Source organism: Equus caballus, chromosome 3 (genome assembly GCF_041296265.1).
Source record: "Equus caballus isolate H_3958 breed thoroughbred chromosome 3, TB-T2T, whole genome shotgun sequence".
In the NCBI taxonomy this organism is placed as follows: Eukaryota; Metazoa; Chordata; class Mammalia; order Perissodactyla; family Equidae; genus Equus; species Equus caballus.
The window spans coordinates 67,130,568-67,202,656 of record NC_091686.1 but is presented as its reverse complement, the minus strand read 5'-3'; the positions used below and the strand labels follow the sequence as shown (position 1 = coordinate 67,202,656).

The following is a 72,089-nucleotide window of genomic DNA, read 5'->3' as shown; positions in this document are numbered from 1 at the left end:
GTGCTAGGTCTGCGCCCAGGACCCAAACCTGTGAACTCTAGGCTGCCAAAGCGGAACGAGCAAACTTAACCTCTACACCACCAGTCTGGGCTCCAAAATTTATTATTTTAAAAGGAGTGCTAGCATTGGTTTCCTAAAACCAAGCAGCAAAATCAATTCCAATTTCAAACCCTTAGTCTCAATAGCTTAACACAGCATAGTTGTCTTTTGCTCATGTCATAGCCCAACGGGGGCTAGGCAACTCTCCTGCACAGCTTTTCTCCAAAATGCGACTCAGGGGTCCAGGCTGCTCCCATCATGCAATTTGTCTTCCTTGGAGTCCTTTATTCCAGCCACAGAAGGGAAATAGAATGTAGACAGTTAAGAGCATGGGAGATAGCAACACATATTATTAACTTCAAAGGAGACTGAGAAATGTGGGAGGAGTACATGGAATATTTGTTGAGTCCTCCCTGTCACTGCCAAAGTGTTTAACATTTTGTACCATATCAGCCATTATGCCTATATTTGCCTCCATAATTTGATAATTTTCTGGGTGCTCCTAACCTTGACTAACTGCAATTTTAACAGGGATTCTCGCTTCTTTTGTGACCTCCCATGTAAGCAAGGAAGGAGCTGGGGGCTATGTGTGTTTGTGGTTGAGGAGCCAAGACCATAAATGGGACATAAACTTCATTAGAGATTTAATGCCAATGCAAACACAATTTCTCTCTTGTTGAGGTGATCAGCTTCATTTGTTTAGGCAATGAGAACTATATAAACCATTATTTTCCCATTTATCCTCAGGAGCTAGGAAGCTCCATTATATCTATAAGCATAAATTGGACTTGAATTTGAAAAAGAATATGCCTTTCATATTATGTTTTTGCAATATTCAGTTGCATAAAATCCAGGAGATACAACAATTATTTTACTACCAATTATGTCTGAATGTCTTTTTTTTTTCATTAAAACAATTCCTACTAATACATGGCGACAATCTTATAAGGTAGTGGCTAGAAACCCTTAAAATTAATTGTGTGACCAAATAGCTCCTATAAATATATGTTCTGAATCAAATTTATCTTCTATTGTTGTTACCAAATTCTCACAATTTCATAAACAGACCAAAAGTTGGGTCTCATCATCTGACAAGGATGAGTGTATTTATTGAATTGATGGAACAGAAGATCGGAAACCAGAATTTATAAGAGGTAGCTGTTTGTCCCATGTCTGGCTAACCTTAGCAATGCATGCAGATGCAGCTTAAATTTAATGAGAATCATTTTTTATCCTCAAAACTTTTATGCTGTTAAAGATCAGGTTATGAGAAAATTCTATGTATAATGCTAAGTTAAAGACAGAAACTGTTATTTACGTATGTGTCTCTGATTGGTGCAGACGAGTTTGCAAAGCCTTTGAACTCAGAGTGATCTTTCACATGCCCCAGGTGGGCACCCTGCCCTTGGGAAGATGTCATCCCCTCCACCCTTGCTTTATCTCATTCCTCCTCCCCATTCCAGGGAGAAATAGCAAATGACTGTCTGGGAACTTCCTGAAATCTGCCTCCTCTTCCACAAGAAAACCTGCTCCTCCTGCTCTTGGAGGTAAAACAGACTCCATCACAATGACACAGCTCCAAAAAGCTCACTGGATTTCACAGTTTCTGGAATAACCAGCCTGTATTTGGGATCAGGAAGCTGGAGTTCCCTGCTGACTCTGTGGCATTCAAATAAAGAAAAGAGCAACCATAGTTTATCCCCCAAAATGACATAAAGTAAAACATAAACAAATCTGTTTCCCACGTGGCAGCCTACACAGTGAAGGCCATTGTTCCCTGGGAACTCTAACTGACACACGCCCAGATGTGCCGGATCAACTGGCTCGTCCTCAGTTTACAGGCATGAAGTCACAGCAACGAAGGCCCCATCCCTTGGGTGATTTTCCTCTCGGGTTGCTCTGAGCTGTTTCCTCATGTCCCTGATGTGCCTGAGCCCAAAATCACAAGGAGAAGAGAAAATCTTGCTGATATACTCATTTCATCCTTGGGAGAAATAATCTCTTAAGAAAAGTCAAGAAAGATGCTGTGAACTGGGTCACAGGTCATTTATAGATAAATCACCCAGGCAACTGACAGTGTTTTGGCCTGTTTAATGTAAAACCGGTAAAAAATATGCAAAGTAAATTCTCAAAATATTGATCCGTTTATCTAAAAAGGCAGAACTTAGGAGAAGTGTAAATGCTGCCTGTGGGATGCTTTTGAAGATAAATGAAAACCTCTATGGGGAACACAAACAAAAGCGTAACAAATTTCTGAGGAAATGAGCCCTTGCTGGTGTGCATGCCTGAGTCATATTTATTAGTCAAGCCAAACAAATGAGGCCTATTCCCCACTATGGACAAGTGCCCGATGGCCGCATGGCACCTCCCACGCCCCAGTGGCATTTTTGCCGTAAGAGCAGAGCTGAGCTCCGGGAACTTATTCCAATCTCCACTTTATTGTCTTGTTGTCTAACAAGTCCTTCTTCCTTCTCCACTTCAGAACCAGCATTAAAAAAGAATGAAAGTAAAAACACAATTTCTGTTTCAGTTCCACTGCCATGGGCAGAGGCAGTCCATGGTAGACAGAAATTTCTCTTCCTACATGTGATGATCTGATGGGAACAGAGAGAGATCCAAAAATATCATCCCCATCAGCTTGTCTCAGTGTCTCATTAATAAAAGCTTAAGCCTACGTATCTGTTTCATGTCTATCATGGGCCATGCATTATGCTATGAAGTATGGATACAAAGATAGATATAATCCTCTTAAAGTACAAAAAGTGCTATGCATTGTCATGGCAAACTGCTTGGCTCTGCCTCAGAGTTTATCTACCAGAAGCATTAATATTGTTAAAGAGTAATTATCTGTCTCTCCAGCTTTGACCTTGAAGGCAAGGCCTTCATGTTGGGAACCTCAATGTATGACAATGACTGATGCATAGCAGGAGCTCGGTTCGTGAGTGATGGATAGTGAATAAATGAGTGGATGAATGACTGATAACAGTGTACCTGTCATTCGACAGTCGCTGATTGGACCCTTTTCAACAAAGAGACAGTCCGTGGAGAACAACATTAGAAAGTCTTAACGGAGGGCAGAGAAGACTGAGTTCGAGCCTGAGGCAGGCTTCAGAGGAGGGCACACTGGAGAAGAGCCCAGCACCTGGTCCTACCTCAGCGCCTGAGAACAGCAGCTCCCAGAGGAGAAGGAAGCTCTAAGGATGGGGGAAGGTACCAAGGACAATCTCACCTTGTCTGCATCCATGCCAAACCTCCACCTGCTTCATGATGTCTTTGATATAAACAATTTTCAAAAAAAAACAGCTCGTGAAGACAAATATTTCTATCCTACCTTCCCATAAAAGAAAATAAAGAGCTTTTCGGAGACATGCCTTAGCCTATCAGTGAGCAGAGGCAGTGGTTCTCCATGTGGGATCAACAGACAGATTGATCACAGCATTGACATCTGGAATTTGAAGCCAACAGCATTTTTATTTCTGGCGTTAAATAATATTTTTTTCATTTGTGGCTCAAATTTGTTGGCTCATTTGTGTGTAATAGAATATGCACTTGCAGGAGCTCTCCTCTCCTGAACAAAGGCAGGTAATGGACCCAACAGGCAGGTACATTTCTCACGGAGAGCCCTCCTTTTCCACTTTGGATATCCTTCTGAAACCTGAGATTTTTGCAGTCAGGTCAACTGTTTAGGACAACAGCCAACCATTCAGCCAGCAGGCCAGCTCAGACTTAGAAAGAAGACTGTCACTCTCTAACACACTGCCATCTTTGGGCAGTGAGAAGTATAGCAAAAAAGGCAGCAGAAGAAAGGAGGTCTTGTTACCTGTTGCTTATACCAGTCTACTAAAGGAAGCAATGTCGACGCAACCACCCACTCCACTGTTAGAAGTTCTTCGGAACTGATAATACAAAACAAAACAAAACAAAATGGCGCAGTGTTTCATGAACTTGCTTACAAATAATTCACCCTAAAACAATTTCAGTCCACACTGGAGGCCTCATTCTTTAATCTGTTAACTACTACAAGACCTTTAATGTTGTCATTTTGTATATGACCCTATAATATAAAAACACACGACATAGGTTACCTAAGGACTATATATTTTGAGAATCTTATAGTACTTTCCCCAATAGTGGATACATGTGTTATTCATGCAACAGATGTTTTGGGCACCTCTACTACATGCCAAGCTATGTTCTGGGCAGTGGGGACACAGCAGTGAACAAGACAGATATGGTTTCTGTCCCCGTGGATATCATGGTCTAGAGTGAGTGTTGAACATGTGGGATAAAGGCTCAAATGGAAAGGCACAGGATGGTCTAGGAGTAAGAAGGGAATTTTATACATCTGAAATCACAGCTTCCCTGCTCAGGAAGTGACATTTAAAGAGGACCGGAAGGAGGCCAAAAGCAGCAAGATTGAAAGTAGACAGGGTCTGCTTTCCAGGAAAAATAATATATCTGTGTAGACACAGCACCAAGTATGGAACCTCACGAATTATCAAGTGGGTTATTGATTAGCATAAGATGCTTCACAGTAATGTTTTAAATTTACATTTTTTCTCCTACTATAACATAATATTGCCCACTTAAGCATAGTTAACAGGTACGGTGGGGGGCAAAGTATAGGGCTTTGAAGTTTTAGACACTTGAATTCAAATCCAATTAGCTCTACAGTTTTAAGCAGCTTACTTTTCTGAGACTATTTTGAAAATGGGAACAAGGCTGCTAGTTTCTGACCAGGTTTAAAATGAGTAATGTGTTAAACAGCCCAGCACAGTCACACGCAATGCAGACACTTAAAAAATATTACATTAACTTGCCACCTTAACTGCTTTGGGATAGGTGAGACTTCCGTCCTTGAGGAAGGCTCATTCAATCACCGTCACGAATGTATTTCTTAAAAGACCGTTTTGGTTACAGTCTCGTGATTAGTGTGTAACACCTTCGATATGTCATTAATTCCTTGAAATTTATTATTAATAAAATTGCTTGAATAAGCTTCAGGAAGTGGTTGGCCAGGCTGTTTTTGTCACTCTTGGAACAAAGTCTAAGCAGAATGGAAAAATGGGTGTATCCTTAAATAATAAATAAATTCCTCTTTGATTATCCAGCACGACTCCAATTTACTTAATAACTATGCCACTCAGTTAACCTTTACCATGTAGAACTGATCATGGATTACTCCCCAGATAGTCCCAAGTGTGTGTGTGGTGGGGACACGGGCAGGGTGCAGAGCTTGTACTTTTACATACATTAGAGTATCTTTTTTTTTTAAAGTGTGCTTTTTGGCGAGGAAGACTGGCCCTGAGCTAACATCTGTTGCCAATCTTTTGCTTTTTTTTTTTTCTCCCCAAAGCCCCAGCACATAGTTATATATCCTAGCTGCGAGTCATTCTAGTTCTTCTATGTGGGATGCTGCCACAGCATGGCTGAACGAGTCGTGCGTAGGTCCGCGCCCAGGATCTGAGCCAGTGAACCCCGGGCTGCTGAAGCAGAGCACATGAACTTAACTGATTGGCCATGGGGCCAGCCCTTTGATGTGTTTTTAAACTTTTGCTATTCTTATAGAGTGAAGTGCAATTTATTGACTCAAAACATGGTGATAACCCATTGTAACTTAAGTCCATTTTATAAAATTTAAATGTCTGTCATTAAATAATACTCTTATGTTGAGGCATGAAAATGTTAAAGCTGGAAGGGATCTTAATATCATCTATTCTAATCTATTATCCTACAAATCAGGAAACTAAGGTTCAAAGTAGTAGTTTTCCTAAAGCCAGTGGGTAGAACCTTTCTCAAGGAAAGTTTCTGGTTCCCAAATCAATGCATTTTCTACTTTTTTATACTGCACTCACATTTCACACAGGTAGTCTATGGCTAGTCTAAGAGTCTACAGGCTCTTTCATCTGAAACAAATGCCATAAAATACACATACTTAAAACATACTCCAGAATAGCATTACTATTTTAATTATTAATTAAGAATAATTTAAGTAGTGCTTTTGTGTTTCCACCTAGAATAAGTTTTACTAGGTTATTCCCTCAAATAACATTGAGAAGAAGACTGTTAAGAATTCATTTATTCAGCAAATATTTACAGAGCATATAGAGTTTGTAAGACACTGTGTTAGGTAAGTGATTCCTATCCTATTTTATTAAGCAAGGTAGAGAAGAGAGGAGGGGAACACATGCAGGAGCAAGTCATCGAAAACCTCTCCTCAATTTCTCCATATCCTGAGCCATTCTGACAGCGTGCACCTAGGCAGCATTTTACAGTTTCAAAGCACTTTCTCAAGACGTAAATTCCAATATCACACTATTTTAGCCTCTAATGGCTCTTAACACTTTGCCTTGTTCTTACTGTTCTTGGTGTTGATGTCATTGATCTACGCAGATTTTAAGTTCATAAAAGCTGAGGCAATTTTAAGCACCAATGAATCTGCCACAGTGCTTAGCCCACTTTTGTGAATACAATAGGTGCCCGATATTCGATGAATGAATGAATGAATGACATTTCATTTGATCCTGAGAAGCGTAGCAGGCATGATTGTCATTGCGTTAGAGAAGGCAACACCATAGCATAGAGAGATTAACTCTTGGCTCTCACTGCCGGTAACCCTTCCAGCTCCTAAGGAAGCCTCTTTCTACTTTAACTCTTAATCAAAATCATGTGGTAATCCTCACTCAAAAGAGAACCATTTCTTCTCCCATTACCACTATTGCAAAAGCTGCCAAATCAGATATCATGTTGACATTTGTCAAACTATCTGATTTCTTAAGTTTGAATTCACTTTTATTGCTACAAAATTGTGGAATAATACTGGTCCGGTTTTTGGCTGTAATTCCCAGTTTTATTGCTGGGAAGGTGACTGTGACAAGGGGAATACTAAGTTCTTCGGTAGAGAGCAAGAGATACAGAAGATAGATTTTTATGTCTGCCATTCAATGCTACTTTACTCGTGTTTTTCATTTACTGTGACTGACTTTCTCTTCTCTGGGATGAGTTTCAAAACAATGTGAATACTGCATCCCCATCTCCTGGCAGTGAGGCAATGGGGCATCTTCAGTCACTGGCAGTGGCTGAACTCTCAGGAGGTGAAACAACTCACATGGCTTAACAAGAACATGGAAATTCCAGTAAAAGACTTCCTTTCAAAAACAAAAACTTGTCAAGGAGACATCTAAATACTGCCTTAAAGTTATGTAGCTTTAGCAACGATAAAAGAACTTATTCTTTTATGGATAAAGAAATATATTGTCTTTATGCCTCTCTTATGGCCATGTTATAGATAAAAGAATCTCTGAAAGGAAATTTCAATCATGTATCCTGAACCTTCTTTTAGTATGGAGCTGCTTTTGTCCTGCCAAAACAACTGGAAAAAGCAAATTCGTGCCTCCAAATTGGTACAATTAAAATAAGAACTAGAAACATGTTAAATTATTTTTTAATATGAAGAAGTTTTTTGTTTTACTTTTGCATTATTGAAGAGATGTTGACCCAGTTCTGAATTTTATAGCCTTGCTTCTTGGGGAGCAAGGAACATGTTTATTGTCTCATGTGAACGATCAGATGGTAGGTGACTAACACCTTGTATTATACTGTGCTTTGTAGTTTCAGAAACACTTTCATACGTTATCTCGCCTGACCCTTCTCCCTGCCCTGTGGAGTTGGCAGGGAAGGTATTATTATCTGCACTTTGCAGATGAGAAAAGTGAAACTCGTGAACTTGAGTGACTTCCCTAAGGTCAAACAGACGTCACTGGTAAAGTCAAGCGTTGAACTGAAGTCTTCAGACATCAAGCCCAGCACATCAAATTACTGAGCAGCAAAGAGAGATGAATTGCAATGGAAATCTTACTAGAACTTTGGTGAATAAATCCACTTACACTAAATGAATTCAAAATTATAATCTAAAATTACTAGTCCCATGGATGAGATCCTAGGTATAAATTCTCATGTTAGAATACATATATATATACACATATATACATGAGAGTTTTAATTACCAGGAAAAAATATTTATAGCCTACAGCTCATCCCCAGCTAAATATCAAAAACTTCTGATAAACTGAGCAGATAAAAAGTTCAATAATTGTTGTCTACACTGACATAATTGTTAACCTATGTACGTGTTCAATTATTTATATTGGCTTTGTGAGTACAGAAACTTAAATTCTATATACGAGTTCCTTTTTTTGACCAACGGGTAGTAATTTGATGCTGTTACTATATGTTCACTTTTCAATATTAGGCTTTTATGCTGATTTATGTGTAGGATCCCATAAGACATGCAACAATATGATGCAGAACAAGATTAGATATAAAATTTCACAGTAAAAAGTGCGTGCTCAAGCTGTGTAAACTTAGTCAAGTAACCTAATGCTCAATTTTTAGCCAAAGAGTGGAGATAATAATGGTACACTTCTAAGTGGCTTGTCATAAGACTAAAGGAATTGATAAGATGTAAGATACTTAGATTTAGCATATGGTAAATATGAACTAAATTTGAGCTATGGTCTTTTTATAAATTTATTGTTTCAATGTTTAATTATATTATTGTCTTGGTGATGAAGACACTGTACATAGAATTTAAATGCTATTTTTGAAAAATTGTTCTAATATTATAATTGGTATGAAATTTATACAAATTATTTAAAGCTGTGCATAAATTTCTGTAGAAATTAGCTCCTACAAATTGAATATAACTTAGAAGGATGGTGATGTTACTGGATTTTGTGTCTACTAGGCATAAATCTCATCACAAAAGCAATTTTTGCCTTTTCAAAATTTTCTTGTTGTCTGGCTTTAGTAATATGTTAATTGAATACATCAACATTTTATTTTTAAAGATGGAAAGTTCAGATAACATCAAATGTGATTACCTGTAATATGAGAACTGAAAAAGCATGTCTTTGCAGATGGGAATCTAAAAGAAAACAAAAGTTTGTATTGCATGTATTGTCTCTTCTAAAGAACCCTGAATTGTATATAGTTTATTTGCTTTTTATCCTGGTTTGTGTGTGTGTGTGTGTGAGACAGAGACAGAGACAGAGAGAGAGAGAATTTGAATGTGTGTAAAGGGAAAGTGAATTTTTCTAGTGCGACTTATTTTGACTTATTCAGCAAAAGTGTTGAGAAGTCACTCTATTCAGAATAAGTATGAGACAAAATTTTAAGTAATAAAATTTTAAGTAATTAAAAGGTTGTAAAACACTTGTTATAATTAATTCAATAGAACATGGAAAATAGATAAACCAAAGTAATGCTCAACTCCACAAGGGAAACTGAAGTGACGGCATGATTTTGTTTTGGACCCCACCAAGCTGCTCTGCGAGTTTTCAGGCATGTTTGGCTATGTCAAGAATAAGAAAGAGTGGCTTCCTCTTTGCAAAGAAATCTTTTCTTCCAGGAAAGGAGTAATGGAATCACAGATGAGGAGGAGGCTAATGACTTAGAGGCTTTGATGCAGCTCAAGAGTGGGTATCCTAGGTATTAGGAAGTGGAAGAGGTAGGAGAAGAGAAGATTGCAAGCAGAGAGGAATTTCATGTTGAAACATATGGGTGGAGCAGTGTTGAATGATGTTGAAGTCAACATTATGGTAACGTGAGTGGGTGACTGACGTGAAGTGAATATTGAGATTTCGGAGTGGCAAATGTTGGGGAACTAAGAATCTGAGGATTAGAAAGGTAACTAATGCTGAGAGCAATCTTTCCAAGCATGTTGAGTGGGATTGGAGTGGAATGAAACACAGAAGCAGTGCTAGCATCACTGAGAAAGATGAAAAACTCTGAAAATCAGTAAAACATACTTATGAGCATGGCGGCCATTTTGCACTAAAGTATATATTAAAGTGGCAGCAGCCCTGTTGATAGCAGAAAGGGGAGAGAGCCGTGTGTGAAAAGTCACTTTGTGTTATTCACTTAATGTCGCTACATTTGGTTTCTTCACTTGTGTTCTGATGCATGTTTAGAAAGATTTTTCAAGTTCCTATGTGGAGAATATATTACACAGAGGAAAGAGAAAAAGTGGGGAGGCAATTTACGAAGCTATCAGTCTTCTAGATAACAGATAGAGTGGCTTGAGTTCTGATGGCAGCAGTGGAGAGAAGTGTGTATTCTAGATAGATTTTGAAAATAGAACTTAACAGAGAAGAAATAATCCAGGTGAATTTCCAGATATCTGTTGCCCTTTATTACGATGAGAAGGACAAGAGAAGGAATAAATTGGGAAGGGATCAAAAGGTCACTTCTGGACACATTAGGTTAGAAACATCTAAATAGAGATGTCAATTAGGAAGAAGAATATAATGATTCTTGTGGTCAGAATAGAAGTCAAGGCTCAACATGTAAATGTGAAATTTATTATTCTCCAGATTGTGTTTCCAACCATAAGAATAGATGAAATCACTAGGGCAAGGTATAGGGAGAGAGAACAGAACACAGGACAAAGCCCTGAGGAATTAGGACATCTAGAGATGAGGAGGAGGGTGATTGGCAAAGGGTCCAAGAATGAGTGGACCAGAGAGTAAAAAGAAAACCAGGAGAGCATGGTGTTGTGGAAGTCAAGAGAGGAGAGTATTTCAAGTCAAATATTGTAGATGAGTCCAGTAAGATGAACTCAGGGAAAGGTAACCGGATTCGATGAGCTTGGTGTGAGCTGTTTCACAAGGTGATTATTTAAATTATATCACTCATTCCATTGGCTAGAACCATGACATTGTGCCTTTAGGTTCCCAGTTAAAGGCTGGAGTACTGTTCTCACTGGTGAATCCCTGGGACCATTGAACACTTAGAAGAATTCACCTTTTGTCAGTTACACTGGAGTCCATGTACTTCCCCTAATATCCTCTAGTTTGTTCAGTCACTTTCAGTCTACAGCCAGATGATGAGGTCGATCATTAGCAAAGAGTTGGCACATGTGCTCTCCAGTCCCTGAATCTCCACAGAGGAGTCTCTGCTTAGAGACTTTCCTCCACTTAAGGACAAAACTTAAAATATTTCAAGAAATGTCAGACAGTACCCTTTCCCACTCAGACACTTTTCCCTTCATTGCTCTATCTAACAACCCAATATTACACATAAGAATGGAATTCTGTATTGATGCAACATAGTGGAAATAGCTAACATGTCTATAGCACTTACGTGCCAGACATATTCCAATTGTCTTGTATACATTAACTCATTTGATCCTCACAACAAATCTATGAGGTAGTGAGGTTTTATTATGATGTTCATTTTATACTTGAGGACATTGAGGCCCAAAGAGGTTAAATAACTTACGCAAGTCTAGCTCCAGAGTCCAGATTCTTCAGGCAACACGCTCACACTCCTTACGTAAATTCAAAGCAATCTTGTAAAAGAGAACCAATGAACCAAAGAGCAAGGGCTTTTAAATCACTCTGAATTGGCAGTAACTGGCTCCTAAAGTATCTATGAGGACAAAGTGTGAAAATATACTAGCTGATAAAGACCTAGACTCTGGTCAGCTCCACATCTAGGGCTCCTTACAGAAACTCATCTCAACTCGTCTCCTAAACTCACTATAGGAAATTCCTAAGTGTTAAGGTGACATGGTAAGGATAAACACATACATTCAGTCATAATAGCAATCTTTAATCTGGCTATGAGATTCCACTGAGTGGAAGCCCCAGATGTTCTTGCTTTAGAAGCAGTCTTTTAATTGCAGTCTGCCATTTTTCATTACAGGAACGCCATGTGCATTCTGGTGTATGCCATTCAGTGCGCCATCTCCCAGTGGTTCCAGACATGTTTTAATTATTAAAAATATCGATGCACCCAGAGGCCACGAACCAGCAATATTGGAATGAATGCAAAAAAAAAAAAAAAAGCACAAATATCATAAATCTTTCAGTTGCACCTCAAAGATTTTTCCTATTCATAGATACCATCTCAGATTTTGTTACCAGTTTACATTGGTTAGCTCTATGTGTATTAGGCTAAAAAGGGAATGAAAGTTCTTAGTAACATGAACTGCAGGATGCTTTGTGATTATGTTGGGAAAAGACATTTTGGTTCCATGGATTCTATTCAATACGTGTAAAAAGTAGCTAAGAAAACCTAGTTATTTTCATTCTCTTCATTCATTCATTCAATAATCATTTATTAATGCCTCACTATGTTCCAGAACTCGAATCACTATGATGAATAACATAATCTCTGTGTGCCAAAACCTCATAGTTTGGGAGAGAGACAAATAATCAGACCACATTAGCATGGTGTGGTTAGTTAGGTATAAACAGAGGTTGCTAAGGGAGGATATGGCAAGCCATTGTCTTATTTGAAATAGTTGGCAATAAAAAAAAAAAATCCACCTCTGTCTTTACCCTTCATGAGTGTGACTTTTCTCCTGAGGAATGTTTGTTCTAGAGAAAGCCCACAGGTAAGAGCACTTCAGCCTCTTCACCCTTACCAGGGCATCAGCCCTCCAAAGCTCTAACTACCAGGGCTATAGAAAAGCTATAGGTGTATGAGAAGCTGAGGGGAATAAGGCAGAAAGAAAGGCAGTGAAGCTGAGCCACCTGTGAGGAAATTCAGGCCCGCTGTTGTATTCCTTCTCAACTGATGTTTTATGCACAATGCTAAACTCAGCTGATTTTTCCTTAAAACCAGGGGTTCTTACCCAGGGGTTGATAGATGAGCTTTAAGGAGATAGGTGAACTCCCTGAACTTGTAGGATAGACTGCATGCATTTTTCTGAAGAGCATTCATGGGGTGCACAAAATTCTTAAAGGGGTTCATTATTTAAAAGAAAAAGATTAAGCACATTTCAGTGACAAATTCAGATTTTGTGGGGGGGGATGAAACTTTGGGGGCCCTCTGTAAGAAAAGAATACAAAATTATAAATGTAAAATTATTTATGAAAGTGACTATTATTTAGAATTAGAACATAATATTCCTATTAATTAACTAGCTGACAAATCTTTAATACTTTTTTCCAACCATTTTTGGCTGTATTCCTTTTGGTCATTTCTTCATGTGACAGCTGCAGTTTCATCATAGCTAATGTTAGTGAGTTTAATTCTCCTAGTTTGCAGACATCTTCAATGTATACAGAACGTTGTCATAAGACTCAAAGTACTGCTTGTGACTAACTTTACTGCCGTATGAACACCCCTATTTGTGAGGTAGTTCAGGGAAAACAACTCTTCTGTCACCATCAGTAAGATTCAGAAGTCTATAATAACACTATGCATTCACTCCTTCTATTTCTCAGGTACTGTCCTAGATGTTTTACATACGTAATTAAATTAAACTTCACTGCAACTCTGTGAGGTTGATACTGATATAATGGTTTATGATGTATAAACTAAAGAAGAGCAAATAGCTTTGCCTAAGGTCACACAGCTGGTAAGTGGACGAGTCAGGCATTAAACTCAGTCAGATTAGCTCTGGAGAGTGATCGTTTAACCTCTGTATTCCACTTTTTATAAAACAGAGTACAAGACGGCGAAGGAGGTGCTGCTCGCTTCCTAGGAAGCAGTCCCACATTGCCCTAGCCTTCACCCCGAGATGAGAGTGAGGAGGGAGATGACAGAAACTTCAGCTATAAGAAGAGGTAGTTTGAAAAAAGCAGGGGCTTATGCTCCACTTCACATTGGGACTTCGAGGAGAGACCACTTCACAAGGTGCCCTACTCCAATGTGGTTAGCAACAGAGAGAAAATGGCACTGTGGCATGTTCCGTCAGAGAGCATCTTAGGTAGCACCTTCTTGGTCCCCAAAGCCTGTATGTGTCCCCTCAACACAAGAAGCTGGCACAGCAATCATAGACTCCAGCAGAGGATGCCCTACACTTCTAAAGGTCAGGAGGGATTAGGAACATGGGCACCAAAAGCAGCAGAAACAGAGGCCAAAACCCAAAGACATTTCACTGGAGGCTGGTAATGACCAGGACATCAGCTCTATTTGTGGAAAGAGGAAAAGAAGGAGTAGAGAAACCAAAAGAAACAGCCACACATTTCAGAAAATATGATAAGCCATAATCTCTATGTACCGTTGCCAAAGATTTTCTAATGATGCTTTTAAGCTTTTGAAAGGAACCAAATAATTTGTAGCTTGGCAAATTTTGCCTCTATAAATATCCCACCTAATAGCACCTGCAGATCTGGCACTTACATTTCCAAGATTAGTGGAAAGGAGCTGCTTTAGAAATGGATAACGTGTACTGTGAAGATATTTAGTAAGTTTAGTCTTAGGATTTATAGCATAAACATAGAATAAATTACCCATTCAGACACCTGAAGAAGTAATGCCTTTCCATGAATATTCTTTTGTTTACAAGATTTCGTAAATTGAGCACTTGAGATATTCTTTAGAAGAAAGTGGAAGGTGATATAGGGATCAAGCTTGAGAACTCCAAAGGATCTTTGGTCAGTATGAATCCCTGAAAGTTAGGTTCATTCTCAGTGTGCGAAAGAGAACATATTCTTTCACTAATCCTTTGATCTCTTTATGGTTTCGTTGTTCATTCTACTGATTGTACTAGACACAAGTTTCACTTAAGATATAATAGTTAACGACAGACAATAGAAAAGGAATTGGGTGTGGAGTCATTAACTATAACGACAAGAGCGTTGGTTGCTATTTATAGCATCTGTTAAACTTTCATCTCTTCAAATTGCTATTTTCATGCAGCAAACTTAAATCTCTCAGGCAACAGGGCAAGCAACATGAGATTAGAACTGGAAGTAATTTCTGGCATGAGTCAAATATGTAATGACTAAGAAAAACACCTTCTTTACCTTGAAGTGCCACCAGTTACCAATGAGAACATGAAAATAAACATTCACAAAGGAACCTTGCAGTGATCAGTGTGGGAAAATGGTTAATCAGAGGATTTATGCTATATGATACCTCCTAGGAGGCAAAACTGATAAAGCGTGAATTTGAGACAAAAAGGCTTTTTTTTTTTAACTGAGGCAACTTTATTAAAAAGAGCATGTCAGAAAACATTTACCCATGTTTAATGAAAAATATAATTGGTGGTAAGACTGGAGAGTGACTGAATCTGAAAGCAGAAACTCAGAGCTATGATTTGAACGCTTCTCATTTACTGTGTGACTAGGAAAACTGTATTGTGTTTGACTACTCCAGGTTCCTCGTTTTTAGAGGCATTCAGCTGCATGGTAGACTCAGTCCACTAGGGTGGAAGGAGGTGTAGGGTTGAGAATGATAAGAAGTGTGGGGGATGGGCAGGGAGGGGATGTGAAGAGGTCCATCTGTCGTCCTGTGAATCCTCATCTTGTCTACTCTTACATTACAAAGACTGATGTTCAAGTTTCCTTTTCTTGTTAGACTGTAAGTTCTTTGCTGGAAACTTCATTTATAACCTTCTGGACTTCCTCCAGTCCTTGCACATAGTATGTGTACAACATGATTATGTAAGTCAGTGTTGCCAGGAAAATCTAGATGATTTGAGCCTAATATAATTTTTCTACTGATTTGAGTAAGTTTTACAAACTGATGGCAAGCAGATTATAGAATGAGGCTAGTGAAATATCCAGGACTGAACAAGGAAAAGAGATGGTAGTAGTTCAGTTCTCAGGGGAGTGAGGCAGCCATCCTCTCTGGTGAAGCAAGGGTGTAGGTCTATACCTGAAGCTTGGTGATTTTGTTGAAATGATCTTCCATGTGGTGGAATTGATTCCCAAGAATTTAGATGTTTAAATAACTGAAATTTACTTCATATTCATAGGTTTCAGTTCAACACTCAGTTATAATATATCTTATTATTTGTGACCAAGACTCCTATAATGTTGATGTTGGGAATACTGTCAGTGAAAAATGATAAACAGTGAAGATACTAGTCCTGGGTCCCTTCTCTGCTAACAATGAAAAACACTCACCATATTATAGATGAGACTTGAAAATTCAGATTCTCTCTATTTGCTCTTCCCTTTACACCAGATAACATCTCTCTGATAGCTGCAATCCCTGGTAATTGTTTATCTTCCTTATGACTGTGCAATCATGTATTTCATGCAAGGTTTTATTCTGGACTAACAAGTGGATAAGAAATGTACTTGTATCTATTTTCATTACATTAACTAAAGCCACAGGTATGCATTGCTCACCTACTATGTATAACCTTCTATGACAAAGGCTAAGGGACATAGAGGGGCATAGAACATTTAACAACTGCTTTACCCTTTAGGAAATAAGACTATCACCTGAAAAAACATGACTAGCACTACAAGGTCAACAATCTCTGGCAGACAAGGAATAAGAACTAAGAACATTGAGTGCTGTAAGAGGTCAAGGGAGGATGAGCTCATTAGGTTGGGATATTCAAGGAAGACTTCCTGGAATGGGTGAGGTTTGAGCTGGACCTTGAAAAATGAGCACAAGTTTGGGAGGCAAAGAGAAGGTAGGAAGCTTTTCCAAGCAAAGGGGATAGACTGTGTTCTGGTATGGGTTCTTTAGAGAAACCTATTTCAAACTGGATTTAGAAACAACTTCTTCTGTCTCCTACCCTCCTCGACCCCTCAAAGAAAGAATTAGGAATTTATTGACTTAGGTATTGAAAAGTCTAGCTCCAGCTTCAGACATGGCTGAAAGTAAATACCTAAACATCATTGTGTTTCTCTGTGTTGACTTCATTCTTCAGTAGGTTCTCCTCTACAGTAGAGTCTAGAAGCTCCAGATCTGTGTTCTGCCAACTCAGCAGCCCTGTATAAAATGGGCAAATACATACTCCTAGGGTTGAGCCCCATTTGCTTGACTTGGGACAAGTCTGTCTCTGAGCCAATCACTGAGGTCAAAATGACAGAATTCTCTCAATACCTGATCTGGGTCGTGAGCCCCTGGGGTTGAGTTAGACTGGGAATGAGAGATTAGTGCCACCTTAACCTAATAGATGATGAATTATATAGAAGTAATTCTGCAAAGAAAGATCAGAGAGGTACTCTTGGAAGGAGAAATGGATGCTAGGAGTCAGAAACCATGATGATATAAATAAATAATCAGAAATGAGAGATAGGTCAAAGTTTATACACACCCAGATGTCCTTAAATATAAGCACAAATGATTATCATGAAAATAAATTTTTGTGTTTTCAGATATTTGTCTTACTTTGCATCAGTTTTTTAAATGGTCTGCCAAGCCAGGCTTTGAAACACTTACCGACAAATCTTTTTTTAGTGCCCGTTCTCCTCCCCCCAACCCTGACTATTACCTTATACTACTACAACCAAAAAAAGTAAGCTGGGAAATGGAGCAAAGCAAGAGATGCTCTCTGTTGCTCAGGACAGAGTATTAAGAAATCTTTCCTTGGGAATTCCCCATGTTTCAGATAGAATAGAAATTAAGTGGCTGATTCATTCATTCATGAACAATAGGGAGAATGTTCTGAGGTGCCAATCCATCCTAAACCCAACAGATCCTCCCTAATGCCTGTTCTTGCAAAATGCCTCTAAAATTTCAGGGGTGGTTACTGGCATGTGTTCTCACCAGACACTAATGCACTTGCGTCATGGTATTTTGTTCATGCACTAGAGACGTTGGCATACTTTGTTTTTAAGCACAATCAATAGCATTTAAGTAGCACTAAATACTCAATTCAGATGACATATCATTTTTGGCTTTTTGTTGTTGTTACTTTCAAAGTCTGCTGTTTTAGAGTTTCAAATGTCAAGCAAATTAACCTATTAAAAGTATCAATGGGTTGAAACTGTAGTTGAGAATGTGTTTTCATAATGTGTAATTATGATCTCTCAAAAAACCTTCCAAGGCCTTAATTAATCGAGGTACGTGGATCTGGCAGGCTTTAGTGCATCTTGACAGCAATTATGCAGTGAATGCTTTCCGTGAGGTGGATTTTTCATCCCTTTTGGAATCTGATGAGCTTGCACACCTGTTTCTGACTCAGGTATTTCTTCTTATTTACATTTACACTACGTAAATCCAAGCTTTGACCTCAAAATCACTTTAGTTTTCTTATTTCAGTCTTCGACACTCATTGTCCGCTAAATGTTAATCTTTTACTAGATAGTAAAACCTAAAACTCTAAAACCTTTTGAAAACTATGGCCTCTCTCCCCAGAAAAATGTATGAACACATCAAATACGGCTGCAATTATAGAAGATTCTCACACTCACTGATCCCATTCAAGCGTTCTAGGTTAAGGACACCTGCTTTTGATCTTCAGACCTGAAAAAAATATGTAGTTTATTTTCCATTTCAGGTACGTTTTTATAAAAGATACATGTGACCACTTCGTGTGTCTTTTCCTTTGGCTGTCCTGTTCCCTATCACCTCTCAGGACAATAGAAGAGACCTCAGAGAAAGAAGAGGATAATGAATCCCTTCTCTCCTCCTACTGATTGTTGGGTAAGGGGATACTTTGGACTCCACTCACTGGGAATTAGCAACACCAGCTAAAAAAAAGCCATCCAGCCAGTTGTCCAGTAACACATAAAGAATGCTGGATTGGATAGTCAAAGCCTAACCAAATCTTAGGGACACACCAAGAGGCTTGCCTTCCCTTTCATTCATCAAATATTTCTTGCGTGCCTTCTATGACCAAAGCACTTCGTGTACATTAGTTGCTTTCGTCAGTGGTTTGGGCAGTGCCCCACAAATAAAAGGCACTTAATATATATTTGTTGATCATGAATAATAACTGACATTGATTAATTATTATGTGCCAGGAGCTTTAGTTCTCAAAACCACTGTGTGGATCAGGTGCCACTAACTGCATGGACAAGTGAGGAAACTGAGGCCTGCAGAGGTTCAGTAACTTGACCAAGGTTGTGAAGCTGTTATGAGCCCATATCTGAGGCTTTTAACGATTGCATTATACTTCCATTCATTGTAGTAGGTGTGATTGTTTAACCTCGTTTAAGAGATGCCGAAGTCAAAGTTCAGATCTTGTGAATAGCTTGCTCAAAAGAACATAGGACAGAGCCTGGATTAGATCTGAGTTTGACTGATTCTAAAACCTGGGCTGTTATGTGGCATCACTGCTGCCTTCTGTGTTATAGTGTGAATCCCATCTATACATCACCCTTTCACCCTAACTTCTGGTCCCTCTCCATCCCCATAGCCATTCATCTGAAACCACCACTTTGTCACTATGGAATGAAGGCACTGATGGGTGCAGACAAAAGACTCCCATTTTCAAGCCAAAAGCAGCTGCACAAAGAACCTGCAACATGTCAGACCTCATCCATTATAATCTCTCGTGAGTCAGATACTTATATATTTTAAACTTAGTTTAAACTTAGTAGAGTTGTAGTTCTCTGAAGGACCCATGAGAGAGCTTTGATAGAAATTCGGAGCGAGGAGGAGAAAAACAAGCTTCTTAAGTTTCTTTGGTTTTATTAATTATTCCTCACAGCTTACATATTTATTACTGTTTTCAGAGGCTTACCAGGGTGGCCACCCCCTTTCCTTCATCTAGAGGGGTGGTTGCTTACAGCTGATGCTTCTTATGAAAGGCATGTGTGAGAATATCCTCCATTATAGTCTATGTAACTAACTCCCTTCATCTTCTCTTGCCCCCACATTTGATAATTGCGAATTGGTGCCACCATCTGGGGCAAGATCTGTCAAAAATCAGCCATTAAAAATTATGGCTTCTGGCTGGCTTCATGTTTCATGTGTATCATGTGAAGCCTGAATCTCAAAATAGATCCCTAATAATGAGAGAAAGCCAAGCCTGCCCTGGCTTACCGATTGACGTAGGGATTTGAAGGAATTATTAGATGACACCAAGCACCAGGCCTGCCATTTGGGAGTTAAAAACGCAATCTCCCACCCATGTAGACAGAGACAAACACAAAGGAACGTAAACACAATCAAGTAATAAATACACTAGGCAGATCCTTATTCACCAAGAAGAACAAACATTTGCTTGGTGAGACAAACTTCCCAGTTCCTGAGAACATGGAAACATCGTCATTTCCCATAAACTGCGTCACCCCAGGCAGCGTGTTTATTTCACGTCTCCAGGCTTCAATATCTTCACTTTTTAAAACAAGATTTTCCAAAAAGTCATGCGTGTTTGCAGGTGTCCATCACATTGGAGGAATATTTGAGGACGAAATCCCAGTTCAAAGGGAAACTCTCTTCTCTCCTGTTGCAACTTTTTCAAGGATGGGCGGAAATCCTAAACAAAGAGTAACAAGAAAGGTGAATTTTTTTTTTAAAACATAATTACGTTTTTTTTTTTTTTTACTGAGCTAACATCTGTTGACAATCTTCTTTTTTTTTTTTTTCCTTCTCCTCAACTCCCCCCCAGTGCATAGTTGTATATTCTAGCTGTAAGTCCCTCTGGCTGTGCTATGTGGGACGCTGCCTCAGCATGGCCTGCCAAGTGGTGCCATGTCCATGCCCAGGATCCGAACTGGCGAAACCCGGGGCCATGAAAGCCAAGCGTGCAAACTTAACTACTTGGCCACTGGGCCAGCCCTTGGGTATTTAACAATGGCAGAATATTTAACAATGGATCTAAAGCTTTCTTGACATTTAATTCAATTATACAAGAAACAATACTGCACCTGATGCGTTTCCCTCTGGCTCATCTGTTTGATTTTCATCATGTTCATTCTTGGAAATGTGAACACAGGCAGCAGATAGGTGAGGTAACCACTTTTCCAACACCAGATATGAAGCTCAAACAAAGGTTCATTTATTTTATTTTAGCTGGAGATTTCCAAAGGAGCATCCTTTTTCTCTGTTAATTTGAATATAGATATTAGCTTTTTAATTAGAGACATATTACAATTGTCGATTCAAAGTAAAAAAATTAAAATGTCATTTCCAATTTGAGTATGTTAACAAATTAAAACAAAAGAAAGGAAAGGAAGAAAATCTTCCATTATTAGTGATAACCAACAGCATGGCATCTGCTGTTTACAAATATTATACTGGTGAGCCTTTTAAATTATTTTTTGTGATATGAGGATGGGTTGTGCTGACCCCTCTGAGACCTCTCCCTCAACTTTCCCCGTGACCACGATCACAAGACATTTGTCAGCCAACACTCTACAGAACAGAGTAAGGCCAGTAAGGCCATGACTTAACACTCACTCAAGGGGCCCTAGTCACATGCACAAAAGACTAGATCTTTCCAGAATTTAAACCCAGACTTCCCGAAACCATTCATTGAGTCCCTCTCATGCAAGGTGCTTCCCTGGATGTTCTGAGCACTTAACCCTCCAAGCAGTGCCGTGCAGGAGGCTGAAACTGTAAATCACTCACACCCACACATTTAGAAGGAAGAGAGCCAGGCTTTCACCTAGGTCTGTCTCCCTCCATGCTCTTTCCTCCGCTCCACAGACCCAACACTAAAGAAGTGAAGCAGAGAGATGAGTACAGTCAGCCCCTGCCAGCGGGCCCAGCTTCACAGGTGCTCATCCTGGCAGTGGCATAAGCCCCAGCTCAGAAGGGCCCCATGCTTGGTTGAATGTTCTGCCATTATTGTCTTGAAGCTTTTAACCATTTTTGAACAAGGAGCCTCACATTTCATTTTACCCTGACTTTTGCAAATTATCTATCTTTATCCTACCTGTAAGGACATCACATAGCAGAGGAACAGTCCCGTTAAGGCCCCCTTTGGGGACACTGAAATGAAGAGGGCTGCCTTCTGTATAGTTGCCTAGCAGATCAGTCATAAAAGTGATCTCAAGGCGTTCTAGGCATTTGAGGAAAAGCTCGGATTTCTGTCATTTTTCTTAATGGGAGATAGAAGTGAGAGGCAGTGTTTGTCAAATTTTTCCCCCATAATTACCTGTTCCCTCTAATAATTTGCTTTACATTTTGAAGTTTGTGGCAATATCTCATATCAAATAAGTGCTCTAATAGAAGAAATGATGTTGCAAACTCTTGGGGTTGCTTCTTTTTTGGTGTCAGTGTACAGTGCACACTCATCTCTCTTCACGCTCTGAAGGAATTAGCAACTCTTCTCAACTCTAGAACAGCAAATAATTGTAAAGGCCAAGTCCGCTGGAAATGCAAGGGAGATCCACATTTTCTCAGTTTTAAATCTCTTAGAAATCCCAGAGATATGCAAAGAAAAAAACAGCTTCTCTTACTGGTTTGAAAATGAACAGTACTCTCACTGTCAACAGATAATGATCTGGAATGCCCAGGGCACCACCTGATAATTATCCAACGTTAACAATTACACCAGAGAGGGGAATTCTTTGTGAGTAGACAAAAAACTATGTGGGATTTAGTGCCCAATTGTACAGTGGAAGGTTTTGCTTTAGATGTAGGTGGAAGCTTGTATGATAACATTTTGGTGATAAAGTCTCACCCTGAATTCTTACCTACCAATTTGATATGGTATTTGGAATTCTAACACTAGGATATCATTCTTTTGGGTTAAAAATTGCCTGATTAAACATTCTTTCTTCATTTGTTACAATCAACTAACAGATCCTTTTTCTGCATGGTTGGGTGGACTTAGAAGGTTACGAAAGCAAGTGAAGGACGTGCTGAAAGAGGAAAATAGGCTGTAGAAAGTAAATTTTTCCCCGTTTTTCCTGTTCAGGCCTCATAATTTTGCCTGAAACTATGCTGAAATCTGACATGAGGACCATTACGGAAATAACATTTTTAATATCAACAACATCAATAATAATAATAAATATTTTTGAGAGCTGCGTATGGCACTACACCAAACACATTTTATGTGTTATCTCATTTAATTCTCAAAACAGCTGTATGGAGGCAACTATTCATATCCATTCAAATGCTTTCAGCTGCAAGAGCTAGAGTTAGACCTGATTCAAAATGCTGTGAATAATGAAAGAAACCTATTATTTTAAATAACAAGAAACGTAGGGTTGGGTAGTTTTAGAATCAGGTAAGTCAGAAGCTCAGTGATGACATCAAGGACACAGGTTCCTTTACACCTTCTGCTTCACCCTCCTGGCATCATGTAAGTCTTCTCAGCTTATGGTTACAAGATGGCCGTAACTGCTCCAAGCATCATAGCGTCACACAGCATCCAAAGGACACAACAGAGAACATGACCCATTTTAAGAATGAGGGCAAGTTTCTAGAAGCTGCTCCACAGACTTGCCTCATTTTCTTATTGACTATAATTTCATGACATTTCCAATTCTATGTCAATCAAATTCACAGTGAATAGAATCTCCTTGACTGGCTTAAAATAATCAATATTTGCCTCCTGAAGCTGAGAAGAGGTCCAGACTTCTCTGTATGCAAAGATGCCCAAAATCGGTTGTATAAACAAGGAAGCAGGGGGTAGGGGGGTGGATTTTGCATAGACATCCAAGTACGTCTACCACAGACGTCACTGTATCATCTAGTAAATGAGAACACAGAAGCTCAGCAAGCCCTGTGACTTGCTCCAGGACACACAGCGGGTACATGATGACACCAGGATAGCATCAGCTCCAGTGTGTGGAACTCTAAAGGTCATGCTTTCAATCACTGTGCCTTTCAACACACTACCTTTGTGTATACATCCAAAAACATTCCCAATTTTTGCAACAATAATTTAAAAAATAAAGCACCATTGTATCACCATCATAAGCTTCATGAAGAAACCCAAAATGATTTCTTCATGCCTACCTGACCTGTACTAGTAGATAGACAGCATTTTGTTTGGCAGATATACTCTCCCCAGTCTAATATCAAGCTTCACACTCTAGTTAAAAGCTACTGGGAAATTTTAGCCTAATGGGATGCCTGCGGTCGTGGAAAGAAGTTCCCAAACCTCTGAGAGCAATCCAGCCACTAGGAGTCAGAGGAATTGAGCAGGATTGTTCCTATTTAAATATTTACAGTTTGATAATATAGTGAACTGTGCAATAATTGCTAAATGTGATGTATCTTTAGCCATAATACTCTCCTAAGATAACCTTGTGTCATACTAACCCAGGATAACTAGCTATTTCTAAACTACTAAGTTTGTTACAAAGATTACTTCTGGATTTTCTGCTGCTAGTTTTTATAAGCACATATGGATTGAAGTTGGATGAAAGAAATTATTTCTTCCAGGGTTTATAGACAAGTAATTGTTTGGGGGAGAAAAAAGAAGATACACAATGATTCTATATTTGTTTTTCTTGTAATTGTTTAATTATTTTTAAAATGAAGGGAATGGTAATGACTTTCCCAAAATTCTTTAACTAAATGAAAATGGTTAAAGGCAGAGATATATAAATACATTAAATTCTTAGATGACTGATTCTACCTAAATGAAAAAAAAAATTTATTATAGAAACTTCAGTGGAAATGAACAGCTGAAAATTGGATCTGAATTCGACTCTTGGCAGTAGTCTATAAAAATATACCAAAATAAAGAGGCTGAAGAGCCTCACCCAATGAATTTTAAAATTTAATGTGCTTTAGGAATTAGTAAGAAGGAAAGACAGTTTTAGTTTTAGTTACCCTAACTTTTGTTTCTTTTTCCAACCTCATCCTTTCTTATGTTTAATTGTGACTTTGGAGGCAAAAACTAAACAGTTATACTTACGTTCTTCAAATGGAGACATTTTTAAGCCAGATAAGCATGTCTAGAAAAAAAGATGATGAAATTAGAGATGACTTTTAACACCACTTATATCTATAATAAGGGTGTCAGTGAATCAACCAATTTGATTTTTTTCTAACAAATTCATTGGGTGTTTTGTTTTCACGAAAAGACAACATGAATTCTGCAAAAAGATTTCAACCGTATTTAGTGAAAAAAAAATCTGTTTTCCAATTAAGTGATTTATTGTCATCAAGATCATTTTGAACATAAAGAAGAAAAAATTACTTGCATTATTATAAAATGCACATCACTTTGTATTATGGTTTGAAAGGAGAAATTTTAACAATTACTGTAAATAATTACATATTTAGATCACAAATAAGAAAAATGATAAAAAACTGTAACTGGTTGAGATTTCATTGGTTGTAGAGAATCCTAACAATACTGTTTTACACCCTTACGTAAAATAGAAGTGACAGCTTGGAACTATGAAAAGTCATGGGAAACCAGAAAGTGACTTTGAACTCTGAAACTTCTTGAAGAGAGAGGAAATGAGATCAGGAAATTTGCTTTTTTTCCTAGGAAACTTGGCATTGGAGCGACAATGAAAAACCATGGACAGGGGATGATAGTAAATGGACATCAATTTAAGCCTTTATAGTAAGGGTGAAATTCAATCAGACTGAAATTGCTGTTTCTCATTTTTAAATTTTACTGACTCATTACACCCAGGAGGAAATTCTTAGCAAATGTCTTGCTGATTGAATAAAGGAATGAATGGCATGAATGGAATGCATATATAAATGTCTCTAGAATCATTAAGACTTTTCAAAGTGTTTTTAAGGGGTACTTTAGCGTGCTATGGTGGTGAAAGAGGTGGTTCTGGAATAAAACTAGTTAACAAAATTAAATTCTTGTACTAAAACATAAATAAAATTATAATCTGAATTCATTCCAAAGTAGGTAATGCAATGGGGTTGAGTCAGTGAGGTTCAAAGGCAAAAAAAAGATAGTGTTGCTAAAGGCATGTATGCTTATGTTCCATTCTCTAACTGTTTCCATTTACTGATCCAATTTCCTGTTCAGTGGCCTGTGTACCTTGCTATAACCCATGGAATGTGATCCAGGAAGAGTCTGCACACCTAATCCTCCTAAAATAGTGAGTCAGACATAGCATCCACAGTAATCTACAAAGAACCCAAAGATGGCAACTACCATCAATGAAATATGACCTACTTGGATGTCTTGCCTGTGGCAACGCAGAAGAACCAAGTCAATAAATGTGTACATTCTATAAATTTTGGAAGATTTTCTATTGTACTTTTTATCTATGATTGTAAATATTCATGAACATTTTAGACATTCTAAAAGACCATTTAAATAATACTTCTACTATATAGATAGAAAAGTCAAGATAATGTAAATATCGGCTCCATTTCAACAATTGCAATTTCCATGTTACAGTTATTTGCATATAAATAGGCATGTTGCCTGAGCCACTCACTGACGTGTGTATGGCCTCAGACTCTACTTCCCTTTGCCCAGATCCTTACACTTACATGAATAACAGTGGCCACTTAAACTTGCTGCCTCAGATACAGGCCCACTAATAAATCTTTGAAAATCAAAAGTGTAGGAAAGCTGTCAAGGGAAAGGATACAATGGTAAGAGTTCAGGACCTACGCTGGAATCACACAATAAATGGATACACTACCCTTCAAAGTATGCCTCCAACAAAGGCCTAAGTAAGGCCAGGAGGAGGGAAGCTAGATTAATGATTGCTCTGAACGAGAGAAAGGTCAGGCTTCGGCACTCATGACTGACCATTTTGAAATAGCATAGTGCGGGACCTGCTTTGATTTTGATACAACAAAGACTACACGTCACTCATCCATTCGAGACTTTTCGGGCAATATGCTAATCACTATGCTAGGAGCTGGCAATACAGTGGTAAATAAGACACACTGAGCTTACAGACTAGCAGAAAAATAAAACATTAACAAATACTTGCACAATGAATTAAATACAATTGTAAATTGATATATAAAAAATGAAAAAATACTATAGCAATGTATTATAGGTAGAAAGTGTACATGTCCTGGTTTGTCTGGGATAATTCCAATTTATACCTACTGTCCTAGAATAATTGTCAGTACTGCTTCCTTTCACTCTCATAGGTGCCCCGTTTGGGTGATAAATACGTGATTATTGTTCACTTTAATAAGAGGAGATCTGATTTAGTCTGAGAGCCATTATAGACTTTTTTCAGAAACTGACTTTTCAGCTGAGACATAAGAATGTGAGAGCTACCCAGAGAGGGAAGTCAGATGCTATAAAATGAAGGGAGGACAGAGGAAATTGCACATGCAAAAATCTAAGGGGGGAACAAGCCCAGTCCATTTCAAGAACTTGTGAACAGGAAGGGGTTTGGTAAGATCGGCAGTGGCAGAGCGTGCAGAGCCTTATAGGTAATTTCATAGGTTTAAGACCTAGAGCAATAAGAAGCCTTTGAATCACAATAATGTTAATAATCATCACTAAAATGTATTGTTTAGGATGTGCCATGTGCCAATGTCTGTTCCATACATGTGAGAGATATTAACTTGCTTAGATGCACTACCAGAATTTGAAGCAGGTGGTATTACATCCCCAATTTTCTTTTATTTTATATTTTTAAATTTATTATTATTATTATTATTATTTTTGTGTGAGGAAGATTTGCCCTGAGCCAACATCCATGGCCAATCTTCCTCTTTTTTTTCCTGAGGAAGATTAGCCCTGAGCTAACAACTGTGCCCATCTTCCTCTACTATCCCCTTTTTTCAGATTAGGAGACTGAGGCACAAAACGTTCAACTTGCCTAAAGTCATATATCAAGAAAATGAAGCAAACAGGCCTACAACCAGGCAGACTTGCTCCAGAGTCCTTACTCTGTTAATCAGGGGACTGACAATACTAGATTTGATAGTTATTTTTGTAAAAATTTAATTGAGCCTAAAGAACTTCAAAGTTCTGAGTTTATTCTAAAATGATTAAATGACACTGAAATGTTGAACTTGCTATTGCTTTCTCCTCATCAGGTTAAAGTTTCTATTCTCAGAGCAGTAAAGTATGATCTCTCTGTGTTAAAAAATGAGGATTTGGACATATGCATTTATATGGATAGAAAATAACTGAATGGAAACATGCAAAACTGTTAAGCTGTTACCTCTGAGAGTTTGTTGGGATGAAGGAGAGGGAGGACAAGGGATTTTACTTTTCATTCTGAATTATTATTTTTTTCATGAGTGTATTTTTTTTAACAATAAATATCAAAAAGTAACTATCAGCAGCCCCCAAATTCCTCCTTGCTAAGAAACGCACAATGCTTTTGGAGCTGAAGAGAACTGTAAGCAAGGAATCACTGATATCAACCTCCACTTCTCCCGTGAGAACAGATAGTCATGAGAAAAGGCTTCAAACTAACCACATAGGATGTTTGTTTGAACAAGAAATTAGGGACGTTCATATTACCAAGGTACTGTACGCTCTGACGATGACTGTAATCATGTTCTTTCCTGGTAATGAGTAGTAATCCTTTGAAGAGAACCCAATGCTATCACAACAGACAGTGCAACTCAGCGTCAAGACATTTTCCAGGGAGTGCAACCCAATGTTAACAACGTTCAAGTAAAATTGCTGTGTGGTTGGACTGAGTTTTAGTCCAATTCTATACAAGTCCTAGTTTCCAAGACATTCTTTCAATTGATTTAATCAATCAATCAAAGAATTCAATTCTTTCTTTTCTTTTGTTTATGTAATTATTTTGTTGAGATCATATTGCCCTATAACATTGTGTAATTTCAGGTGTACATTGTTTTGTATCAGCTTTTGTATAGACTGCATCGTGCTCACCACCAATAGTCTAGTTTTTATCCGTCACCATATATATGTGTCCCTTTACCTCTTTGCACTCCCCCAACCCCCTTCCTGTCTGGTAACCACTAATCTGTCCCCTTTATGCATGTGTTTGTTTATCTTCCACGTTAGTGAAATCATATGGTGTTTGTCTTTGTCTATCTTATTTCACTTAGTATAATACCATCAAGGTCCATCCATGTTGTCAGAAATGGCACGATTTTGTCTTTTTAATGGGTGAATAATATTCCACTGTATACATACACCACAGCTTTTTATCCATTCATCCATTGTTGGGCATTTGGGTTGCTTCCACACCTTGGCTATTGTGAATAATGTTGCACTGAACATAGAGATACATAAATCTCTTTAAGTTGTTGATTTCATGCTCTTTGGATAAGTATCCAGTAGTGGGATAGCTGGATCATATGGTATTTCTATTTTCAGTTTTTTGAGAAATCTCCATACTTTTTTCCATAATGGCTGCACCAATTTGCACTCCCACCAGCAGTTTGTGAGGGTTCCCTTTTCTCCACATCCTCTCCAACATTCGTTATTTTTTTGTCTTGTTAATTACAGCCATTCTGATGGGTGTAAGGTGATATCTCACCATAGTTTTGATTTGCATTTGATTTTGATTTGATATTGAACGTCTTTTCAGTGTGTCTGTTGGCCATCTGAATACTTTCTTTGGAAAAATGTTCATATCCTTTGCCCTTTTTTTTTTTTTTTTTTTTTGGTATTTTTGTCTTGAGTTGTATGACTTCTTTATATATTTTGGAGATTAACTACTTGTCAGGTCTATGATTTGCAAATATCTTCTCCCAGTTGTTAGGTTGTTTTTTCATTTTGTTCATGATTTCCATTGCCTTGCAGAAGCTTTTTAGTCTGATATAGTCTCATTTGTTTATTTTTTTCTTTTGTTTCCCTCGCCTAAGTAGACACGGTATTCAAAAAGATACTGCTAAGACCTGCATCAAAGAGTGTACTGCCTATATTTTCTTCTAGGAATTCTATGGTTTCACCTCTTACCTTTAAGTCTGTAATCCATTTTGAGTTCATTTTTGCGTGTACTGTAACATAATGATCTACTTTTGTTCTTTTGCATGTGGCTATCCAGTTTTCCTAACACCATTTATTGAAGAGACTTTTCTTTCTCCATTGTATGTTCTTGGCTCCTTTGTCGAAGATTAGCTGTCCATAAATGTGTGGTTTTATTCCTGGGCTTTCAATTCTGGTCCATTGATCTGTGTGCCTGTTTTTCTGTCTTTTGAAATTTTCAGACATCTCCCATTCACTTAACTGAGCAAACAAACTGAAATTCCCCTTTGCTTTACATATAATCTTAGGTCTAAATTTGTGTCTGTATGATGTTTGGTCACTTCTGCAATATTCATGTGAATGTTGGGTTTTTTTAGAGTAATACTTCTGAATACTATCTATTTGTGCAATGTGCTATGATGATGAAGGCATATTGATTTTGCTTAATGATGATGATGATGATGAAGTCCATAACAAAAGTCTATTATTTCCTGGGAAATTTGACAGCTTCTTGGAACTGAGCTCCAGGATCCTCAGGTCTCAGGTTGCACTGATCCTTATATTTAAACTGTGTTCTCTTATCTCTGAAATACTTACTTTCCTGTGTTTTTGTGGAAAAGACAAGTATCAGCATGTGGAATATTCCATTCAATTTTAAGTCAGATGCAGTTGACAGTATGGCTATGTTTTTGAATCCTAGCCTTGGGTATGTGATCTAACACATTTTAGAAACTTACAAATATTAAGATCTAGAACACAACCCTCTTTCATTTGTTAAATAGGTATTTTGTTAGATTTTACGTTAAAGAGAATCTTTCTCCACTTTGCATCCATAGCACATTGTTCCTAATGGTACCACAGTACTTATAACGTTTCTTTTTATTTTTTTATGTTTCCACTTCTCTTGTTTTTGAAAAGTTAATATTATCATTACTATTATTATTATGTCTCCAACACTGAAGAACAGTGTCTAACATGTAATAGTTTCTCCATATATATAGACTGAATGAAGCAAAGAAGAAATTAATAAATGCATGAGTGATTATGGATATATATAGGTTTGGGCTAGGGGCTTTGATTTCAATAATTATTGATATAATCAACTTTCTGAGTAGGAAAGGATAAAGACTACATTATTATACACCTTATTCTGCATTTTTAAATGGAGTGAGTCTGATTAAGAGAGAAAAGAATGGATAGCCATCGTTATGTCAGTTGTGGTAGCTGGATAAAAGAGATGATATATGAAATAATTTAAAATAAGTATCTAACAGTTATAGTCGTCCCTCCATATCCCCAGGGGATTGGTTCTAGGACACCCTCCCAATACCAAAATCCACAGAAGCTCAAGTCCCTTATATAAAATGGGGTAGTTTTTTCATATAGCCTATGCACGTCCTCCTATATACTTTAAATCATCTCTAGGTTACTTACAAAACCTAATACAATGAAAATGCTATGTAAATAGCCATTATACTGTATTGTTTACAGAATAATGACAAGAAAAAAGTCTGTACTATTCAGTACAGATGCAACCAGCATAGGCCTTTTGATGCATGGTTGGTTGAATCCACGGATGCAGAAGCTGTGGATACTAAGGGGGACTATACTTCTATTTTCAGAGAAACTGGGAATCGGGAGAAAAAGAAAAGAAGGTTTGTTAGCTTTAGCCTTGGAAGGTAAGGCAACAGTTGAATACTGCTTCTTCAGACAATAGGTAACTGTAGAACACGTGTGGCCTGTCTCATCCTACAGCAATAGAAGAACAACCACATCCACTCTTCAGGACCTAGGACAGAGATATGAACAGCAAAATCACCAAAACACAAGAAAACTGACTTAGAACTCCTTGTGCAGGTCAGCAACACGAATATACTCCTAAACATGACTCCAGTCTTCTTCACCACTAGATAGTCGCAAAGGGTCCTCAGCAACCACAGATGGTGCCGTCTCAACTACCTCTTGGAGCAACCTGCCACTGGGCACAAATCCTACTTACAAAATGTTTCAGTCCCATACTTGTGTACCCCTTAATGATCAGAAAGTGAAAAGGGATAGAATAAAAAAATCTTTATGGGAACATATCAAAAGTCTGGCTATTTGAGTATTTATTAGGATCCCAGCGTTCTTGAGGTGAGGGGGAAAATAGAATGATTTACATATGATTTCCAATGAATAAAATAAGAATCAGATAATGTATCTGCCAATATATTCATCTTAGATAAGCCTGCAAAAATCCCAAGAAATTATTTGGGTTTTTCTGAAAATCACTGGCTTTGATCTATGTCATATCTCCCATTTACAAAAGAAGGCCTATTACATCTGAAATATATAGGATAATCAGAAAGGGATCTTGAAAAAAAGTTTTATTTTGAATATCTTTGAACACCACATAGCTTTATATCTGCCAAATACAGCTGGACTTTAAGGTCTGAGAACCTCGTCACAGAAGAAATTGAGAAATGGTGAAAGCCTTAATACTTTCCCCTTAAGTTCAGGAATAAGCAAAGATGTCCTGTCACAACTCCTATTCAATACTTTTCTGGAAGTTCTCGACAGTAATTCAAGGCAAAAAAAAAAAAAGAAAGAAGAAAGAGAGAAAGAAGGTGTATATATATATTGTAAAGGAAGAAATAAAATGGTCTCTTTAGTATCAGTATTTTCTTCTATATCAGCTATGATTATCTCAAGATTATGCATCAAACTATTTATTTGTCTTTCAACCATGTCTAATGTATTCCTTGCTTTTTATGTCATATTTGGACATTTTTTCCATAGTTTGAAATTGATTTTTCTATCTCATTCTTCTGTTGTTTCAGAATTTTAAATTTGTTTTATTCAATTATATTCCTGTTATGTTCTTCTCAGCACAAACTACTCAAGGATAATCTCTTCTGTCGGTTTATTTCTTGCTGACAGAGTCCTTACATTTCTATACCCAATGGTCCTTCCTTTAACATGCTTAGTTTCCACGCCTTCTCCTTGTATCTTCCTAGTGCTTAAATGAGGCAGTGCTGTGCACAGCACCTCCTGTCGCCCATATCGTTTGAATCACTTCTCCTTGACATTCTACACACCATATCTTCAAACAATTTATCTTTACTCAAATGAACTTCAAAATAAGGACTGTAAGTTGATTTCTAGCCAATGTTCAGAGACAGAGAACAGGAGTAGGAAAGGCTTAAGAACGCACTGTGCCTTGGTGTAATCCTTGCTAGAGGACTTGGCCATAGTTTTCTCTCTGAGAACCAGGGGAAGATCAAGCACCAGGGCCCACTCTAGAAAAAGTACAACTCTCTCCTGTAGATTTATACTCTTCTACCCCAATCCAGCTGACCTGTATGATGATAAGTTTGGCAGCTATTCTTCCCTCCAAGCATTTTCCCTTCAGTTTTTCCAGGTCTTCCTGCGTATCTCAGTTCACTTCTTCACAAGTAGAAAGCATTCATGAGAATTCTCATGATTTCATCAACTGATGGAGGTTGGAGGTAAAGTTGGGGGCCTTCTCTCACTGCACTGCACCGAGGTCTTCAGGGTTTCTATGTGTCATGGTAACTTTTTAAAAGCTTGTGATATGAGGTTATGATCCTTCCTATGTTTATCGGTGCTAGTAGTAACTCAGAGAATTTTGTTTGTTTTGCTTTTGAGAAAGATTAGCCCTGAGCTAACATCTGCTGCCAATCCTCCTCTTTTTGCTGAGGAAGACTGGTCCTGAGCTCACATACGTGCCCATCTTCCTCTACTTTATACATGGGACGCCTACCACAGCATGGCTTGCCAAGTGGTGCCAAGTCCTCACCCAGGGATCTGAACCGACAAACCCCAGGCCGCTGAAGTGGAACGTGTGAACTTAACTGCTGCGCCACGGAGCCTGCCCCTAACTCAGGGATTTTAAGAACTAGTGTTGAAGAAACCAGGCTTCACTTTGTATTCATTTTAAATCTGCTAATAACTCTTTATTTGGCCATAACTACAACTGTTGGGGAAAACATGGGAAAGATTAATAGAGTCTGTGTAATAAAAATTGCACTTTCGTCCCAAAGGTAGATTTTAATAGTACAACAATCAAATTAAAGATACAGCTTTGATATTTTTTCCTTCAGAGAGTCAAGTAAACTTGTTATCTGATATGGGTGTCAATATATTTCAGGTTCATTTCTTGGAAAGCCTACACACATTTTTCATGGCTTTATTGAGGTATAATTTACATCTAATAAAACTTAATCATTTTAGGTACAGTTTACTGAATTTTAGTGCTTCTGAAGATATAATCAAGATATAAAATAGCTTCAACTCCCTAAAAGTTTCTTCATGCCCTTTTGCAGTTGCTTCTCCCCCTTTCCTCTAGCCTCAGGCAACTTCTAATATGATTATGTAGTTTGCCTTTTCTAGAATTTCGAATAAATGCAATCATACTGCATATTGTCTTTTTTTTTACTTCTTTCATTTAGTATAATGTTTTTGAGATTTTGTTTTTCTTTTTCAAAATTGTTGAAAGAGGGCTCATTTTTTTATCAGCAAAAGAAAACATTTAAAAAAGTAAAATGCCATGTTCTTTATATAAAAATTGTATAAGAACTTAGAATTATTTCATAACGTGAACTTCTAAAAAGTATCAGTGGAAACTTAGTCTGCTTTTCCATATGAAATTTAAAATCAACTAGTCCATTCCTTCAAAAATACATATTTTTTAAAGTTAATAAACAATTTTTTTAGAGCAGTTTTAGGTTCACAGCAAAATTCACTGGAAAGTACAAAGAGTTCCCATGTACCTCCTATTCTTTTTTACATATTAGAAAAAAGAAATTTACCTCATTTCAGTTTTTCTACACTTTAAAAAGTCTCTGTGATTTCTGTTGGTTCCACCTCAATAGGTGGAACTAACTCCTCAGTCCTTTATCTTCGTCTCCCTTTCTCAAGTTACTGTCTCCTTACAGGGGCTGGAAATTGTGTCCATTATGGGTGTGAGTTCTTCCAGCATCCATATGGGTCAAGCTGTTGGGATCTCACAAGCCATAGTGATAAAAGGCACAGAAGACTCTCTTCCATTATTCTAGAGACAAACTGTTCATAACATCTTGGGTTTTCTTCCTCTCCTCAGACAAGAAAGGTGAAGAGTTGAGACCTAATGGATCTTTTGCACTGTCTGGACTCAAGTTCCTTAGAATCTCAAGGCTCGATATTAGTAAAAAGAGGAAGCAGAGGATGCTGGAGCCAACTCCTTTGGAAGTACAGCAGGTGAGGAGAAAGCAATACCCTATGCACATAAATGTTGTCCTGCAGCGACAAAATGGCTTGCTCTTGTGTTGGCCAGAATTAGCGCAGCTGGCGCATACATTCAACACACCACACATGCAAGCCTTGAGGGGGTCAACGACTCTCAGAACTTCGGTAACCTATTTGTTGGAAACTCTGAAATAAGGCAAGATCATTTTATCTGATTTCTTGGGATGCTGAACATGACAATTTTTATTTTTTGACGTTAATGGCTGCCGAAAACCACTTTTCTATTACTTGTAGTGGAAGGCAGAGGTTAATTATAAAGAGTGAAAGAGCTTGAGTGATCATCACAATTTTGATCCCGTAGAGACAGCTCTGTCCATGTAAAATGCTTTCTAAGATGACTCATTTTTTTAATCAGCAAAAGAAAACATTAAAAAAAGCAAACTGCCATAATTTTTATATTAAGATTGTCATAAGGACTTAGAATTCTTCCATAGATGACGAACCTCTAAAAAGTGTTAGTGGAGACTTAGTCTACTTTTTACACAATTCCCAGTTTCATAAACAGCAGTCTGTCAGTAAAACTTCAGTAAACATGTTAAATAATTTCTAGAGTCTTATTCATGAATGCAATCAACATTGAAAACATTTCTCCTATGGATTCATATTTAGGAAAGGCTCAGTAATTGCAACCAAGGGAAGAAAAGGGTGGCAGCCAGGTCAAATTGCTACCTCTTTGAGATAATGTTCTTAAAGTTGACCTTGTTAAAGCTTTTGGAAACTAGTAAGGCGAGATTTAAAAATAAAGAGCATCACTGCCATTGATATATTTTACATACATGCACTTTAGTTAATTTTATAGGTAGGAGCTAGAGGAGTGAGTGCTGTTTGTTTGTGCCAACTATTTTATCTTTTTTTAGGAAGACTGGCCCTGAGCTAACATCTATACCCATGCTCCTCTATTTTATATGTGGGACGCTTACCATAGCACGGCTTGATAAGCGGTACATAGGTCAGCATCCAGATCCGGATCGGCAAACCCCAGATCACTGAAGCCAAGCACATGAACTTAACCACCATGCCACCAGGCTGGCCCCAAGTGCCAACTATATTTTTAAGCTACTTACTTGAATAAAAGATAAGGCACTTTTTTCTACAAGTCAATCACATATTTTCTTGAAATCTTGTTTACAATATTAAATTGTTTAACAAAATCCAACTAGAACTGATACTACAGGGGTACACTTTTACTTAGTACCTATTCAAATAATCGTAGGCTTTGAATCAGTAGCAATATAGTATAATAAAGTTTTATTTTATATTCAAGACACTTTCCAAAATTGTACAGAAAGTTTATTTCTTCATGGAATTAGCAGTTTAACATTCCTTACACCACTAAACAACCAATTAAATTCATTGAACCTTTTTCCACCACGGAAAACTCAACTTAGAGAAAGTGGTCCATCTAATAGTCTCAATTTAGAAATCTTGCATCTAAAGTAAGTAAAGCACTCGGACACAGCCAGAACGGCATGTAATTAATATCTCCATGCAAACATGGTGGATTGGAGTCCAGTGAATTTGAAGAAGAAAGAATCAGGGAAAGGAGGCTATCCTTGCAACATCAACACAATGTTTATAATCTTTTGTTGTTAAAGTTTTTGTTTATACAACTGAAAGCTTTAGAAAGGCAGCTATCTATTCATAATGACAACCTGTACATACACACGTGCATGTGTTACATTCATACACACACACAAACACACACAGCTGCGGCAGCAGCTGTATTCTCTCCCCTCCTTCGTTCTTCTCACCATCTTAACTCTGCCCCAAAACTGAGTGTGGTAGGGAGACTAAATTGCCCCGCAAATATGTCCACATCCTAATGCACAGAAGCTGTGGATATGATATCTTATATGAGAAAAGAGACTGAGATGTGATTAGCATTTATGGCCTTGAGATGGGGAGATTTTCCTGGGTTATCTGGATGGGCCCAATGAAATTATAGGAGTCCTTAAAAGCAGAGAATATTTCCTGTCTGTGGTCAGAGAGAGATATGACAAAGAAAGAAGGCTAAGAGGATAGGAGAGACAAGGAGAGATGCAAAGTGAAAGGTACTTGACCTGTCATTGCTTGATTTGAAGGTGGAAGAATGTGGCCATGAGCCAAGGAATGCAGGAATCTTCTAGAAGCTAGGGATGGCCCTCAATTGACAGCTAGCAAACAAATGGAAATCTCAGTCCTAAAGTCACAAGGAACTGAGTTTTTCTGACAACCTGAATGAGCAAGGAAACAGACACACCCTTGAGCCTCTAGAAATGAATACGGTCAGCCCACTGCATCCAAAAGGTCTGCATCCATGGATTCAGTAAACCATAGATCAAAAGGTCTATGATAGTTGCATCTCTAATGAACACGTACAGACTTTTTTTCTCATCATTATTCTCTAAATAATACAGTATAACAACTATTTACAGAGCATTTACATTGTATTAGATTTTTTAAGTAATCTAGAGATGACTTAGAGTATACAGGTGGATGTTCATAGGTTATATGCAAATACTACATCATTTTATATAAGGGATTTGAGCATCCACCAATTTTGGTGTCCACAGAGTATCCTGGAACCCATCCCCTATGGACGCCAAGAGATGACTGTAGAATTTCTTGGTACCTTGATTTAGCCAGCATGTCAGACATATGCCCTCCAGAACTGTAAGATAACAAATTTATATTGTTTAAAACACTAAGTTTGTGGTGATTTGTTCCTGAAGCAATCAAAAACTAATACACTAAGATATGTAAACAAGGAACTCTGTGCTCTCAGAAACAGCAAAGACAGCTCCGTGTACATCTGGCATATTTCAAGTGGCTTTTCTACCTTATCCTTTCCCCTTTCTTCACGAATAAGAAGTTGGGGGACCCGTTGTTCTAAGCACATCTGTTACTAGAGGGTGCTGAAAACACTTCCTCACTGTAGGGAGCACATCGAGCAGGACTGAAGATGAGTAACAAGACGCTTAGACTAGAAGTAGCCACTTTAACATCCCAAGACCTCTGGGCTACACAAGGCTTTGGAAATAGATTATCCAGAGAGCAAAGTTCTCCTCAAAATTGTCCACTTTCCCACAACTCTCTGGGGAAGTCTGCCCTAGCAGTAGATTAGGCGGGTTGAGTGATTGGAGGAGGCCTGGGAGGGGCCTCCAACTATCTCTTCACTGGCTGCCTTACAATCTGAAAGTCATCATTAGATAGTCATTCCTCTGGGGAAGGAAGGCTTGAGAGGTTTCTAGGATCCTTACAAAGTAGAAAAATGGCTTTTATTTTGTGTGGTAGAAAGGAGGGAGGACAAGAAGAAGAGTAGAAATAGATGGCTTGAAAATTATAGTTAATATTTTGGTATCAAAGGCTGCCAACACATGGGAAGAGGCATTATAGATATTTTTTAACATTGTTTCTATTAAAGTTGTTCATGGACACAGCTTAGAGGGTCACATAGTTATACAAAGCTTGCTTCTTGCTCCCTCAACCATTTTTCTTGCTGCTCAGAGGCAACCCTTTTCATCTTGTTTAATTGACCATTTTTGTATTTATTTCAATATCATTAGATAACGTGCTTATATTGCTACTTCTTGATTTTTCAGAGTTAAGCCCTACATATCAGCCTCTAGCTGTGGATGATAATGATTTAGGTCTTTCTTACACCCTACCTGTGGTCCCACCTTCCATGTGGATATACTCACGCCCTGTCCTCCTAACCCAATTATTTAAAAGTTGCAGTAAATGGATATTCATTGTTTACATTGTTATGATGATACAGATGCTACTGACAGCGGAGACATTTCATATATCTGTAGTACCTTTTCTTTCTTTCATATCCTTTTTGTTTTCAAGTTCTTTGGGATCCCAAGGATATATCTGGCTAATTTTCTTTGTCAGTTTTTCTGTGTATTTATCACCAATTTATCAAAACGCTTCTCTGACTATGCAAATCTACCTTCTATATATTCAAGCATTAAGTACATTAAGCAGTGTATAAATTTCATCTTCTTTTTATAGTCTCTCTCCAGGTCTTCTGATCTGCCCCAGTCTAAACTGACTAATCTCAAGGCTTGCTGCTTTCCCATGATATTGGAAATGTCTGTTCTCTTTATCCTCTACTGGATCCCTTCTTTCTCAGATTTTGTGTCTTCTTCTTTCTTGGTTTCCTTTCCTGTTTTCATGGATAATATCTTCCAGTAGTTTCCTTCTCATTCAGTCAACCAACTTTTACTAACTACCAAGTGCTATGCATTGTCCTAGGTTTTGAGGATAGAGTGGGAACCATCTTCATGGAATTGTGGTCTGAAAAGCACCAAGATGAAGAAGGACCAACCTCCTTCCATACACTAGCAGCAGAGACAATCCTTGCCCATGAGCCCTACTGAGCAGTGAGACTGTAGGAACCAGTTGGCAGCTCCTTTTCCAGTATCCCATTCCCATCTCTTCTTGTAACAGCATCCTTTCCTTTGGAAATGGTGCCTGCCTTCCCAAATTCGTGTGGTCATGGTCACGTGGTCTGTCCAGAGATAGGTGCATAACAAAAGCTGAGCTTTGGTACACAGGCATTTTATGCAGTCTGAGATTACTAAACAGAAGTGATATAATCCAGCAGCTCTTGTAGCCATGACTTCCTTGCTCCAGAGCATAGAGATTTGTCTTACTCAAACCTTGCCCTACTCTTTAGAGGTAAAGCGTACTCACCCCGTGTAAGGCATTACAGCAAATCCCAGACATCTGAAGAAAGCCTGTCTACATAAGGATAAAATGAGACTACTGTGCAGAGAGACTCAGAGTCTGGGGACAAAGAGAGAGGGAGAGAAATAGACAGAGGGAGATTTCAGCGTCATTTGCATCTCCTCTGTCCCCAAATATTCCACGTCTAGAATTCCCTCCCCGGTTCTTCCAAGAGCTAAATTCCCCCTTTTGCTTAGCTAATTTGATTTTGATTTCTGTCTCCTGCAACCAGAACCCTGAGTAATGACAAGTAGTAAAAGAAAAACTGTCTATTATAGAAAAATCCTTAAGAATATCCTCTATCGAGGGCCTGAGATCTTTCTGAGAACGCCATGTAACAATTTTTTCCCTTTCCCAGAAAACAAGATAGGATTAAGTAAGATTCTCACAGGTGTTTGGGCCCTTTCCAAATGACGGTTCATATCTGCAATAAGGAAGAAGAGTAGGTGACTATGTAAAATCAGCAAGTTCCCTGGGAAAAGAGCACCTTCAGTAGGATGTAATCTCCATGAGGTCGAGGATTCGTCAAATTTTATTCACTGCTATATCCCTAGTGCTTAGAAGAGCACGTATCGAATAAGTGAATGTATGCATGCATGAATGAACTTTTAACACGTGAAAGATTAAGGAAAAGTTGCCCATTATTGTTTTCAATAATTAAAAAAAGGGTTGTGTTTGGGTGGTCACCATGGACCGTAAGATCTGTCCAAGCAAAACAATAAAAAAGCAGAAATCCCTCTCCTCTGTGCCCCTAACCCCACCAGAAGACCCTGAGGGATCATGACTGCCAGTGTGTCTGATAAACCCTCAAGGGGTTGTTGAATCTTGACTTCAGACAGAAGTGCTAGGATGATTCCTACCTCCTTATGATGAAAGAAAACCAACTATTGTTTCTCCCAAAAAGGGAAGACAGAGTCAATTTTAAAAGACCACAAAATAACCAAAAAAAGCCAAGAAGAAAAAAGTATTTTCTTAATATCTTTCTGCAAGACGAGGCTTATCTTTCATATTCAGCTATTTCCAGGGAGCTACAGTAAGAAGACCACTTACAAGTATCCTTATATATGGAATTCTTATTAGTAGGTTGCTTAATGATGAAATGTCAGGCAACCCTCCAAAATGCTGCAGATTATGTTTTTAAAGAGTGTGGATAGAAAACATATCAACTCTAGTTGTTATTTATTCAGATGTTTAGAGGTGCATAAACAATCGATGATTTTACCTCTAGAGAACGGGTCAAAGGTTAAACGGGGCAAGCCTTCTTCTCCAGATGGTCAGTGTAACATTTCACAGCTGAAGGGGACATAAAACTCCACTTGGAAGTTGAGAATGTATTTTCCAATGCCTCAAATGAGCATGTCTTTGAAAGATAGCGACTGGTCTCAATGGTGCCAAGGGAAAGAGTATTGATGATCAAACAAGAGCCAGCTTCTGAATTGATGGTATTTTTCTTGGACATGGGTTACATTCAGTGTACAGATTCAACAGCAATTTGTATGGTATAGACTAAAAGAGACAGAAGGACAAACACCCCTTCTCTTGTGTTGCGCAAATCTGGCACATTATTTTCAAGTGTTTGCCTCCTGCCATTTTCCCTGTGAGATCCAGTCATTGGGACAGAGGGCTTGTGATGAAAAGAATATTAGTGAATGCTTATGTCAAGTAAACAGACGACCCAATGTGCAAGATCTGTAGTTAATGGTCTTTCTCCTTTCGCTCTACATAAAATCTAAATTTCCCATAATTATCTATTCATAACAAAATGGGTTAACTGCGATAGTTATTTCACCGCTTTTTCTTCTGTTCTGTGTGTTGAAAACAGATGGTGGACTCATGAACACATTCACTTTCAGTTCTACTACCATTTCTTCATAGAACTTCTTCTGATCCTTAGGTTTTGAAATGTTTGTGCTATTTTTTTATCTCACACACTTGAAAGTAAACCCCTCTTTGTGTAGCCCTCACCGCAGTGTAATCTCCGCTCCTACGCCACTCGGTAGATACTCAGTAGATATTTGATAAATGAAAGGATACATTGCCAGCATGGGGGCATTTATTACTTTTCCTGAGAAAGTTTCCATCTCTCTCTAACTTCACCTTTTGAACTGGAAGAGAAACTACCACACTGTGATTCTTTCCTTTAAAGGTGGAAGATGTACCTCAGATAACCTTACGAGAGGGACTGGCATTTGGGAGAAGATGTTAATCCCATAATGAGATAGCTGCTAAAGGAGGATTGCTGATAAAGACAGTTATAAGGATCACCCTGGTTTGTAACCCTATTTTGATGATGCATTAACCATAGCTGGGTTTTCACCTTCATACTTTTCAAAACATACACACAAAGGGATTAACTTGAGTGGCCAAATCAATATGCATGTTAAAACTAGCAGATTAAGCAGTTATACAATAAGTACAAACAGTTGAGTGAATACAGTATTACAGTTGCTTACTATTCATCCTTAAGTAAATTAATGGTCTATTTTGAACAGAGCTTACACATCACTTCATCTGGAGCAACTCATTGAAAGAACACACTTCCTTAACATATGTGGTGGAACAGAGATCGTGTTTCATGAAGTAATTTCCAAATATGCAAAGACAATATGTCTTACATTAATTAGGAGATTATTGCTTTCCCTAAGCCTAATTTGCTTGATATTACCAGCCAGTTGGTGAGTCAGTTAAAATATATGTCTTATCACACGGCAATATAGAAGAGGCGTTAAACAGACCTTGGTTTATGTACTAGTTTCCCATTGCTGCTATAACAAATTACCACAAACTTAGTGGCTTGAAACAACACAAACTTATTATATTATAGTTCTAGATGTCAAAAGTCTGAAAGGAGTCTATGAAACTGAAATCCAGGTGTCAGTAGGGCTGCATTCTTGCTGGAGGCTCTAGAGGAAAATCTGTTCCTTATCTTCTCCAGCTTCTAGAGGCTACTCGTGTTCTTTGGCTCATGGATCCTTCCTTCGTTTTCAAAGCTCATCACTCTAACCTCTGTTTCTGTAGTCACATCTGTTCTCTGACTCTCATACTCCTGCCTCCCTTTTATAAGAAGCTTTGTGATTACATTGGGACTCAAGATAACCTTCCCTCTCAAACACTTTACTCTTACCTGCTAAATCCCCTTTGCCATGTGAAGAAACATATGCACAGGTTCCAGGGGTTAGCACATGGACTTCTCTGTGGAGTTCTTGCTCTGTCTGCCACAGTTTATACGCCTACTTTGCCAGTTATAAGGTGAAATTTGATATCTCTGACCCTCCGGTATTTTGTCTCTAGAACAGGAACTATAGATCTTAGTGTTGTAAGAATTAAAGGAGACAATAAATGTAAAGGATTTAGTGCATTAGCTGGCACACAGTATCAATAAATGATGGCTCATACATATTATAATTATTCTTGGACTTGGCTAACCTGATAGATTGCTTCTTCTAATGACTCTAATCATAGAGACATAGACCTTAGAAATACAGAAGCTTTAATTTTTCATTTCCTCAAATGCCAACATCTTGTGTTTTCAATTTCTACAATAGGTCAGAATGATCTGTTTCCCTAACAGGGAAATAATAATGAGACCTCAAAAAATAGAGAGAAATAAAGAGGAAATATTTTAGGAAGCTCTGGCTGCAGGAGTTTTAACGGATGCTAATTTCATAACTGAGGGCACCCTGACCCAGACGCTTTCCAGACAGTGCCTTGGGCACTCACTGGCTGGGAGCGTTTGCAGGACGGTTTTCAGTTCTGTTTGCTGCGCTGGTAATCAGCTCTTTGAGTGCTGATTGAGGAACACATACACACACGTGGTGGGTGAATATTCGCACAGACACATGTACGTGCACACACACACACAGACACGTAATTTCAGGGATAAGCAACATATTAGCAAAGTACTGTGAGCAGTGGCCTTAAAGAGGTTATGAGTGTAATTCATAAAAGTAAGTTTCTCTCCTTTCACCTACTTATGAAAATTATTCAAAGAAAACTTCACTGTACAGATGCGCCAAAAATATACGAAGGTATATTATCAAATTAGTATTCACATGTATGTACCTAGTCCACCGTTAGCAGTCTGCCCAATTGAGGAATTTCTTGTATATCTGACAATCTCAATTTTTCTTGGAGAAACAGAAAAGCCAGTTATACTTTGTGTAAAAGATTAGTCACATACTTGAAGATTCTTATAAAAGTCACACCGTGATTTATAGTAATATAACAATCATTACTCTATGTCACCTGGTAGCCATCTGCTAGTTGTGTCTTTACATCTTAATTGTACTTAACTTCATACACTATGAAGAAGATATTTGTTCATCTTTTGGCTCTTTTATAACTTGATTTGTTTTTAAGTGTGTTTGGGAAAACCAGCATCTATTGAACAAATTTGTTCAGCAAGTACTGAGCATCTCTTATATTCCAGGAGAATACAAAGGTACTGAGGATGAAACAAGTGAATCCAAACACTGACTCTCGTGAAGTTATGTGTGGGAGAGTATAGAGAACGGACAAATAAACAACGTCTTTGTTGTATGAAGGTGGTGAGTGACATATACTAGGAGGAAAAATAACCAATAAAAATAGAGCAGTATAAGAGGAGAGAAACAAGGAGAGGCTGTATTTTAGATTGAGTACGAAAAAAAGAAGCGCCTGTCTGCTGTCAGCTCGGAAGTGGCCAAGATGTCTTCCTATCGAACACAAACAATTTTACAGAAAACTAAAATCAGACAAGACCATTCTTGTAACTATATTAGAGCAAAACCAAAACGAGTCCAAATAGTAATCATGTCTGAGAACAGACAAAAACAAGAACACTGTGCGAGTCACAAAAATAACCAGACATCCCCTTATCCAGCTAACATGAGTAATAGCTGATTCTTGCTGACTCTTAACCAATTATAGCTTTAGTCTCACTCCATTCCTCCGAGTTAAAAATTAAGATACTCAGCTATGGAATTGTCCCACTTTTTGACAGCCTCAAAGCAAATCCATGCTTCACTGAACCCTCCCCAAAGTTACCTAGAACAAACTTGAGCACTATGACAAGCTCCTTCTGATATCCCCTTACTGGTACACCACATGGCTTCCCATGGTGTGCTGCCTCTCTCCTTGCAATGAGCCAAGAAAACCAATATTGACTAGAGGTGTGTTCCTGGTACACTTTGGCCAAGAGAAGTTATCTGATAAACTGACAGTCAAGCAAATACTTGAATAACTAAGGGAATGAACCATTTGACTATGTAAGGAGAAAGGGAACAGCCAGTGCAAAGACCCCAAGGCAGGGGTGGGTTGAACCTTCATTGAACCTGGGTGGGTTCAATGAAGAGCAAAGATACAGAGACAGTTAGATCTGAATAAATGAGAAAAGAGAGGTAGGAAATAAGGTCAAGGTCCAGACTGTGGAGGGTCTTGTGTGCCATGGAGTTATGGATGGAATGCTTGTTTCTCCCCCAGTGTGAGGGTACTAGGAGTGAGGCGTTTGGGAGGAAATTAGGGTCATGAGAGCAGTGCCTGAGTCTGATAAGATTAGTGCCCTTCTAAGAAGAGACACCAGAGAGCTTGCTCTTTCTCTCTGCCATGTGAGCACACAGTGAGATGGGTGGCCATCTGCAAGCCAGGAAGAGAACTCTCATCAGAAACCAACAATTCTGGTACCCTGAATTCAGACTTCCAGTTTCGAGAACTATGAGAAAATATGTTTCTGTTGATTAAGTCACCAAGTCTATGATATTTTGTTATGGCAACCCAAGCAGACCAAGACACATGAAAAGTACACGGATTTTACTCCATTTCAAGTGAGCTGGAAACATTTGGAGGGGCTTAATATAACCTGACATGTTCTAATGGGATCATCCTGGCGCTCTGTTGAGAATATATTGTAGGGAAGTCCCAATAAGGAATCCAAAGAGTTAATTGCGATGCCTTTGCTCAGGGTAATAGTAATGAAAGTGATGAAAATTAGGCATTGGGGATAGGACAGTCTACTGAAATCCAGTCTTGAATTTCAAATATATTTTGAACGTAGAGCTAACAGATTTGCTGATCCATTTAATATGGACTCTGAGGGAGATAAAAATGCAAGTTAAAAATGACTTCAAAGTCCTGAGACAATAGATGAATTGAATTACCATTTGCTAAGATACTGAGTCAAGGGGATGAGAAGTTGGGGAGACTATAAATTAAGTTTTCAATTTTGGGCAAATTAAATTTGAAATGCCTATTCTGCATTCAAGTGGAGATACCCAGTAGACAGTTACGTGAATCTGAAGCTCAGGGGAATGAAATTGGAAATGCAAATTTAGAAATTATTATTCAATAGATGGTGTTTAAAGTCATGAGAATGAATGACCTAGGGAATGAGGAGACCAAGGTTTGAGTCTGGGACACTCCAACAGAGGCTGGGAAAACCCAACCAAGACTGAGAAAGAGTGGACACTGAGGTAAGAAAGAAAAAAACCAGCAAGTAAGTGTTATGTTCTAGATCAAGCCATACTTCACAACATAAATGATCACCTAATAATAAGAGTGTCATGATAAGTTTAGTCTGTAAGAGAGATGCTTGTTTGAGCCCTTTCAAAGTGTCTCTTGTGGGTTCTACAGGATGCTAATGGAAATCCTAGGTGTGGCAAATTAGACTTAGTACCTTTTATATCCTATTCCCTTTTCTTTATTCTCTGGATTGAATGGAGATTAACCTAGCCATTTGCCATGCAAGTGTTTCTCACAGCTAGCATCAAAATGACCTGGGCACTTGTTAAAAAACGCTCATTCCTGAGCTCCCACTCAGATGTGCTGAGTCAGAAACTACGAGAGGCACCTTAGAACTGACATTTTCAATAAGTTTTCAAGTGGATTGTCATGCACACTAAATTTGAGAACAATAAGCTATAGCTATATTCTCATCTTGTCATGGAGAAGGAAGGGAGCTAATCTAAAACGGTCAAATTCAGGGCATTACAATGGGCCAAGGATCTTTCAGGGAGGGTGGCTAAACAAAAACCACATTCAGATATTGGAATTTCTACTCTCAGTCATCCATCTTTCCATAAATATCTGTATATATCTCTATTTTGATAAAATTAAGGAATGCATAGTATTTTTTCTAAAGATATCTTGGTACCAAAATGAAAACATTTTCATGTCGAGTCGCACTCAGAATTCCCTACTTTAGTTTAAAAAAAAAACACAATTCTAGTCATTGTTTGCAGAAGTGTTGCAACATATGGTCAACAAAGAAATTCAACCGCCATAGCAGGGAAAGAGAGACATTGCTGAGCTGGTTTTGTAGACTCTCTTTTCACCTTTGAGTGCAAAGATGCCCTCCATTTGTAGACTCTGATTTAACTAGATTTCACTAGAAACATAGGAAGATGAATGGTTGAGAACAGCCTTTAGCAAAGTGATTTTTGAGCAACAATAATACTAGGTTCCACCAATTATTGAACTTATAATATGTCGGGCACTATAGTAAGACTTGCACTATTTCATTTAATCTTTACAATAATACTGTGATACAAATGAAGAAGTTGAGTTTCAAAAATGTTTCAGGTCGAGAAGCAGACTTGAGATGGAGTTTTGCAAGCAGGATGCTTATTGAGGAATGCCCTTGCGATCAAAACTGGTCAAAGGGAGAGGAGGGGAGCAGTAGTGGGCAGAGAGAGAGGAAGAAGTAGATCTGTGACCAGTCTCAAGGACAGCCTCAACCAACCAGGGGAAACTGAAGCTAGAACGCCTTTCAGTCATCCCCAGTTGGGCGAGTATGGCCAGGCACTTACATCCCACATCTGTCAGTCACTGAATGTGGACCACCTTGGGAAAAGGCATGACCTTGGGTGAGGCAGTCTTTTGCAGCTGAGGCAATCCCTGACGACCTGACAGCCGAAGGTTGTCCGCAAAAAGCACTCCCAATTTGAGGCAACATGTCCTTCACTGAAGGGGGATCTAGAAGGCACATCACAGTGCCCGCCTCAGGGATCCAGAACTAGAATGTGACAGAGCTGAGAAGTTTAACATAGGAGAGTCTGATTCTAAAAGTACTTGTCTAAGGCAGGCTAACAAATTTTACAAATGCAACCCGGGGGCGAGTTATTAAAAAATGCACAGTGGCTACCTTCAGAAATCATTTCTATAGTTTGTGTTTCAGGATAATGTATTAGAATATCAATTCACTCTATTTGTTCCCCTATGTACTTTTCTTTTTCTTTCCCCATTTCAAGCAGGTGGCGAGGTCAGTATACTTACTTACCTTGAGGTTTTTACAAGGTAGAAAATAGTTGATGCTTGAAGTGAAGAGCTCTTTCTGGTCTTTCTAAGTGATAAAGCTCACTGAATAGATGATGCCCTCCCACCCCCCACAGAGAGAGAGAGAGACAGAGACAGAGACAGAGAGAGAGAGACAGAGAAAGAGAGAGAGAGAGAGGGAGAGAGAGAGGGAGAGAGAGAGGGAGGGAGGGAGAGAGAGGAGGGCCTTTGAGGGCAACCGTTGTGGACAAAATGAAGGAAAGGGAGAGATGGCTTACAATTATTAAGATGTCTCAATGTAGTGGAAGATGGAAGAATTAATTGCTATCAGAGGCAGTATCTAGAGGAGGCAACAAGATCTCAAAATCTCAAGGGGATGACTGCTTGGTGCCCCTAGGGGGATGGAAACTCAGCCCCCAGGTTCCCATGCTTTAAGCATTATTGCAACAGAGCTTCTGATGCTGAAGGGACCATTCATGCTGGAACAAAGGTGGTCTCAGCAAGTGTGAACCGATGAGCAATGCCCATAGGGACATCCCAGTCCTGTGGTTCATGCCCATGGGAGGAGGAGGCACCCTAATAAAGAGTGAAATTTAATTTCTACCGGAAAAGTGAGACATGGGCTCAAAGATAGATTTAAATTTATTTATAGAAAATTTAAAAATGCAAATTCTTGTACTTCTGAGTTCTTAGCAGTAACATTGTCAGGAAAAATGTACTAGAAAATAAGAAAAGATCATGGACATCAGACATTGCCAAGATTTTAACTGCCATCCTTGTTAAGAAGAACAGGGAGAAGGAAGAGGAGCAAGAAAAAGGGAGGAAGAAGGGAGGAGGAGGAGGAAGTACCAGAAGTTTCTCTGCATACTGACTGCCATCTTCCTCCAGATCAATCTACACACTACAAAGGGAGTGGAAACGACCAAAAGTGTAGGAGGCGAGGGTGCCCAGGAAGGAAATTTTATTTAATAGAGTGGGGACTTTAGGAAGAAGCTTGCTGAGTAACTATCTGTACTACCCACATGATGGTGAAGAACACAGATTTTGGGAACCTGGGGAACAAGTGTCCAAGTGTAATCACTCTCTCCTTTGGTTGCTTGTCGAGGTTATACATTTTTATTGCTGAAGTATTAACAAGTGCCTGTCCTCAAAGATAGAATCAAGCTGGTAGATCTGGCCACTGGAAACCCTTCAGATTCACAAAGGAAAGCTTCACTGATGGGTAGGGATCTGTTTTTCCTAACAAGAGAAGAAGGACAAAGTGCACTGGCTCAGAAGGGAATGAGGAGACATAATTGTGCTGTTGGGAGAACTTTATTTGAGCTGCAAAGACAAAAAAAATCAACACTTTGAACATCCTCTTCTGCCTGCCCCTCCTCCACCTTCATCTATCACTTCCCTCTTTTTGCCTTAAACAATTTCAATACTATTATTTAAATTTTTTGTTCTGTGTGAATTTAACTCCAGATTACTTTCGTTAATTACAGAAAGTAATATTACAAACACCCGTATGGTCATCACCCAGCTATGGAAAAATCTTAACCTTTAGCCACATTTGCTTCAGATTTTTGAAAAGGAAACGAGACATAATACATTCAGGTAAAGCCCGTGTCCGTCTTCTTATCTCAGTCTCGCCCTTGTCTCCACCAAAGTGACCTCATCCTGAATTTGGTGCTTATCATTTCTATGCGAGTAATTGTCCATAATATTTAGTATTTTTTCTTGTTTTAAAAATTACGCAAAGAGTATCATATTGCTAATACAATTCTGCCACTCGTTGTGGCCCAAATTATGTTCTTTCAGCTTATCGAGGCATAATTTACATATTGAATCCACTTCTTCTAAGTGGTTCATTTTGATGAATTTTGGTAATTTTACCAATTGTGTAACCAGCTACAGGAGATACAGAACAAGCCCTTCACTCCAAAGTTTCCTTGTGCCCCTTTGCAGTTGATCCTAACTCATGTCTTCACGTTTCTTGTAAACTCTAGGTAGACGTCCGAGGACAGGTGGCAGGTGGGTGCAGATTCCACCTGTGGAAGCATACCAAACTCACGCTCACCACTAAAAGTCTTCATTAAGCTCCACTCTTACTCATTTCTGTGGCAGCCACCTGTTCTTCTCACTGCTGTGCCAAATGTCAACCAGCTCGTTTCTGTCCTGCCTCTCCTCATAGAGGCCTTGTCACTTTTGGATCTCAGCTCACCGAGTGGCCTTGCAACCTCAGCTCTCTAATGGACTCCAGAAACCATGATTTTGTAGACTCTCTGGCTTGTTCTCATTGCTTGAGTAGAAGTGATGTTCTCTTGTGCCTTTCTCCATCCTAACTGGAAGCCAAAATCTCTTTAGATGGTAGTGGGTGTCAAACACTTTGCTGTATACATTCTCTCAGATGTAACAGTTTTATTTTAAAGTGTGAATATTTACATCCATAGAAGATTATATCCTTTGCAACAATCTAAATTTCTAATGAAACATTTTAGATCTCAACTTAAATATATGCTAGGATTTCCAAAATTCTCCTAAGGGGTAAGTGGGCAAAAAGTTTGAGAGACCATTGACCTACATCATGCAGGGCCCCTGGAAAGCTTACTATATCCCCAGAGTCTAGTGGGAAAGATAGGTTACAAATACATGGTCACACATTTTAGAAGAAAAGTATATTCAGGAGACTGAGGAAGAACAAAGTAGAAGGACCTGGGTTAACTTTGGGGTGCTGGGGCTTCTGGGCTGTTTCTTAGAAAATAATTCATTTCTCAGGCTCTAGACCAGGCACCAGCCAACTTTTCTGAAAAGAGATGGATGGTAAATATTTTAAGCTTTGTGAAGCATAAGATCTCTGTCACATCTATTCCATGTTGTTGTAGCAGGAAAGCAGCCTCAGACGGTATATAAATGAGTGAGTGCGCCGTGTTCCAATAAAACTTTATTTACAAAAGCAGGCAGTGAGCAGGATTTGGCCAACAGGCCATAATTTATGGACTCTTGTTCTAGATTGTGGTGGATTATATGTTCATCTAAAAACCACTAGTACCTAGTGAGGTGCAGAAATTGTCATGGTGTGGGGTATATAGAGACGAGTAATGTTAAGTATTCTGTCAAAGAATGCACAGACTAGAAGGGAAGAATAATGTCAAAATAGATAGTTATAACAAAATGTGCTAAATGTTGTGAAGCATGTGTATATCCCAATGCTAGCATAAAAGGGAGTGTGGCTAACTTAGAGGAGTAGGGGATATATTATCTGCCTTTTATGGCTGGCCCCATGTACCACTTATCAATGATAGATAGTCCAGACTTAGAAGGAATTTTTCTGTTCATGAAGTCTGACTCCTCGTTATATACCTACGGCCAGGAGAGGGTAGCATATTATGTAATATTTGACTTGCCATACATGCACTTTTGGTAACAGTAGAAGTGCATGAAATTTGATCATTTATGCAAAGGGTTTGTTACCAGAGATTAGACGTACCTTATTTTTTTTATTGAAGTACAATTGACATATAACATTATATTAGTTTACAGTCTACAACATAATGATTCAATATTTGTACATATTGTGAAATGATCACCACAATAAGTCCACTTAACATCTGTCACCATATGTAGTTACAAGAATAATTTTTAAGCCATACCTTATTTAAAATGGTGCAGAAAAAATGTAAACGAGGAAAATTGAGAAACATTTCAGTATTTTTTTATTCAGGTAATACCAAGGAGAAGCCCGAGTCTAGTAAAGTAATTATTATATTTCTCGTCTTGAGCTCTGTCTTTGCTTTATTTAATTTAGCATGAAGATTTTTGCAAGATTTTAATATTTGCTAGATTGGTACATAGACAAGAATGGGGCCTGGCAGGCTATTTCACTACAAATTTTTATGAAGCATTTTAGTGGCAAAGTGAGTATCAGAGAAAACTTAGATAACACAGCTGAGAACAGGAAGAGCTGGCCAGCAGCATGAGCCAAAGGACACACAGCCTCAAGGTTCTAGGTAGGAAAGGACTGAAAGGGGAAAGCGAGCGGCTATAGGGACCAGCCTGTTGAGTCTGTGCAGCAGAATGATCGGCGCTTACCAAATATATGGGTGGTTATGCATCCCTGAAGCTGAGCCATTTCCTCCCTGGGGCCACGGCCTAGTTTATTCTAAAACTATTTAGTAGTCCGTGAAAATGTTTCAGTATTCTAATATCAGGTCCTGGAGGCAAATGCCTAAGGAGCAGGCATTAGAAGAGTTGGAAAGCATGGAGAATTTGCTTTAAAAGAAGGTGTGCATATAATAAGGGGTGTATTTGTTTACTAATCGTTATGCTATTGACTTAAAAAAACAATAAATGCCTGACTAAGAATATGTGAGAATGAACCAGTGATGTTTATGCCTAGGTGGCTCAGCTATCATTTTATTGTTTCTAGATTACATTGTAGAAGGTACTTGTACTTTCTGTTTGAAGAACAAATGAGCTGGATTCTGGTCAAACTCATGCCCAAATCTACACCAGGCCCAGTGTTCTCAGGAACACCTTGAAAAAATAATGATAGAGTAAATTACATTTTAAATGCGCTTTGGACCTTTCGGTAAAGGAGTAAATTGCTCTGCCCCAGACTGCACAGCAGTCATATGTGCCAGAGGAGACAGATGGTACCAAAAAGTGCGTGACAGCTTGACAGTAGGCTAACGACTGCTTTCGGAGGAAGCCTGCCGCATGGTTACCCGAACTCGATGGGTGGAAGTGTGTACCGGTGGAAGCTGAACACATGCAACAGTTAGCTCCTCCTTTAGACAGCAAGCAGGGCTTTTTGCTTTAAGATAAAATTTTATTTTAATGTTTCCTAAAAATAGTCTAGTTCTATCAGACAATGAAAACACTACAGGGATCAAAATTGATTCTACTATGAAATAGGTGAGAATTATTCCCTCTTCAGGGAGCACTCATTTTTGTATTTGCACAAAAGATGTCGATTAATTTTGTGTTTGTGTCACAACTTTTGTGACAAAAATTGGATTCTGTGACACATGTGGGCATAACATCCAGAACAAAGAGAGCTCAGGCAAAGCTGAGCTTGTGCAGGGGAACACAGGAGACGCAACGGCGAGACGAAGCCACAGCAGGAAGTCCTCCACTGGCCAGGACACCTGGAGGATTGCCACTTGATCTTTTCCCTTCCTTTGCCACTCTGTGATTCCTAGATAGGATCCTTTTCTCTACCCTTTTTCTTCTAACCATACAGTTCCTGGTGCATAAATATTCGCTGCTTGAATGAAAGGATTAAAAGAGTCCAAGGTAGAAAATTTGGAAAATCTGGAAAATTAATAGAAGAAACTGAAAGTCACTGTAATCTCACCAACCACCCTGAGGCCATCAGAGCCATGAGGCTGAAGAAATTTTGTCCAAATTTCTTTGTTTTTTAATTTTTTTATTTATTTTTATTTTTTAAGGAAGATTAGCCCTGACCTAACATCTTCTGCCAATTCTCCTCCTTTTGCTGAGGAAGACTGTCCCTGAGCTAACATCCGTGCCCGTCTTCCTCTATTTTACATATAGGATGCCTACCACAGCATGGCTTGTCAAGCAGTGCTGTGTCCACGCCCAGGATCCAAACCGGCGGACCCTGAGCCACCGAAGCAGAATGTGAACACTTAACCACTGTGCCACCGGGCCAGCCCCCCAAATTTCTTCATGTAAACATATAGACACATGAACACATTCACAAGGCATATTTAAAAACGTTTTATAATTAACATTATACACTCAAGACTTTTTCTTTATCATCAAATATTCATTAAAAGCATAATTTTAATGACTATATAATATTCCAAAGTGAGAATGTTTTATTATCTACAAGATAATTCACCTTACCATTAAACATTTAGATTGTTTTAAAATTTATAAAATATCTTTATATATAAATATTTGGGTAAAATTCAGATCATTATCTTAAAATAGATTTCTATAAATTGATATATTTTTGCTGATTAGATACATAAAATTATCTGTTTATGCTAATCTATATCTGTGATTTGTCTATTTGTATCTTGGTTCAATTTTCTGTTGGGGTAATATTTTTGTTATTGATCCATAAGAGTTACTCTTATCTAAAGTACATGTTAATGCTTTTCTGTCATATTGTTGCACATATTTTTCCCACTTAATTTACCTTTTAATTTTTTTTTAAGATTTTATTTTTCCTTTTTCTCCCCAAAACTCCCCAAAGTACATAGTTGTGTATTTTTAGTGGTGGGTCCTTCTAGTTGTGGCATGTGGGATGCCGCCTCAGCATGGCTTGATGAGCGGTGCCGTGTCCGTGCCCAAGATCTGAACCAGCGAAACTTTGGGCCACCAAAGTGGAGCCCTCGAACTTAACCACTCGGCCAAAGGGCTGGCCCCTACCTTTTAATTTTTATAGCACTTTTGATATAGATTTAATTTTGTTTAACTCAGATCTAGCAACGTGTTCCCTTGTGGTTTCCTCCATTGATTTTATGTTATAAATACCTTCCCTCACTTAAAGTTCCAGTTATGTTTTCTTCTGGCTTTTAATGTTAGTGTCCATTATAAGGTAAAAAACTCAATTAATTTGCAAATGATTTATCATTTTTCTTGATATTATTTAAAAAATACTTTGTATATTGAGCAAAAGAGGCAGATATAAAAGAATACATGCAGCATTAATCCAATTATACACAATTCAAAAGCAGACAAAACTAATCCAGGATGTCAGAAGGCAGGATAATAGTTTGGGGAAGAAGGGAGGGGGTGAAGATTGGGAGGAGTATGAGGAGAGCTTCTGCAGTGCCATTTCTTGACCTACATGGATGTGTTTTAATTCACAATAATTCCTCAAGTGTTCCTTAGTAAATATATACACTTCAGTAATGTTTTAATAACAATAATTCATATAGTCATTCATATTTCATTTGAAGAGAGTACTTGATAATTATTAAATTATTTCTCATAAATTTTATGGTGGTCAGCATCTTTTACAGGAAATTTTCCCTTTCCCTTGAACTCCCCTTTGAACCAGTTCAAAGTTGTTTCAATTATTGTAATTTCTAAAATATTTTACAACCAGATAGAGCAAGATAATGCTTGTCAGTATTAATATTAAAATTTTTCTTAGCTTCCTTGCTTGTTTATTCATCCAGATAAACTTTAGAATTATTTTTGCAGATTACAGAACTAATACCATGGAAAATTTTTAAAGTAAATTTTTAAAACCGTAAATTAGGTTTGCCTGGTAAATTCCATATAAAGGGAATTACACAGTATGTATTCTTTTGCATTGGTTTCTTTTGTTCAACACTATGTTGTGAGACTTTTCCATGACGTTTTATGTAGCAGGAGCCTGCTCCTTGTCATTGCTGGATAGCGCTTCACCGTGTGACTACACCCAACTTATCTAGTGGCTGGCGAAAGACATATGGGTCATTTGTACTTTGGGGCTATTAGGAATGACGCCACTTTGATGCACACGCATTTCTCTAACTGTGCGATCCTAAGAGTTTAATTACTGAGTCACAGGGTATGTCTGTGTTGAAAATTTAGATACTGTCCAACAGTTTTCCAAAGTGGTTGAGCTATCTTTAGACTCTTACCAGATAAATGGATGAGAGCATCAGCTGCTTCACACCTCCATCAGTCCTTGGTATTGTCAGTACTTTGCTTTTTATTCCTTTGGGGGGGTTTGTAGAGGTATCATATTGTGATTTTAACATTCATTTCCCTGATTTAATGAAACTGAGTGCTTTTAATTTGTTTCTATACATTCATAATATATATATACTTTGTTATTTGTAAAATATATTTTCATAGAAAACAATTAAAATTAGAAAATAATTGTATACTCTAAGCTGTCATAAAGATATTAAAAATATCAATTGCAAAATTTAACTTTACACCAGGGAAATGAACATAAATACTACACAGGTATTATTTTTCCACATTTAAGGAAAAGTGAAAGTCCTCATTCACAGTTCCAACATGTAGGAAAAACCACATATTGGTTTCAATATATAATTTTTGAAGAAATGTCCAATCAATTAACTGAATACTCTGTGTGGAAAGCAGTGGGGAATTTATCATTTCTTTGGACCTTCTGAAACTCTTCAGTTGGCTCACATTTTAATTGATTACTACACGATTTTGAGCTTGTTCTACTTCCACAGCTTCACAATGTGCTGAATAGCTTTTCCTGTCAATGATCGTGTCAGATTTTTACAGGGAGTATACAGTGAAAGACCAGGCTCCGCTCTTTGCCGAGGCGAGGCTAGCCTCCAAAAGAACATGGCTTCCTTTCTCAAAGGGAGCAGGAAGAAACCCACAGTCTCAACGCAGAATGTCAGGCTCGTAGGTGGGACAGAGTGAGAGGAAGACACAAATGCTCAGACCTGAATTCTCAACTTTGCTACCCCTCTTGTAAGTGAATGATAAATACTCACAAAGATGACGTCCAGTCCAAGGCATGTTGGGTACATAGACAGGGAACTTAAGACTTTTTTGTGTGTTTTTAAAGAATATGTGAATACTTAATGACATGTATTTGATATGTATTTATGTTGATATACTTCATTTTAGTGCATTCATTTTAATTGCTGTATAATATTCCATTGTATACCTCTGTCACCCTTTGTTTATCCATTTCCCATTTATAGAGACAGAGGTGTACCCAGTTTTTCTTTCTTAAAAGCAATGCTGCAAAAAGCATTCGTGGATGTTTTCCCACATGTGGGCAAGAATTTCTGCAGAGGATGGGCTTACAAAAAGAATTGCTGAGACAAAATTCATCATAAATCCTCAGCTTCTCTACATAATGCTAGATTGCCTTCTAAACTGGGTTGGACTAATTCTTCTCACCAGAATCGTGTGAATTTGCATTTCTCTACCCTGTTACCAATACTTGGCATTGTAGCTTTATTTTTGCCCATCTGACAGGTATAAAATGTGATCCCATTTTTTTTAATTAACATTTCTCTAATTACTAGTTAGGTTAAGCAGCTCTTTTTTTATTTTTCCTAAAGAATGCTTTTTTTGGTGAGGAAGGTTGGCCCTGAGCTAACATCTGTTGCCAATCTTCCTCTCTTTTCTTTTTTTCTTTTTTAATCCCCAAAGCCCCAGTACATAGCTATATATCCTAGTTGTACATCATTCTAGTTCTTCCATGTGGGATGCTGCCACAGCATGGCTTGATAAACGGTGCATAGGTCTGCACCCCAGGATCTGAACCGGCAAACCCCGGGCTGCCAAAGCAGAGCTCGTGAACTTAACCACTCGGCCACGAGGCTGGCCCCTAAGCAGCTCTTTATAAGTTTATTGTCCATTCATATTTCTCTTAGGTTAACTGATGATTTTACTTGTTTTCTAATTTCATGTTCTCAGTACATTCTAGATGTTACATGTTGGCTACACAAATTGCAACTATTTTCTTCCACCCTATCTCTTATCTTTTTTGAGGCAAGAAAATTTTAAACCTTAATGCACTCAAATCTAACAGCATTTTTCTATATTTTTTTCATGAAATTGTCTCCTACCCTTCTCCTGTATTTTTGCAAAAATGTAAAAGGTTTTGCATTTCACATAGGTTCCTTAGTTTGCATGGAAATTATTTTTGCATATGGAGTGAGGTCAAATTATAATTTTAGGTTTTCCATGTTGATAACATTATCTTTTTTCCTACTGATTTAAAATGTCATCTTTTTCATATATCTATGGGTCCATCCCTAACAAATAACACACTAAAATTACACTATCTCAATTATGACTTTACCAAAAGTATTGACATATTTTAGGAATATCTACTACTTTGTTCTCATTTTTGGTAAACTAAGTGGACTCTATTCTAAGTAGAAAAAAATATTAAGACTTTAGAGGTAAAATGACTTTTGAGCTGGAAAATGTTCTCTCTTAGTATCTCTATCTTACATATGCCATTTTTAATATGCAAATTTTTCATGGAGATAAAGAAAATCAGCTATTCCTGATCCACTTGGAGTTTCACACTTTTGCCTAAAGATAGTTATTCAAATGGATTATTCAAATGAAACGCTGATAAAGTTCAACAAATATAATTCTTGCTTTATGTTTTACCATTGAAAGATGGCAAGAAACTTATGCTAAACCAAAGTAAAGTCTGATGCTTAAGTATAAAATAGTATGGTCAGTAGTTTTCATTTAAAGTTTCTCTAAGTTTTCTAAGTCCCAAGAAATCTATCCACATACATTTTCCACCCCCATTGGTTCTCCTACCATAATCTCCATCCCTAACCCTGATTAAAAGGCATAAGGAAGACATTTTTTCTTACTGATTGTAATGGAAGAGAGAAGAACGTACTGGTGGGCATACAGTCCTGCATCTCTTGTGTAGTAGAAAGCATAGAATCAGTCTGGTGACTAATTTCTTCTGAAGGAAAATAGTCACTCGGGAGATGTGTCTTAAATATATTAGCTTTTTAATGGAATTTAGTGGTTTAGATGGGTTTAAAAACCAGAATTAGGGGCCAGCCCGGTGGTGTAGTGGTTAAGGTCATGTGCTCTGCTTCAGTGGCTGGAGGTTCAAGGGTTTGGATCCCAGGCATGGACCCACACACTGCTCATCAAGCCATGCTATGGCCTCATCTCACATATAAAATCGAGGAAGATGAGCACAAATGTTAGCTCAGCAACAATTTTCCTCAGCAAAAAGAGGAAGATTGACAACAGAAGTTAGCTTAGGGCTAATCTTCCTCAAGCAAAGAAAATAAACAAAAAAATTATATAGATCAAATTACATCTGAATTTTTTATTTGCTCTCTACTTAAAGACAAACTGAGAAAAAAATTCAAAAATCAGGAATTTTAGGAGATATCTAATATTCAGTGAAAGCATCAGCAAGCAGATATTATATAGGATAATGTAATCCTATCAGGAGAAGAAACAGCTGGTAAGTGGACCAGTGAGATGCTAGGGGGCCTTCGGGCACTGGGGCTCAGGCTAGGGTGCATGTTCAGCACACCCGCCCTGGCTCCAAACGGAATAAAGCAATTTTCAGGATTTGCGGAGAGGAGCATCCAGCAGCCCTAGCAAAGCAAGCCTGCCAGTTTCCATTTTTATACCAACAAGGCTGTCCTTGGGCAGTTCCCTCTCCTACGTTACAAAACAAAGCAAACAAACAAAAAACAAGTTCATAAAACCCCAGAGAACAAGAGTATACAACGGAGAAACTGCAATCTGATAGAGCTTCTGCACTTCTGATTATTTGCAATTTTTCATTTTGTTCCTACACCAACACCTGTAACATGCAAGATAGTGCTAAGTATATAAACTAAACTGTTTTATTTTTATGTTATACATTCCTAAGTCAAGAATTATTTTTCACTTGGTTCCATAACCACATTGAGTACTTAGATTTAAACTAAAATTAATTGAGTGTTTATGATATCCCAGGGAGCATGCTAAGGGCTTACATATAGTATCTCCTTTAGTCCTCCCAATAACCTAGTGAAGTGGGTATGCACCTAACTTACTGATGGGAAACTGATGCTCAGAGTGGTTACACGAACTACCCAAGATTATATAGCAAGTAAGCGAGGAAGCCAGATGCAGTTTGTTTCTTCGACAAGTGCATCTTGATAGACTATTCGTCAGACACTGGACTCAGGGCTTACAACAATGGAAAACAAAAGATAATTTCCTGCTCCACACGAAGGTTATGTTTCAGAATGGAAACAATCTGAAGTCAATCTGAAGTCAATCTGAAGTCAATCTGAAGCCTAAAGAGTAAAATGGAGCCAGCTGTGTGAAAAGACACAGGGAGCAGCTAAAAAAGGGACTGCAGTCCGGTCTGGCTTCACAGCCCACACTGGGCGCAAAATGTTGTTCTTCCAAGAGCTGGCCTGCGAGTCACTCAGTCCTTCCATTCTCAAGGTTGATATCTTCACACTCATTTCTTTGCTGGGGTATGTCTCTTCAAGCACTAAACTTTTTCAAACAAATGGAACAAAGGGCATGGCTGCTAAATATTTAGACATGTAAGACTATCATTCTGATGCTTTTACAGATTGAGCACCCATTCATGGTTATATGGTACTACCCAGAACAGAAAAAGCCGTAATGAGATTCCCTCTCCATCCATCCATACATAGGAGTGGACACATGGACTTTCAATGTACAACACTGCATCCGCCCAGTTCCAAGGACGTCTTATCTGAGAGCAGAGTATCTCAAACTTTAGTGTGCACATAGGATCCTTCCCAAATGCAGGCTCTGATTCAGTAGGCTTGGGACAGGCCTGAGATTCTGCATTTACAACAAGCTCTCGTGTGACACTGAAGCTGCTAGTCTGTGAACCACACCATGAGTCACAAAGCCTTAGATGATAGTAAACCAGATTATTACAAACAGTAGTTAAGTGTGAGAGACCCTGCCAACTGACCCAAATGAAATGCACCATAATCTACATCCTGGAGATTAAAATCTAGCTAACTTTTAGCCAGCTCTGCCCTACATGCAAGGTCAGAATGGCTTTAAGGCACGGAGGAAACAACTCACCACTGTGCAAACACTTTCTGCTGATTTATCTACTTAATGGGACCATCTCTACTAGTCCTCAGATTACTGATAAACCAAACGTCTTCACAGACAACTTTAATCAAACTCAGGTGTTGGCCCCTAGAAAGCGAGATTTCTTCCTGATCTAATCACTTTTCCTATTATGGGAAAAAAATATCTGTTGACACAAGACAGATAAGACTTTTCCTCAAGAAGTCCTACTGCTGTAAAAACATTGTAATTGTTCTAGCATCCTGTACTCTGTAAAGAGACTGAAATAAAAGTCTGAAGTCATCTGTAAAAAAGCAATAAAGTATTACCCTAAGAGTCACCATTGCCTGCAGCGGCCTTCCCAGAATGTAAGTCTGGACGGTGAGAATGACTTCTAAGATAAAAGAGGTACGCCCCTATAGACAGGAAAATTGGTTGCAGCAAATAAAACGAATTTTATTTAATTACTATATTTGTATACACTGAGAAAATTCAGGTCTTTAAAACAAACATCTTCTTCTAATTTCTTCTTAATGCCCCCTAAATGTTGGGTATGCGCTCTTGTGCCTCAAGCACTAAGGAAGGAATCTACGTAATATTGGGGCCTTACATCTGAAGTAATACGGGAAAAAACTCACGAGCCAACAGTGAACACCACATTTCACGATCTACGTGAAATACCAACCAAACTCATTTTTAGTAAAAATGATCTGATATTCCTAGACATTAATGATGACAAAGCCAATTCGTTAAACCAACTTACATCAATGTGAAGACAGAGACCTAAAATCCTAAAGTACTAATATATTAGGAAAACTTTAAGAGAATTTCACAAGATATCTTAATAATATTAATAATAGTTGTCTTGCAGGTTGTCTAACTTTGCTATATTATTTAGAAAATAAAAATATTTATGCCAAAATAGTAAATAAGTAATACATAAAATGTTTATAAAAATGTAAGAAGTAATGCTTAAGGGAAGGACATCATTATATTTATGAAGATTTGGGTCATAAAAGTTCGGTATTTGAGAGAGATCTAAACAGGGATGAATTGTAGAAACCCCTCTTAGCTGAAGGAAGAAAAAGATCAGAAATGTGGCTTTTTTTCTAAAGTTAATAAATAGTTCTTTAATAATATGTCACTTACCAGCAAAACTGTGGCTTGAAGAGGGAGAAGCGTTTCAGAGGTTTGGGTCTTCTGCACAAGAGGAAACGTTCACCAAGCTACTCTTCCGGTTGCTGTTGCTACCTAACAAACTACCACAAAACTTAGTGTCATAAAATAACCATTTTATTTTGCTCGCTAATTTTATGGGTCAAGATTTAAAATGTCGTAGTACAGATGACTTCTCTCTGTTCCAAAATTTCTGGATCTCAGCTGGGACAACTCAAAGACTGAGGGCTGAAATCATCTAAAGGCATGCCTGGCAGTTCATGCTGACTGTCAGCCCAGTCTGGAACTCTCAGCTCACACTCTGAGCTGGAACTCCTCCATGTTGCCTTTCCATGTGGCTTGGGCTTCCTCACAGCACTGATGCCTCAGATAAGTCAAACTTGTTACAGAGTGTCTCAGAGTTCCAGGGCCAACCTCCCACTTAACCCAGCAGAAGCTGCATCACCTTTCATGACCTAGCCTCAGAATTCACACAGCATCATTTTCACTGCATTTCAATAGTTATGAGCAAGTCAAAAACTCATCTATATTCAAGGGGCCATATTGCGGCAGGTGTTGTTGGAAAATACAATCTGTCACAAGCATTAATAATTTTTCGAGATTTTTTTCTTTTCATTGGCATTATACTTCTGTATTTTAGTTGTATGAGTAATTTGCTATATATAAAATGTGAAGATCACATCCTTTTCCATTAAAATAATGCAAAAAATTGCCTCACTGCCTTCTGGAATTCAGAGTTAGAAAGAAGATACTTTAGGCCAGCCTGATATTTATTTCTTATTACATTACCTCTTCTTCATGTCCCATACTTACAGAATTATTGTCATGTTTAAGATTCTGAATTCAAATATCTGAGAGAGAAAGGTGGTGCTATAAAAAATCATCCAAGTTCAAGTTCAGTGTTGTGGCCAGAAGCCACTAGTTCTAGGAAACTGAAAGCTGTTGGCAAAACTCTTTCTCTAACTGCATTTTCTAGTTAGTGCCAATTGACAAGACACTCATATCTTTGAAAGCAGCTGGATTTCATGGAATTTTTTGGAGAAGCCATGTGACTCTTCATGGCACACTTGGGGACTCCTGATAAAGGGATAGCCAAACTGACACAGAGAAGACGAGGAAAACTGTCTCACTCTTCTTAGAAAATGTAGGTGTTAGTCTTTAATTTCAAAGGCATGCTATATTAATTTGCTAGGGCTTCTATAATAAAGTACTACCAACTGGGTGTTTTAAACAACAGAAATTTATTGTCTCACAGTTCTGGAGGCTAGAAATCCAAAATCACGATGCTGGCAGGGCTGGTTTCTCTGAGAGCTGTGAGGGATAATCTGTTCCATGCCTTTCTCTCAGCTTCTGGTGGTTTGCTGGAAACTTTTGACATTGCTTAGCTTCTGCTTCATCACCCCCATCTCTGCCTTCACCTCACATGCTGCTCTTCCTGTGAGCATGTCTGGCTCCAAATTTCCTCTTGTTATAAGGACACAAGTCAATTGGATTAGGGGCTCACACTACTGTGGTATGACTTCATCCTACCTTGACTAATTCTACCTAGAATGACCCTATTTCCAAATAAATCACCTTCTGAAGAAGTAGGGGTTAGGATTTCAACATATGAAATGATGGAGGGGCACAATCCAACCTGTAGCACATGCCTAATTGGCTTTATTCTCTACATGAGGGATCTTTATAAGAGAGATAAGTCCTTGCAGTGGTACTTTTTGTGGAAGCTCTCTAATCTTGAATTTGTTGTTAATCATCTTCACTATAATTTCAGAAGCTCACACATTGCTTTCATTTTCATGTGAACTACACATGCACATTTCATTTTCTATGAAATTTTAAAATATCTGCTAACACCGAGGAGGAGCATTGCACATTAAACCCAAAATCATGACAATCAGAACTCACAATTTGGTTTTATAATGCATTATGGGCATTTTTTTCCCAATAGAATGTTTGCATAATTCTATCTTGCTTGAATGAACATTAAAACTAGCTTGGATTCCCTAAGACCGTATCAACTGGTATTAGAATTTAAGACTAATAATTGTGGAAATTAGATGAGATTCAACGATGACTATAAAACACATTTGGGTAATTATGTTTTGATTCTGTCCTTCAGCTAGAGAATCACAGTACTATGTTAAATAAAAATCCTTATAATAGCCTTTCATGCAACTTGGAAGATTAACAAAATTGAGACTTTTCAAAAGCCTGCAGTTCAAATATTCAAATAAAGTTCTCTTGTTTTTGTAGCTTTAATATATATGCAATTTGTTATGATTTGAAGGGCTTAGAAATTTCTCCTTTCCTGGCCTTCTACAATTTCCAAAACTTCCACAAATTTACCTACTTTACAATTTGGTCTAAGACACACATTGCCTTAAAGAAAACAAAACATTTGGATCCTTGTAGACCAGCCACCAGGATGGTGGAGCGTCCTCTTCCTGGTGTTATGTGGAAAGGAGGCAACTTGAAAGGAAGGGTCAACAAAAGTGAGTCACCTTTAAAATAATTCCTCTTAATGGGGGACATTATTCTTAAAATGTATCTCATTGTCATAAACAGTCATTTGGAGATTGGACACTTCCAGGACACTTAAGAGGCTGAGCTGTGGACACTCAGTCAGAGATGACAAACAAGATGTGATAATTACCCACACTGTTGACTTAGCTACTTACCCTGTTGAATGCCATATAGCATTCAATAGAACTAGACTGAGCTTTCGTTTCTCCATTTACACTCTGAGTGAAGGTTTGGAAGTTAATGGTTACAGCATTCTCTCTCTTTCTCCCTTTGTCTTCTGACTTTTGCTTACATTTCAGGAATTGTGAATACTTTCTATAGCATTACTACTTTCTAGAACACAGGGGATATCAACTGAAAAAGAAGAGACAAAAATATATAAGTGAAGTGAATCGAACATTCTTTAAAAAATTCCAATCTCTAGTTTATACCCATTTATTTTTTCATCTCCATATGTTCCTATTGAACGTCAGTCCCATTTCATATGCCATCTGCTGGCACAATGTTTGACACACAGGAATCACCATCAATTTTCTGGCTCTCTGAATAACTCCATAAGCTCTACATAAGGAAGTTCCACTCTCCAAAAATTAACAATAAAACAACTTTTCATGGAACCTTTCTGAGGGCTTATACTAAACTTAATTTTATTAGCCCCATAGTAAGAAAATACTCTCTCCCTAGTAACCCATCCTACAAACAACATCTGCTGGTAGTAGGGGCTTGGTTTGAAAAAAGAGAATTTGCCTCCGTTACAAAGAGATGAGTGTAGCACCCAGTCATGTTTCAAATATGCTTAAGCAGGATTATGACACTTCAAACAGGGCATCCAAATTAATCACCCATAAGGAGAAATGAAAACACAGGTAATTTCTGTGGCTCAGTAAACCTGTCACTGACTTGTGGAGTATTGCTTTTCCAGGACCTTTCCTGTTATATTAGCCCTGCCAATGTATAATTATGCATGCCTCTTGGCTGGGAAGATGCCTTGTCTCTTTTTATGCTAATGAAAAATCGCCCCAAATGCACTATGCAGTAGTAGGTGAGACTCACATTTCAAACCGTCAGGTTTATTTTACGCCTATGATTTAAAAGAAAGCCATCTTTGCTATCAGCAAGGAGTCCAAACAATTCAAGTTTTATCATTGAGATAAAGCTTAAAAAATCTTCCTTGGATACACACCTCAGCAAATCTTAATCTCTCTCTCTGTCTCTCTCCCTCTCTCTCCCTCTCTCTCTCTCCCCCCACCCGCCTTTCTCTCTCTCTTTCTCTCACATTTATCAGGTCTCTCTTATGTCCTGGTCTGGGGATACTGCTTAGACTCTCACCGAAAGACATTGGCATATCACAAAGAAAAGATAGTATTCATTTACCAGGTGAAAAAGAATGAAGAATATTAACCTGTCATTTCCTTCGTGTCAGCACACAGAATCAAAATCACTCCATATTGCATCTTTGAGAGCCAAGATCTACTGCCAACCCAGCCACAAAACAAAACAAATTCTAAAGAGTTATTGAGATCAATGCTCTAATATATACCCAAGTGGGCAGAGATTTACATTAATATGTACTGCAAAATGCCTGACTATTGTTTAGAGTTCCTCAGCAATGATTGGCTAAGTGAGTTTTAGTAATTGGTAATTTAAAGCAAAGTTAATAAAACTAAAAAAGTATTTTTAAAAACCTTTCTTTTTCCATGAACTTGAAAGTAGTAACATAATCAGAGTGCTGTTTTTCACACAGGTGTGGCTTATTTATTTTACCTTCTAGTAGTGAGGAAACCATTGATTGCCACTTTGAGGAGTGCTAAATAAAATTAGGTTTTATACTGTATAGTTCTGTAACAGGAAACTGGTAAAATGTTTTCCTATCCCTCTTTTGTCATCCTTCACCCCCCAGAACGTGGTTGAGCTTGATTTAACACTAGTTATTTTCTCTAAGAATTATAAAATATTACTTAGTAAATGAAGTCTTAGTTACAGAAATTGTATGGGGGCCCTAGACTTTTCTAATTATCCAACTCTAAGTATGCTGCACGCTTTCTATGTGAAATTCAACATTCATCTTTCCAAGAACCTCTTTGTGAAACTGAAATATCTGATTTACTATATTGGCCATTAACTATCGACCTACAATTTAAATTTAAATCAAAACAGAGCTGATGTTATGAAATATCTTAAATGGATGGAGGTAACTTATGTTTGCAGATTTTAGTTTGACCTTAGAGTACTGTGTCCTGCTCAAAAATGGATCAGCATTTTCTATGAGGAAAATTTACATCTTAAGGGGATCCAGTCCTGACATATTTTTTAGGGTAAACTTTGAATTACTCATTTTTTCTTAGATTTGGGTAATGATTTGCTTAGTGACTCGCTTTGTAATGACATTGATTATTCTTTCCTGATTTCCATCCTTTATGTGCACAATTTCTTCTGCCTGAAGTGTACTTTGTATCCTATCTTTGTTTGAAATAATATTTTCTATTATTTAAAGTCCAGCTCATAGAAAGACCACCTCCTTTAGCAAATAAAAGTCCTTAAACCGGAATTAATCACTCATCATGTTGGGCTTTCATAGCGAAATTTTGGGTGTTGTTTTGTTTTGTTGTTTTTTGATGTTTGGTCCCTATATTAAAACCTATCACCTTTTTCCTTTAAGTTATAGTGGCAGAGTTTCCAAGATAAGCAGCAACATAGAGAAGTTCTACAGGAGGCCAATTATCTGTCTCCCATGGGAGCTCCCAGTCTGGGCATGATGACTTTCTTCTGATCTCCATCCTCTCAGACTCAGAGACCTAATTTTACTAGCAAATCAAAAGCAAGAAAGAATATGATAGCATTAATCTACATAAGAAATATATCTTTCACTGTATCACTCTACTCAACATATGGAATATGTACCTAGGAAAGCCATATTATAATTTGAAGCTTGATAATCTAGCCAAATTATAATTTGAAGCTTCATAAGCTTGGCTATTTTAAGTTCATCCCACCAAAATGGCCTGGTGAATTAATCTTCACAAACAAGAATGGCCATGTCAGTGAGGCTGTACTACTCCAAGCTTGTGGGTCAAGATTCCCAGATCCCTCGGGAGGGAGGTGTTTAAATGGGCACGACCAGTATTTATCTCTGCCACTCTGCTTTATCTACTTCCTTTGATGAACAAGCTACCTTCTGATTGTCTTGAATCACGTGACTTGGTATTTACCTATTTTAACCTGTTGAGTCATTAATTTAACTCTTAAAGGTAATTTTCTTCATCTTATATCCTGCCTTTTCAAGCTCTTGGTAGGAGGAGGTAGGGTTATGGAACACTTCCCAGGTGTCTCTGGGTACCTACTACAATACTTGCTGGTGTTTCAAAGCTATCCTTGCTAAGATCTCTAAGAACTTCCTAATTAACGAATTTCCTCAATTCTAAGATGCCATAGATACAACAGACATCATCCATTTAATAATACGCTGTCAAGAAAAAGAAACAGCACCAGAAAAAAAAAAGTACATATGGACTCATTCAAAATTAGAAACATGATAACGTGAACTTCTTTTAAAATGGGGCATATATGGGTCACCGAACAATCTCTACTCCTTAACTCATTGATGTCTCAGCAGCATCTTCACACTAAGTCTTATTTAACATTCAGGATATCCCTCTCTTCTAGTTTTTGTCTATCCCGTGCCTGCTCCTCCCCGGTCCCTCTTCATCCCTCTCATGAGCTCTCTTCTTCCCCCCCTCCCCCTCAAATGTTGGGCTTTCCCACATTTCTTTCTTTGTCTCTCTTCTTTGCCAACATGATCTATTCTCCTTGAGCAATACCATCCTCATCCAAAACTTTAACTATCAACATATATGCTGATAACTTTCAAAAATATACTTCCTTCAGTACTGCAGGACCATATTTACAAGTGACTACTGAAAACATCTGTGGAGACAAGAAGAACTATCTAAAGGAGGATCTCAGGAGTGCATCTTGGGTAACCTAACAAAAAGCCATCTGGAACTGTGGGCTTCCTCTACCCCCAGGGGCTTCATTTGACCTGAAATTCCCATGAGACTCAGGCCTTTAAAGTCTAGGCCCTGCAAACCTGATATTTTCCAGCTCTCTTAACAGCTAGCACGTAGGCTCTGACCGCTTCACCTCTGCCCCCAAAATGCTTATTCTTCCCATAAAGTTGCTCTCAGGTTTGCACAAATAAAAAAGGAAGGCCTCGTGAGGGCAGGATCCCTCCACTGGAGCCCAGTCCCATAGAGTATTCAACCGTTCCCAGGCCCCAAGCCTGTCTCTCTGCAGGATGCTGAGAGAAAGCGCCCATGGACCTGGTTCTGCATGAGAGTGCTTGCTGGTCTGTCGGGCTACGTGTCCCTTAACCCACCTCAACTCCAGAAAAATCCGCTCCTCATTCTATTTTTCCTGTCTCTGTATGTACTACCATTCATCCAAGTTGGAAGCCTACAAGTCATTTTATTCCTGTTCTCTCTCCCTTAACTTCTTCTACTCCTTCACCTTTAACTTCTAATTGATAACTAAACCTTAAATGTTCAACTTGTCAAAGATATTTAACATTTTTCCTCTTCTCTATACTTTCATTATATCTCTCTTAGTTCAGATCCTCATCGTCTGTCATTATTTCACCATGAGCAATCCTGGCTTCCTGTCTTAACTTTGTCAAATCCACTTTCCATATTAATACCAGAATAATCTTACTAAAGTTCAAACTTTATGATATTTCACTGCTTAGAGACCCTTGATGACTCTCTGTTGCTGACATAAAAATATCTCTAGACCTTTATCAAGATTTGCAGAGCCCAGCCTTATACGGCATCTGCCCAGCCGTCTTGTTACTCCCCCACAGAAACCCTGCATTCCAGCCACACCAAGCTATTTGAAGCTTCCTAAACACATTCTGTTTCAAATTTCTATGCCCTTCTTCTCTTTGCCAGAAATTGTATTCTCCCTCTTAAGCCAAGTCGTACAGGAAATTTATTCTCATTCAACGTGCTGAAGCCGTTAGTAATGAAAAGACAGCTGAGAGTTTGACAAACATACATCTACCCTAGACCCATATACCCCCAGCTCACACACACACGCACTCACACCTCACAAAGCTGGGAAGCGAGGCAGAGAAAGAAATTCTGGATGAAACCCATTGAACCCCTAAACTAAACGATACCTCAATTTGCCACTAGACTTTTTAGTTACGTAATCTAATGAACACTTTTTTTATGTTTAAGGTATTTTGGATTAGATTTCTGTTATTTGTAACATGAGTTCTAATTAATGTAAAAAGCCTTTATAGAAATAACTTGTTATGGGGGCTTGGAAAGAACAAATTTGTTGTCAATCAAAATTATATATGATAAAAACAGAGCAAAACTCGTGACTCATGCATCTGCTGGAATCACTCAATTACAATATAATATTACTACAAAAAATAAAAGTAGCATAATTTGAGAGTTATCAGTAAGGGTAAACTTTATATTTCTTTGACTTCTGCCGATCTTGTTCATTTTTAAATTTTTAACAGAAGCAAATAAGATATCCCCAGAGAATTTGAAAGACGTTAGCAAGAGTTAATTGATGGCTCAGCACTTGGTGCTGGTATTCTAAGCATGAGAGTCCAGTTTAGATGGGGTAGCTAAGCAAAGAAGGTAAAGATCTTTAACTGCTGTTCTTCCTATTCAGAAACGTCCAGTGGAATTCAATGATTGTTGACCTCACTACGTGAAGCACAGCATTTCTCACCAAGCTGGGAGATTATTAGTCTCTTCATCAAAACTTGAGATAGGAATCACTTCAATTAATGCCTCCACAGGTTACTAGACAAGTGCTGTGCCCAAGGCAAACATGCTTCCCTGAGGATCAAAGACAAATGGGAGTGGTATCGTTAGAAGAGACAAGACAGAATTAAGTCTGGCCGTTGCTTTTGGGTTGGGCTCCATTGCTCATGATAAAACTACAACTTCTAACAGCCCCTCTGCTCATAGATTTTAGTTCTTAGGAAGAAACCAGGTTGTCACTGAGAAGAGAATTCTGTAGACTAGAGAAGGTGGAGCATGGGAGAATGAAGCAATCCAAACAAGAGAAGGCATAACATACTCTATCTCTGAGGCATCCAGTTTATGAGAAATCTCAGTAGGAGTGAAAAGGTGCAGGCCTGCCACACCTCATGGGCTAAGCTGTAAGAACCTACAGAATGCTAACTCACCTGATAGTATCACCAGTGGAATTCTTGGTCTGCTAGCACCTGCTACTAGGCTTTGACAGGCATGCTAGGTTATTATGAACCAAGAGATAAAGAATGAGCATCAAATGCTATTCTCTTTCACCTCTCAAATTCAGTCCATCTGGAAGCAAAAGGGTAAATTCAGGATATTTTCAAATCTCTTGCATCTCTTCAACTCTATTATTCTACTGCTCCTCAGTGATTCAGGAGAAGCTCTGATCTAGGCATGATTTGATAGATGGTATCAATAGATGGTGACACAAGGCAAAACCATGAGGAAAAGGTGAAGAATATAAAGAGGTAATTTGCCAAGAATCTTTCACTTCACTCGTCTTTGACGACAACACTCTCCCACACAGCCCCACGGCACTGGGAGCTCTAGTGGTCCTGAATGCCCCACCTTGCGTACACACCACACCATTTCTGTCTGCAGCCACACCTTTGCTCATTCTGAGACCTGGGCCCTGAAAGCTTTCTCCACCTCTTTTCATCTAGCAACTGTATAATCCATCCTTAAGACTCAGCTGAGGTGTCACAGGGTTGAGCTAAGAATGTTTTCCTCAGTAGTCCCGTAAAATGGTGGGTGCCAAGCTTTAGTGTAAACAAGAATCACCTGTTAAAGATGGAGACTCCTGCATCAGTGGCTAAAATGCAGGTAAAATTCTGCTCCATTTTTAACAAAGTCCTTAGATGATTCTGAAACACAGCTTGAGACCTCTGATAAGAAACAGGGATGGGAAACTTTGTGCCACCTCTCTTAACAATCTCCTTATTAGATTAGAAGTATTTGGGTGTGAGGTTATCTCTCCTTTGAGACCACAATCTTTTTGCGGGTAAAAGTCATGTTACTCATCTGTGTACCATTAACACCTAATTCAGGGTCTACCATAGACTAGATGTCCAATAAATGTTTGTTGATCAGAACTGAATTCTAAGATGGTATAATTAGCCTGCCTTTTATGTGAATAACTTTCGGTATTTTTGAAAGTGAAAACAACTCCAATTTACAGTTATAACATATACAAAAGGGCAACAGATCACACAGAATCTATGTTCCGGATCTTGTGATAAGTGTTTTCTATACATTTACTTGATTAGTGTTGACAAGAACTACTTGATGGCAAAATTATTACCTCTATTTTAAGGTTGAGTAATTGAAGCTTGGAGAGGTTAAGTTGCTTAACTAACATCACACAGCTATAAACCACCTTTATTGGTCCCAAAAGCTGTGCTCTTAAACACGAAATACAATGATCACAATAAAATTCCTAAAAGGTAACGCTCCGGTGTGAACTCTGTATTAAACATTGTAGAGAGGCTCCAGCGTCTTCAAAGTTATAAAGGTAAAATGGTACTTCCAATAGATTGACCTACCGACTCAAGCTGAAGCCAAAAGACTCTAGAATAGGCAGTCCTTTGTGCCCACTTGCACTTGGAAATAGCGTGGTGTTCTCAGTTCAAGTAGCCTATTACTACAGACAAGTTAGCCTAATGCAGCACTTAGGCCTTCATGCAATGCTTATCTATTTTTCTTTCTGCAAAATTGGAGTCAGCAAAGCAAACATTGCTGCATAGAAATACATACTGTGGTCAAGACCACCTGATTTTGTTCACAAGTAAAGTGCGAACAAGATTAACGAATGCTGTATTTTCTAAGATCTTGCATGTTTCAGAATGTATGTGGCTTTTAAACTTTTACGCTTACCTGACTGTAAAATCCTTGGCTCACACTTTCTTTTCCTCAGGACTTGGTTCCATTGTCTCTGGCAATACGTGTTCCTATGAAAAAATCTGAGGCCAACCTGATTTTTTCCCCTTTCCAGGTGATGTGCTTTTTCTGATGGGCTGCACATATGATTGATTCTCACTGAAGTAAAGGAACTAGGATGTGTCCTAGTGCTTATGGTTCTCTATCAATATTTCCAACAACATAGAATGACATTTCAATATGCATATTCA

At 38.3% G+C, this 72,089-nt stretch overlaps 1 long non-coding RNA gene across 2 annotated transcripts; it reads right to left on the bottom strand.

The window, feature by feature from the left end:
• Positions 1–19,360: 19,360 nt before the first annotated feature.
• LOC138923636 (uncharacterized) lies at positions 19,361–61,740 on the bottom strand. Of its 2 annotated transcripts, XR_011437546.1 has the most exons (4): positions 61,355–61,711; positions 24,512–24,551; positions 20,559–20,734; positions 19,361–20,167 (listed from the first exon to the last, which is right to left on the bottom strand). It is a non-coding gene; the product is annotated as an uncharacterized lncRNA (long non-coding RNA). The 2 variants fall into 2 exon arrangements; XR_011437545.1 differs by lacking the exon at positions 24,512–24,551 and having other exon boundaries at positions 61,355–61,740.
• Positions 61,741–72,089: the final 10,349 nt, after the last annotated feature.